Source organism: Ambystoma mexicanum, chromosome 1q (assembly GCF_040938575.1).
Source record: "Ambystoma mexicanum isolate Mex_15411 chromosome 1q, UKY_AmexF1_1, whole genome shotgun sequence".
NCBI lineage: Eukaryota > Metazoa > Chordata > Amphibia > Caudata > Ambystomatidae > Ambystoma > Ambystoma mexicanum.
The window spans coordinates 777,880,588-777,952,676 of record NC_090922.1 but is presented as its reverse complement, the minus strand read 5'-3'; positions in this window follow the sequence as shown (position 1 = coordinate 777,952,676).

Here is a 72,089-nt window from a genome sequence, read left to right as displayed (position 1 = left end):
GGGCGGGCTTTGGCCAAGTGACCTAGATCCACTTGCACCTGCTCCCCATCTGCAAAGGAAAAGGGGCTGAAGGGCTCCTTAAGTAGCGAAAAAGAGTGGCAAAGATTTGGCCGACGGAGATAATTCAATGGATTTGCTGACATGAGCATTCCTGAGGTACCTTGAAAAGCATCCTGTTGTATATTTATATCTCCACTTGCGTTACCTGATGGCATGCTTGTTTGTTTCTATATTGATTCTTTGCTTTATATATATTTTGGCTTCACCTTGTTTTATTTAACTTTGCAATCTGTCTTACTTTTATTTTTGAATTTTAACTTTAGTCTTTATTTTTATTTATTTCTGTCTTTGTATTGCTTCCTTATTGCTTTGTTTTCCTGCACACTTAATGAGAAATCTGATGTCAAACTTATTTTATGTATGTTCTGATGTTCGTTTTATTTCATTTACCACGAGAGGTTTTCCTCAAAACCTTGTATTATTTATTTGTGTGTTACTTGTTCGTTTCGCTTTTCTCCACGTTTATGTTATTTTCATTCATTTTGCTTCCATTAATGCGCCCCAGTTTCGTTTCATTTGGCTCTCATTAATGCGTCTCAGATTTGTTTAATTTGGCTCCCATTAATGCATCTCAGTTTCATTTCATTTGCTCGTGTTGTTTGACAGTATCAAGTTGCGTTGGCAACCGTAACAAACACTCATAACTTTCACTCCTCTTTTGCTTTCAAAATGGCAGCACGTATTTCAACGTATGCAGGTTCATTCCTCTAATGATCCTGAAAATGGCGGCACGTAAATTTAACATACCTGGGTCCTTTTTTCTAAGGTTTCAGTGCTGTTCCATCGTCACGCTCCTCGCGCTGTCCCTCGTCCTTTAGGTGCGTTGCTTTGTATTCAAAAAATGCTTTTGAATATAAATATATTTTCTTTCCACTTTCCGCGCCTCAGTTGCTATTATTATAACGTAGTTTTACTGCGTCCGTGCTATATATTTAGTTCTACTGCATTTGTGTCATTAACGTGATATGTCTCACCGATCCTTTCTTCATCCCGCATTAACTGTTTCTCGCCACTCTTTAGTTCTTCTGTGTTACTTCAGTTTGCTTTGATTCAGCCTCTCCTTGTCGCCAAATTGTTATATTTCTAATGAAATATCAATACTCCAGACACCAGCTACTGTCATTTTACTTCTTTTATTCCTCCATATCAACTGCCCCACATTTCTCATTTCATCCCACCTCTAGAATTCCACACCTATTCCTTATTCCATATTCTATGTTTTGATCCTGGTGATGTTATACCAGGGTACCCCCTTTGCCATTGTATATTCTTGCAAGTTCCAACACTTTCCGCAATGGTAGAGGTTTTTTAATAGAAGTTTTCTAAATTGTGATGACAGACACCCTTTAATAACTCTTAGGGCCTCATTCCGAGTCCGGCGGTAAGTAACAGTAATTACCGCCATGGCGTAAATACCATGTACGATGTGGTCGGAAGGCGCTATTTCCACCATATTCCGACTTTGCGTGCACGAGTATTCCGCCATGGCGGTAAACTCCCTTGCGGCATAGCGCAAAAGGTCCCGTCAAACCCCTTACCGCCATAAACCTAGACGCATTTAACACCATCGCCTTCGATGGAATCCGTAATTAGCGGAGACCGTAATTTACGCTAACCGTAAATTACGGCCACCGTTAAATACCGGAAACGGAAATAACGTCATCGCACAGGAACGGGAAGCATCACGGCGGCCATATTTAAAATCACAATCCATTGCAATCCTCTCCATACAGGACATACAGGACTCCATACAGGACTCAGATCGACCAAATATACAACAGAGAAGATCATCATGCCTAAAGTTCTGAAAAAGGGCGCTGCGCGCATCCGAAAAGAAAAATTCACCCAGGATGAGTTACAGGTCCTGGTCGACACTCTGCATGAACATGCAGATATCGTATTCTGCAGCGACATGCGTAGGCCCACCATCCTCAGAAAGAAGGAGATATGGGAGTTGGTCGCACAGAGGGTGAGCGCCGTTGGGAACACCCCCCGCAGCACAACGCATTGCCGCAAACGCTGGGATGACCTCCGTCTCAGGGTGCGGGCCATCATGTCAGCAAACCGTCAGGAGGCCCTGGAGACAGGAGGAGGCCCAGGCTCACCCATTAAAATGATGCCCTGGGAGGAAACATGTGCGGAGATGATGGGCACAGAAGCCATCGAAGGTGTGGGCGAAATGGATTGCGGTGACCCCTCATCCGCTGATGCAGGTGAGTGTCATGAGTCCAAACAGTACATGCATCCCTAATTTAATTCACCGCAAAGGGCCGGCCAAAGAGTCACATCATGTTTGCTTCGTAGCCCCCCCCCCGCAACCATGTCGTAACAAGTGGGACCCAGGATGATGCAGGTGCAAGGCTGACGCCCATATTGGCCATTCCACACAGAAAGCTGGTCAATGTCACTCACCACAGTACTCCGCCAACATGATTGACCCCGGCAACAGTATGCTTTTACCATCCAAGCCAAGTTCTCTCACCAACCAAAATATCACCAAGACGCTGCTCTCCCAATGTGTTACCATAGGCTTGAAGTCATGATGACCCCCAGATCATTGATCATGCTGTCTCTCTCTTGCCCCCCACAGGTAGCGGTCATGAAAGTGAGGAGCAGGAAGGCTCCCGGCCAAGTACCTCCCGGGACAGGGGCAGGGTACAGCGCATACCTGCTGGCAGACATAAGGCCCATACTACACCACCTGCTCCAGCAACCCCCATGGAGGGTACACAACCCCCACCCGCGCACCTGGACATGGCTGCAGTTCCGCCGGAAACATGCCCCACGCTGCACCCTGAGGAATCCAGCATGTCAGGGGAGAATGCTGCCATGTGCCTCCTTAGTGTGCCAGACAGCCCCACATCCCATTCCGTGGTCAACGTGGAGGAGACCAACGTCTGCAGCCCTGAGTCACCATCATACAGCCAGGTTGCACACAGCGACTCCGGGTCGAGTGATGGGCCAGGTCTCACAGGCGAAGGGGTAACACCTGTCTCACATCAGCCCACTTCCCCTGGCGAAACACCTGAGAGGCCTACAGGCCCAATACCGAGCCTGCCAACCACATCCCCCACATCGGCCGCAGAAGCTGTGCACTCCCAGAACCTCACGGCCATGATTGAGGAGTTTCTCCGGGACAACCGGGAATCAGGGTTGGTGCATCACAATGACCTGCAGGCTCTGGGCGAGGTCATCACTACATCAACAAACCGGCTCTGTGAGGTGCTCGGCAGGATTGCTGATGCCCTGGAGGCAGCTACCCCCAGACCTCAGCCCCAGCAGGAGGAACCACCCTCCCAGTGCTCCTCCACGCAGACCAGCCCGGTCCGCAGGTCACAACGCACAATGCGTAAATGATTCCTCATGCTCGGGGCGTGCCCATTGACTATGAAGCCACACACATGTGGCCTATGTAGTATTGATGGGACCATTGTGGGGCTGTTGTGGGGGGAGGGTGAGGGGGGTGAGGGTGTGCGTGGGAGTTGGGGGGGAGGGGGGTGAGGGTGTGCGTGGGAGTTGGGGGGGAGGGGGGAGGGTGTGAGTGGGAGTTGGCGGGTAAGGGGGGGAAGGTGTGCGTGGGAGTTGGGGGGGAGGGGAGGAGGGTGTGCGTGGGAGTTGGGGGGAGGAGGGTGAAGGTGGAGGATTATTTGTACACGTTTTCACATGATTATACAATACACAGTTTGGTGTATCCTGGAAAACAGAGTGGACATTGATCATTGTGCATGTGTCTTTTAATGTCTCACAGTGCATGTAGTACATGTATCCCCACACCCAGTGCCCAATGTCCTGTCATCCTCACCCCCTCAGCTGACTTGTGACTCAGAAATATTGGTCAATCAATGCTTGTCGCACGTGACGTCCCTCCTGTGCATCGGCCCCGTGATGCTGTCCTGCCATTCCTTCCTCCTCCTCCTCCTCCTCCTCCTCCTCTGGTGGTAGCAGACCCACGTCAGGGGGCAGTGGCACGTTCCGATGGATGCACATGTTGTGCAGCATTGCACATGCCATGGTGATCTTGGACACCTTCTCATGGCTTTAGATGAGGGCCCCACCTGACCGGCTGAGGCAACGAAATCGTGCCTTCAAAAGGCCGAAGGTCTGCTCTATCACCACCCGTGTACGGGTATGAGATCTATTGTAGTCCTCCTGGTGCCTGTTTTGTGGGTTGCGGACCGGGGTCATGAGCCATGGCTTCAATGGGTAGCCAGCATCACCTGCATGAGAGTGGAATGAAGGTAAGTGTTCGTGCAATCATGGTGGAGAATTGGGCTAATCTGACATTGCAGCAGGTGTTCACTGGCCATGCACACATGTCCCAGGATACAGTCACCCCATTACATCGTACAATGGCGTTGACTGTCCCACCCTTATGCATCTCTCTACCCCACCCTTTACCACCCGGGTGGAGTATGCTGACAGCCTACTCACAGCCCCAATGGACTGCCATGGCCCATTCCGGTTACTCACCAAGCAGCCAGGTACGTCGTTCAGCATGTCGCTCCATGTAGCGTGGTAGTGTAGAGTTGCGCAGGACCAAGGAGTCATGAGTTGATCCGGGGTATCGGGCATTGCATTGTGTGATGGCTTTACTGGCATTACACACCATCTGGACGTTGATGGAGTGATATTGCTTGCGGTTGCGATACGGCACCTCCATGGCATGGGGAACCACCAATTCTACGTGGGTGCAGTCGATGGCACCTATGCAATTTGGCATGCCTGCAAGTGCATGGAAAGCAGCTTTGGTATCATATGTCTCCTGGGGAGTCCGGGGGAGGCATATGTAGTCCCTTCTGTGCTTGAGGAGGGCATCGAGCACTTGGTTGAGTATCCGGGAAAATATGGGCTGTGAAATGCCATGCATGTGCCCCACTGTATGCTGGTAGGTCCCTGTGGCAAGGAAGTGGAGCACAGACACTACCTTTAGTAGAGGGGGGATGGCAGTGCTGATTTCTATTAGGCTCACTATGTCGTTATGTATCAGGGCCACTATGGTGGTTATCGTGTCCCGGTCAAGCCGGTACAGGGTGTGTATCTGCTCTGGTGTGAGGTTGAAGGGGGTGGGTCTGATGCGTGGAATTGGGGGTTGACGGCGTGGTAATGGTGGCTGCACTGGTAGGGCATGCTGGGCCTGTCTCTGCCTCCTTCTCCTCCTGTGTATCCTCTGTGGTGGGGGCTGTGGTTGCTGTGGTTGCTGTTGTTGATGTTGTCGTCGTTGCTGCCTTGCAAGCAGGGCCTCCAGCTCCATGAATGCTGCGAGAATTGGTATCATCTTGGTGTGGGAGGGGGTGTGGTGTGTGGGTGTGCTCCTTTTGTGCTGTGCCTGACTCTATGGACTCCACCTGTGCTGATTGGGTGCACCTGTTCCTCTTTCTGGCACTGTTCAGGGTTGTTAACACCTTCTCTGCGATGCCGGTAATTACGCCATGGCGTTAAGGTACTTTGCGCCCTTGTGGAGGCCGTTTTTACCGTGTCCGCTTTACTTGGGATCAGCACTGGTTTACGCCTTGGCGTTATTTCCGACGTGGTGTGTCGGGCGCGCGACACTGGTCCGCTATTTACGCCGTCGTACTTTACGGCGGCGGTAATTACGGTGTGAAGGGTCGGAATAGTCCACGGCGGAAAAGGATGGCGGAATTACTTTACCGCCATCGTTTTTCCATTAGCGCCGGACTCGGAATGAGGCCCTTAGTCTTATTGCCTCATCATCATTGAAGTTTATAAATTCACAAAATGTTGCCTTTTTTTGTAGTCTTAGCACAAATTGAGCCATAGTCTCATGTGGGCTTTGCGTACATTGATTGAACACATATCTTTCGTAATCTCTGTTGAGCGGGATTATTAGTTGAGCGTTGATTGCTGCTATCAATAACTGATACGTTGCTCTCTCCTGCCCCAGAGCAAAACGAGTAAGGGGGTATGCAGGTTTATTCCTCTAATGATTTTAGATCATTTATTTCCAAAAAATGGCGGTATGTATATTTAACGTACCTGGGTCCTTTTTTCTATGGTTTCATTGCTGTTCCATTGTCACCCTCCTCGCGCTGTTCCTCGCGATTCAGGTGCGTTGCTTCGTATTCAAAAAATGCTTTTGAATATAAATATAATTTCTTTGCACTTTCCGCGCCTCCGTTATTATTATTATTATTATAACGTAGTTTTACTGTGTCCATACTATATATTTAGTTCTACTGCATTCATGTCATTTATGTGATATGTCTCACTGATCCTTTCTTCGTCAAGCATTAACTGTTTCTCGCCACTCTTTAGGTCTTCAGTGTTCCTTCAGCTTGCTTGGATTCTGTCTCTCCTCGTCGCCAAATTGTTATGTTTCTAATTAAATATATTTGATCATCAACTTTGAAGGAGAGTGTCCAGTCATCTCATGAGGAGTATTGCAATAACTTCTTAACATCTGAGAAATAGCCTGTGGCATTGATACATTATCCACAATAGCCTTCTGTCGAGTCTGCTTTAAAGTACTCATAAATCTTTCAACCATACCATTGGCTTGAGGCCGTAATGGCGTTATCTTCTGATTTTTAAAGCCCATATGTAAAGCAAACTTATTCAATTCATGACCCTGAAATGGTGGCCCATTGTCTGTTTTCACTACTTTCAGAACTCCCCACTCACTGAACAACTCATCAAGCACCACCACAACATGATGAAATGCAGTAGATGATATATGCTTCACTAGAAGAAACAGTGAGTACTCATCTATGAACCCCAGTAAGTAGTCTCCTTCATCCAATGGTCCAAAGAAGTCAACAGCCACACGGTTCCACGCACCATCTGGAAGTGGCACTGTCTGGAGAGGTGTTGCACATCCATTTGATGCTGCCACTTGAAATGCGAAACAATTTTGCAAACTGTCTTCCACAATTACATCCATATAAGGAAACCATACTTGATTTCTCAGAATCTTCTTAGTGTTTACAACCCCTCTGTGGCCTTCATGCACTAGGACCTTTCTCAAACGTTTTGGAGCTACCAGTCTATTGCCTCTAAGAAGCACTCCTTCCTCTGTCGCCGACAGCTCACTGCTCATTCTCACCAACTTCTGAAGATCTTTCATGTCCCCTTCTTCCACTCCTTTTTATAAGTTGAGACAATGCCATTTTCCTTCTTTGGTGAGTCTAACCGCCACCTGAAACAAATGACTTTCATGTGCTTTTGGAAGAATTATTCTTTGTGTTGCGTAGCTCCTCTGTTCTTACTTTTTCCTTCCTTTGGCTTCTGTTTCCTTTATCTTCATTTCTGTCTTCTTATTAGCCACTACCACTGTACTTTTTCAAATAGTTTCAGAGGCTGCTTTCTCTTGACCATGTCTATAGCTCATCAGTGTTTCAGTAGGTCAATCACTACCTCATCGCCAATTGTTGTGTGCCTCATGGACACCACTTTAATTATTATATCTCCATCAAATGATGACAGGAGACAGCCTGCAGGTCTGAACTCCTTTATTCTCATCTCATTACTGACTCCTCTCCATTCCATTCCTTCCCAAGATCTACCCCCAACATTCCACATTCTATTCAGCTATACAAACCAGGAAGGTGCCAAGTGGGCGGTGCTTAGGCCAGGAGTGCTCAACAAGACAAGGTATCGGAAGGCCATTTAATTAAACAGGTTGGTCTTTAGTCATTTCCGAAATGTAAATAAATTAACGTTTTTTACGCAAGTCAGCTGGCAGATTGTTCCAGGCAATTGCTGCTTGGACAGGGAAATAGCAGCCTCTCCCCCTTACTCGTTTTGCTCTGGGGCATATTAGGCACAAGGTATTACAAGACCGCCTGGAAAAACTGGGAGCATGTTCTGTTAGACTCCCTTTGAGTTAAGAAGGGGCTGACCCAAAGAGGCATTTTTGGGTAAGAGTGTTTATCTTAAAACGGATTCTGCATACCACCGGCAGCCAGTGAAGCTGTTTCCTAAAAGCTGAAATTTGTCTCTGCAAGGTACATTCTTGACAATACGAACTGCATTTTTCTGCAACATCTGCGGTTTGCATGTGCAATTTTTGCTAGCACCGCTCAGGGGAACTGTGCGAAAGTACTGAAAAAAAAGGTCTGACTTTACCAAAAGTCTTAAAATGCATACCACCAAAGGTTCCCGCACCAAAAGTTCAAACCTTTAGTGGCAGGCATTTTAGGTAAGTAAAAAAATTATGCTGCAGGGGTGTCCCCGCAACACCCCGCTCACCATACTATACAGTATAGTGAGCAGGGGTTGGGGGGGGACAACCATGCTGCACACCCAACAAAGGGAAAAAAACAGGGGCTGCGGGGGAAACCCCTGCAGCTGCCCGTAAAAAACAGAAAAGGACCCTGCGGCGCCGGTTCCCGATCACGGAATTGAAAGGGAACTGGTGCTGCAGCTTTAGTCAATTCTATTCAGGGCATTTTAGACAAGATTTTCTGTACAATGCAAATGCACTTAGGCCAATGTTCATGATCAGACGGTATTATGGGTATATGGTTTAACAGTGTGGTGCCTTCGAAGTTTTGTTGGGCTGGAAATAGTTCATAATGTTTTCCTGATTCGGAGAGTGGATGTACTTCATTTCTTGTGAACATTTGAAGGAGTTGGCTCAGACTGGGACACCAATGGCCTGTTTAAATCGATCACCTCATCGATCATGGGGAGATAACACAAGAATTTCCTTCAAGAGCGGTTCTGTTTAAGTTGCAATTGGGATCGTTTTTTTTATTTATTTCTCCCTGCCTCCTGCTTCGTCTTTTTCGTCTCATTAGACCTCAACTAGGATTCGTGTAACTTAAATCTACTATGTTGTAGACCGAGTTAACAAGAGCCACTTCTCCAGCTGTTTTTGCGTCAGGTGAGACAGGAATAACAGAAGTCAAGGCCGCTTCTCCAAGTGTTGTAGCTCAGATGGGACAAGAGTCACACTTAGCCTTTCTCTTGTTACAGGTCACAGACCTTGACCATTGAAAGAGCTTTCGAGGTTCGCCAAAACTAAGTTTGGCTCTTGAACGTCATTGTCGAGGTCATGCCTTTTTAAGACGCCCCTTTTCCGGTCCCTTTAACAAGTAGAATAATTTATGTTTATCCTTTAGGCAATAACGACTAGCAGAGCACTGTTTTGCTGCACTGCTTCTTTGATAAGTCGTACCATGGATCGAAGGACCAGGGGTAGGGCTGAGATGGACAAATGACCCTGACGTAATTAGAATGGGAGAGGCTTTTTTAGAGCCACACCCATCATGTTGTGCAGATCAGGACACTTTGTCAGTGAGGAAATCACAGGCAGAGAGATTGCCCAGTCGAGGAATGGTCATAAATCTCAAACAAAGCAATCTCTTGATGTTAGAGGTTACTACTATTTCTCAGGTTATAGTTAGGTCCTATATGGGAAGCCATAATGAAAAGACAAGTGGTAATACTCACAGCGCTTAACTGTGGTCTTTCACCTGCATGCAGAGCACTGTGGGCTCCACTCACCATCACTCAGCACGCATCGCAGCCTGGAACAATACCCATGGCCAGCAGCTCTTTGTCAGCGATAACTCTGTGGCACTTCTGAGGGATGGAGCTTCACAAATCCCTTCTCGGAGCACCCAGCCTGGCACATAGCCCCTACACACTGGAGACACCAGAAACCTGGTGAAACACTCACATCTAACCCTGAACCGGCACCCCCAGCCCACCCCCAAGGGAGCTCTTAGGGCAGGCTCTCACCTTGGGTCATTGTCCTCATCGAGGCTGATCCCAGGTCAGGACTCACAGCTCACTGAGATGCAACACCACCACTGCAGCATCCCAGAGCAGCACAAGGCTGAGCCCCAAGAGGATGAGAGCTCCCAAAGGCAGAGACCCCCTTCGCCCCGAGTCCAGCCCTGCTGCGGGACAGCTGTGTCTCACCACTTGTCACCTCTAGATCCTCGCTTCACTGCCGACTTACGGAAAGACTCCACAGCTACTCAAGAGGCCACCTGCGACACTGAGACACAGAGGCTCCCATTCTGGAAGAACCCCGCGGACACAGTCAAACCTGATTTGAACTGCTGGAACACCACCAACAACCCTGGTTCGATGCTGTCAAACCACCAATAACCCACATTTACTGAAAAGGTGAAGGAGATATATCTCATATCTTTGCCCATTTTACCTTTGATTGTGTTGGCTCTTAGTTTGTAACAGGTGATACCTGAGTGGGCATTTTAGTCCCTACTCATCCTTGTCCTTCTGCAGTTAATAATCAATTTCCTCCCAGTTTCAGTGGACAATTGTAGCAACATTGTGGCACCCGTATACTGGGCTGGCACCAGGGGTCAATTCCTAAAAATTAAAATGGGGGAACTCATCAACAAACGCAATGGGATGTGATGTCACCAGAAATTAGCATATCACTGTGAAATATGCACATTTAGTTAAATTGGCTTTGCATAACCACCAAAATTGCACAGGACAGATGGCATTTGCCTTTCATAAAATCCACACACACACAAAACTAAGAGAGGATATTCTAATAGTGTTTTTGAAAACTTTAAAAGGTGTGCATGTTTTAAACTCCAAGAACCAATACAAATGTTGTCCATGGGACTTGCAGCACCGAAATGAGACATTTCACCATTAGTTGTTTGTTACTTTTCATCAGGTTATATTTTTAAAAAAAGTGGATAGACCCTCCCTCCATACCCCTCATGTGTACCGTCGACTTGAGCCCTAGCTGGCATTATCCATATAACATTGTTTAACCCTGTAATTAATATGAGTGTTACTTGGTTTTTGAATGAACACCTTCTTAATGATATGGCGTAGTGTGCTCTAAAGATGTTCACACTCTGCAGCCACTTTCTACACATCACACAAGAAATTGGCCTAGTTCCAAGGCACACATCAGTGTTCTCCTACCAAATTAAGTTTGCGGTCATCACTTGCCGGAACTGCACCCTGTATATGCTGGATCACACCTTTGAACAACGCTTTGCCATAGTACACTGCACAATGGCACCTCAGCACATTAGGACATTAGGTGACACTGCCCTGACACCATGATAGTGACAGCCAATTCACCATGTGTACAAGGTCCTAAAGACTTTAGGCGAGGCAACTGTCTGGCTGAGTGGTGAGGATGTCGGTATCAGTGAAACAATGCCTCTCGTTTGCCTTTCAAAGTAGTACCTTAATAACATGCATCATTGTAATTCTGTACAAGGCAAGGTGACCAAGGGACCTGGGAGCCTCTGTGCGGAAATGCGTCTCTGTTTGTGGGCTGCTCCAGACAGCCATGCAATCAAGGAAAGCAACTAGGGCTGTACCAAATAGCATATTTAATATTCGGCCGAACAATGAATAGTGGTCAACTATTTGTCGAAGACAAATATGAAGCTGAATAAATAAATCATGTTCCAAACTTGAAAAAAACACTTGAAAAAAAAGAATGCAGCATTTTAAATGCATTCTATACTTGTATTTGTCTTCATTTTAATCAATGCAGCATCTTTATTCAAAGTATAAAAGCCAGAAAAAAAGCAGATTTAACCAAAATGAAGAGAGCAAATGTACAGAAGATTGCTGTATATTCAAAACCAGTGCCAGTCAAAGTAGGAGGCTTCACAAATGCAAAAAGACTAGAAGACAAGGAACAAAATGAATATTGCAATTGGGAACTGCCTTTGTGAATCACACGCATGGCATTCTCTATCCAGTTGCAAAGTCGCTGCAGGTGGAGTTTCGAAACTTCTTTGCGGCTCTCATAGAAATGTATAAAATGGTTCATGTTGGCTCATGAAGGACACAAGTCAAGAGGAAGTCTGAAATTCCTAGACTCCATCTCAAAACTATTCACCCCACCCCCTCATAGGCCAAACAAAGTAGAGGACTCTCCCAGAGAGGCTTGTGGTGTTTGGTTAATGGGTAATCACTGGTTCATTTGTTACAATTGATTTTGCACATCGGGGTCTAACTATTCATTGCATTAAAAAAATACAAATAATATAACAAATCTGGATCATATACAGGGGAAGTGTGTTTATGTAACTCTGATGGCCACCAAAATAATTAAACTAATTATAGCAGTACTAAAATATACTTTAATATTTACTTCATACTTGAAATTTGCTGTTGCTTTGTCAATTTTGTCTTTTTGCCTGTGTAGTGCTGTTTTTGTTTTGATTTCTTTGCACAAAAAAGAAAGCTGCTTGGATAGTCTGGTGTGTTAAAGCAGCAGCGACCCTGAATTAATCAGAGTGGCTTGCAAGTCTAACACAACGCAGCCTTTCATTCTTCAAAGGGTAACTTCACAAGCATCACATGTTCACTACAAAGCAATCTATATATAAAACATAGACGGGTGTGCAAACGTACAAGGAAATCTGCCCAATATATAGAACTGCAGCCCTCTGGTGGCGTTGAGAGTGAGCTTTGCAAGATCGTCCTGTCTCCACTCTCTTGTCCAGATGTGTTTATGCTGAAGGCTCCCCTGCAGAGTTCACACCCATTTCTTTAAAAAAGGCTAGTCCGACCTGCCCCCTACTTCCGAGCGCTGCCGGTCGGTATCCCTCTTGCCCCTGCATTCAAATGCTGCTAGAAGTGATTAAACAGAAATGATGACCTTCACCCATTTCTGAGTAAACAATGGTCTGCAATCACTCGTGCTGATGGAAAGGTGTTGTGTCTCAGTCTGGTCTGTTCCTTTGTCAACTTGGCTGTACCTTGACCAGCTGTTAATATGTTTGTCAAAAGAGCAAAATGCTCATTTTGTGAAACAAGCGTGTGAAGGGGCTTAACATTTAGGAGAGCCAAGGCACATTCCCAAATCTTGTTCATATATTATCTAGGCAGAAAGGCCATAAATGCACATTCTCATTAGAAAATTGCTTTATGTCAGAGTTTAACCCACTGCCACTAGCCAAACCAAATTTAAAACACGTTAAAGGATACATTTCAGAGGAATAGTCCTATGTTTTGCAGAACAAAAAGGCAATTTAATCACTACTACCTGATAGTTTATTTTTTTATTCCTGTTAAAGCAGGATCATTTTCTGGCTCTTGTTGTGATTGTCTTATTGCTCCGAGTAGGTGCATGGTGTTGTCTATCTGCTTGGTCTGCGGAGGTGGGGGGCCATGCAGGGATTTATGTTTAGTTGTGATGGGCAAGCAGAATTCCAGGTAGGGGATTTGCGTTGTTGGGGTGCGAGGTGGAATGCCATGTATAGTATTTATGTTAGGAGGTGGCAGGGCCCAAATAGGATGTTTGTGGGGGTGTTGGGGAGGCAGGATGCCAATAATGTGGGCTTGTACTGTATGCCGGCAGCGTGTCAGCGATGGTGTCTTTGGTTCTAAGACTTACATGCTCATTTTGCTGATTCAGCCCACGTTTGCCACTAGGAGCCAAGCTGGACACTAAAGCTTGGCCCTGGACTTGACCCAGCCCAGGAATTCTCTGGCTCACCCAACTCTACATCCTACAAATTACATCAACAGAGAATAGCGCTCTGACTGTCCCATACAGAGTCCTCACACATACCTTGGCCTACTGTCACACACTGGCCCACTTTGGAAATGGAGAGATTATCCAACATAAATTCCTCTGGGAGGCCTGTTAGGTGGGGGCATATTACTCTGCCTGATATAACTGAGCCCTGCTAGTCTCCATTACCTATTGTGAATGCTTAATGTTTCTCCATGGACATGGACCATAGGAACAAATGCTGCTCACATTTCACTTATCCTCACCGCTCCTTCTCACCAATAGACAAACATATGCACCTTATTCCTGATAAAATATCAGATAATGTTAAACTCAGGACTCAAGTACTTAAAAAAAGATAAGGGGGACTATGACGTACACAATGGGAAGTGACATGACAGGAACTGAATGTATCCTAAATTGTAATATTTAGGATACATTCAGTTCAATTCTTTCAGTTTGTCTTTTCAACTGAAGAAAGTGCACAATGCATATAAACATTCGCCAAAAGAAAAAATGTTCCTGTTTTGTTGATGGCTAAGTATAAAAGGTGAGCACCTTTATGTCTAAGAATCTGTAACAAAACATGCCCTAAAGAACAGATTACCATATGAGATATTTTACATCTGGGTGATAGCAATTTGTCTGGTCTTGTGGCTAAGTGTCTGGTCTAATTCTATGTGTTGATTGAGATAAGGGCAGGAAACCCTCTTTTTTGAAGGTTGAAGGGGGCTTGACTCCAGAGGGTTAGGGCAAAATTGTAGAGAGAAAGTGGAGTCAAAAGCTACCCTTGTCATTAACGCTCTGGTAGTTTTCTTTAGTAAGCAGTGGAGCTAAGATAGCGTGTATCGGTTAGCTCTTACAAGGAACACAAGGGAGTTAAATTGTTTACAAACATAAAAGATGCAACTAATTAATTTCTCAAGAATAAATGTTTAAAACAGCGACATATGCCATCTTAGGCACAGAAAAAAACATTGTATACAAATCTCAAATGATTATGCATATAGGTGGGTTAGTCCATCTGAAGTGACTGTAGTTTCATGTATTGCTGCTATTGAGGCAATACGTAAACATTGTCGACACACACAAATCAGGTGTTTCTAGTACGGTGGGTGGATAGGGCGGCCAGCGGTTGACGAAATGGAAACCTGCTGGGTGTTGCACCGGACTGTCTTCAGGACTAGGAAAACTTGGAGCACAATGGTGCTAGAAGTGTGCCAGGCACCTACAAGTAGTTAGACAAGCGATGGAGTATTATAAAATTAAATTTAAAAATAAAAATTACAGAATGTATTCACAGGGGGACACTGCAGAAAGAAAACCTACCTAAGGTAGTGGGAGCATCATGGCTAAACGTTGTTAGGTGGTCAATTGTTGAATATATCACTGGCGTAAGATTGTGGTCCGTGGGTTGGACTGGTGGTTTCTGAAACAATTTAGAAGATCCCAATGTAATTTGTGTTCAGCAATTGAACAAATATATAATTCAGGGATTATTAAATGCTGGTTTACCTGGTATGGCCGGAATGGGATCCAGGTGGAGCAAGATGAGAAGGGATCTCTATCTGTAGCACGGAACGAAGCCATGGTATGCTGTGGAGGAGGGGTAAGCAATGTGAGGTATTAAACGCAGGAAAACTGGCTGCAGAGGTAAGGAAGTGCAAGTATATTGGCATGCTGGTGCAGTGGAAAAGCCAATCGTGGTGCTGAGTATTGGTCATTTTGGAGCAGAAAACCGTGTTTCTGTGACCATAGAGATTGGGTGAAGGAATGGATTGAAGGCACCATGTGTGCGGCCCGGATGATTGTGGATAAATAGTTCAAGGCAGCAGAAATCCCTGTGAAGATGATAGTTTTTCATCAATGATTTTGGAACTAAGCCGGTTTTAGAAACAAAATAGTCGTATGTGAGGCGCCTGTATTTAGGGGCTGCTGTCATGTGGATGGGATAAAGGACAGTGACAGGCTACGAGTGTAGGTGCCTACTGCAGACGTGGACAGTGATTACCAAAAAACAGAAGTGTTTGCAACGAGTGAAGCAGAGCTTACCTCTGCATGCGAGCTGTATAGGTGACTCCCTGTGATGTCTGCTACTGACGCATGCGTGTGGGGTATCGCAGTGTTTAAATGTGTTGAGTCAGTTGAACGGAATACAGGGCGCATGCGTTGGGAGAGTAGTTTTAGTGAAACAGTGCATGATTGTAGGTTGCTGTATGGGTGGGGATGGATGTCGGATCTACTCGGGTAAACAAAGGACTCAAAACGGATGTCTATGAGTCTGAAGGAACAAGAGAGCACGCTGTCATGGAGTTTTAAATACAACGAATATTGATTAACAGCGACATGTAGGAGACGATGGATGCATTTTGTCAGTGTGCCACATAGAATCATATATGAACAAATTGTATACCTTGTTTACACGTTATTCGTAAAAAAGGAAATGTATGTATAAATACATCTAAACAACAAATAACCCACAAAAACACTGGATAGGTATTGTAAGCTGTGGTTATATATAGCTTGTGACATAAAAATAACATGTTAGTTGGCAGTATAAGGAGCATGCAAAAACATGCACATGCATATATAGGTCGGCTCCTAGTGATTTAAGCCCAAAATAAAAGAAACAGCAATAAGCAGATTCAGGAACAATAATCTCTGTACATATATACCTTGTGACATACACATAGAATGTTAGTTGGCAGTATAAGGAGCGTGCAAAAACATGCACGTGCATAGATAGGTCGGCTCCTAGTGATTTAAGCCCAACATGAAAGAAACAGCAATTAGCAGATTCAGGAACAATAATCTCTGGACAAAGGATCAGTGATATCTGTGATAAAAAATTAGTAAAGTAGTTACATATCAACATGGATGACTAGGGACTTGAACTGGGCTTGATGGTCATGTTGTGGTCTTTTTTATGGTTCGAAGAAAGGGGCAACTGCACATATGCGCAGAACAGAATACAGTTTCTCATGTTTGGAGAAAGTGGTACAAGATTGTGGGGTTGTAAGGTGAGAAGTAGGTCACTTGTTTTAGAAGAGGTTCCTCGTGTATTCCTCAACAACCCCAGGTTCATGAAAAAATTCAGTGGAGTTGGTAACAAGTGTTCACGCGACTGGATTATCCTAGTTATTGAGACAGCTGACGAGGAAACCAAGGTCCAAAAAGAAGAACTGAAATCCCTTGAAGACAAAATCAAAACAGACTGCGTAATTTCAGAACTTAAAACCCACCTGGAGAAATAGAAGAAGAGATAACCAAATTCAAGAAATTCACAATCGACAAAAAACTTTGGAAATTACAAAACGACATAAAAAACTACAAAGAAGAGAAGACCTATCCCTACCTAGTAGCTGGCTTCTATGACCAAGCTACATCAAACAGTAGGCAAAATCCAAGAAGAAATAAAAAATGTGTGACTTTCTCAAATAGCTCTCACAGTAGTGACTCGGATTCTACAACCAGCGGGCAGTCAGGGGCCAACCAAGGACCCAACCAACAACAGCAGTTTTTTCAAGGGTGCGGCAAACGCGGCCGGCCGAAATATCAAGGGCCTCACCAAATGAGAACTCGTCAATGGGTCCCGCCAGCACAGACATGGTAATCCCAATTTTCAATTTGAGTGACCACATTCTATCTTCTGACGAAATCGACATTCTCAGCAAAGGCCTAAGTTTCATACCCAGCACACAACCTGACAGATTCAGTACAGAAGTGGAATTACGAAAATTCTTCCGAACCATCTTCCTTTGCTACTTATTTAGAGATAGCCTGGATAAAGATCCACCGCACTCAACCGGGTTGAAACCACCATCATCTTTCACACCCCTGTCATCTATGGTATGCCCCGAGATCCTCACCTTCTAGAACTGCATCTTGTTAGAAATGCGCAAAATGTTCAGAGACAACAAAATCCACTACACCGACAACCTCACTAAACAACAACGCGTAGCCCTTAAATCACTGGAAGATGATCACAACTTTTTGATCAAACCAGCAGACAAAGGACGAGGCATTGTCCTCTGGAGTCGCCATCTATACAACAACGAAGTGACCAGACAATTGTCCAACACTAAGTTTTACAGACAGTTACCCGCTAACCCAACCACCAGATTGCTGTCAGAAATCAAAAGCCTGATGTGCCATGCTTGGCAAGAGCGTTGGATAGATGAAGATGGGAAGACATTTCTAGTTAACCATCATCCAATAATTCCAGCATTTTACCTACTTCCAAAAGTACATAAAAACACTGAGACCCCCCCGGGCCGACCAATAGTCACCAAAATCGGTTCAGTATTGGAACACCTATCGATCTACATCGATCACTTCCTCAGACCCTTCATCAGCCGCGTGCCATCTTACATACAGGACACTACAGCAATGATGAAGAAGCTAAGAACTATAACCGTGGACAGAAACGATTTACTAGTGACCCTCGATGTAGAGTCACTCTACACTAGCATGCCGCAAATGGAATGCATACAAGTTCTGGCAACTTACCTAGACAAAAGACCACACCTCAACCCACCCACCTCGTTCCTCCTGGAATGCACAAGGATAGCATTGACAGAAAACTACTTCATCTATGAAGAAACCTTTTACCAGCAGTGTCACGGCACTAGCATTGGGGCAACCTTCGCCCCAGATGTAACAAACCTTTTTATGGACTCCTTCGAACAGCAATCTATCTACCACACCTCCAACCCGTTCAAAGGCTCCATTGGATGTTGGTGTAGATACATTGATGACGTTTTCATGACCTGGAAAGATACATATGAACAACACCTCGTTTTCAAAGATTTGCTAAACAAACGCAACCCATGAATCCAATTCACGATTGATCACAACCCAACAAAGATACCTTTCCTAGATCTCTAAATCTATAAAGACTCCAACAACTGCCTAGCTACCACCCTCTACAGAACACCTACCTCCAAGAACACCCTTCTGGACTAAAGTAGCTTCCATCCGACAGGCCTGAAGATGAACCTGCCCTTCCGACAGTTCCTCAGACTGAGAAGAAACTGCAGCACAAACGTGGAATATGAGACCATGAGCAACGATCTCAGCATGCGGCTTAAAGAACGAGGTTACCCTAGTCACATCATACGCCAAGCCTGCAGAAGAGCCAAACACACCGATAGAGAACAGTGTCTCACACCAATAGCCAAGGAGATACACACAACAAGGATGACCTGCATAACTACCTTTACTTCCCTCAGCAACTCTATCAAGAAAACTATGCTCAACCACTGGGACAAACTCCACACGGAGGTCTTCAAACCCGAGAAACCTAGATTTGCATTCAAGCGAAACAGAAACTTAAAAGATCTCCTAGTACACACATATGAAGACAAGACAAAAGAAAAGATAAGCCAGACCACTCTGTGGAATCTCCCTCCCATTAAAGGTAACTTCAGATGTGGCAACTGTTCAGTGTGTTCTTTGACCAACAACATCAAACACATCGACCTCCAAGACACCAGATGGACCTTTCCTAACTTCAGCAATTGCAAAACAAAATGGTCATTATATGCCATAAAATGTCCCTGTTACCTGATCTATATTGGCAAATGCAAGAGAGAGATCAAACAACGAATCTGTGAACACCGCTCCTGTGTCAGTAATCTAGTCAATGACAAACCCCTAGTAGCACACTTTAAGCTGAAAAAACACAGCCACAATGATATCTTCTGGGTCGTCTTACAAACTGTCAACAACCCCTTTTGTGGAGGCAACCGAGATCTGGCACTCCGTAAACTTGAACAGAAGTGGATATATCGCCCTGACTCGGTCAAAGACGGCCTCAATATATCCATTGAATGTAACCTCTTCTTCAACAAGTGACCTATTTCTCACCTTACAACCCTGCAATCTTGTACCACTTTCTCCAACCAACATGAGAAACTGTATTTTGTTCGGCGCACATGTGCAGTTGCCTCTTTCTTCGAACCATAAAAAAGACCATAACATGACCATCAAGCCCAGTCAAGTCCCTAGTCATCCACGTTGATATGTAACTACTTTACTCATTTTTTATCACTGATATCACTGGTCCTTTGTCCAGAGATTATTGTTCCTGAATCTGCTAATTGCTGTTTCTTTCATGTTGGGCTTAAATCACTTAGAGCCGACCTATATATGCACGTGCATGTTTTTGCACACTCCTTATACTACCAACTAACATGCTATGTGTATGTCACAAGATATATATGTACAGAGATTATTGTTCTTGAATCTGCTAATTGCTGTTTCTTTCTTGTTGGGCTTAAATCACTAGGAGCCGACCTATATATGCACGTGCGTGTTTTTGCACGCTCCTTATACTGCCACCTAACATTCTATGTGTATGTCACAAGCTATATATGACCACAGCTTACAATACCTATCCATTGTTTTTGCGGGTTATTTGTTGTTTAGATGTATTTATACATACATTTCCTTTTTTACGAATAATGTGTAAACAAGGTATACAATTTGTTCATATATGATTCAATGTGGCACACTGACAAAATGCATCCATCGTCTGCTACATGTCGCTGTTAATCAATATTCGTTGTATTTAAAACTCCATGACAGCGTGCTCTCTTTTTCCTTCAGACTCATAGACATCCATTTTGAGTCCTTCGTTTACCCGAGTAGATCCGACATCCATCCCCACCTATACAGCAACCTACAACCATGCGCTGTTTCACTAACACTACTCTCCCAGCGCATGCACCCTGTGTTCCGTTCAACTGACTCAACACATTTATACACTGCGCTACCCCACACGCATGCGTCTGTGGCAGACAACACCAGGAGTCAGCTATACAGCTTGCATGCAGAGGTAAGCTCTGCTTCACTCGTTGCGAACACTTCCGTTTTTTGGTAATCACTGTCCATGTCTGCAGTAGGCCCCTACACTCGTAGCCTGTCACTGTCCTTTATCCCATCCACATGACGGCAGCCCCTATATACAGGCGCCTCACATACGACTATTTTGTTTCTAAAACCGGCTTAGTTCCAAAATCATTGATGAAAAACTATCACCTTCACGGGGATTTCTGCTGCCTTGAACTATTTATCCACAATCATCCAGCCGCACACATGGTGCCTTCAATCCATTCCTTCACCTGATCTCTCTGGTCACAGAAACACAGTTTTTTGCTCCAAAGTGACCAATACTCAGCACCACGATTAGCTTTTCCACTGCACCAGCATGCCAATATATTGCACATTCTTACCTCTGCAGCCAGTTTTCCTGCGTTTAATACCTCACATTGCTTACCCCTCCTCCACAGCATACCACGGCTTCATTCCGTGCTTCAGATAGAGATCCCTTCTCATCTTGCTCCACATGGATCCCATTCCGGCCATACCAGGTAAACCAGCATTTAATAATCCTTGAATTATATATTTGTTAAATTGCTGAACACAAATTACATTGAGATCTTCTAAATTGTTTCAGAGACCACCAGTCCAACCCACGGACCACAATCTAATGTCAGTGATATATTCAACAACTAGCCACCTAACAACATTTAGCCATGATGCTCCCACTACCTTAGGTAGGTTTTCTTTCCGCAGTGTCCCCCTGTGAATACATTCTGTAATTCTTATTTTTAAATGTAATTTTATAATACTGCATCCCTTGTCTCACTACTTGTGTGCCTGGCACTCTTCTAGCACCTTTGTGCTCCAAGTTTTCCTAGTCTTGAAGACAGTCCGGTGCAACACCCAGCTGGTTTCCATTTCTTCAACCACTGACCGCCCCATCCACCCACCATACTAGAAACACCTGATTCGTGTGTGTCAACAATGTTTGCGTATTGTCTCAATAGCAGCAATACACGAAACTATAGTCACTTCATATGGACTAACCAACCTATATGCATAATCATTTGAGATTTGTATACAATGTTTTTTCCTGTGCCTAAGATGGCATATGTCGCTGTTTTAAACATTTATTCTTGAGAAATTAATAAATTGCATCTTTTATGTTTGTAAACAATTTAACTCTCTCGTGTTCCTTGTAAGAGCTAACCGATACACGCTATCTTAGCTCCACTGCTTACAAAAGAAAACTACCAGATCGTTAATGACAAGGGTAGCTTTTGACTCCACTTTCTCTCTACAATTTTGGTCCAATTCTATTCCGTTTTTCAAAATGAAGTGTATATTTGCCTTTCTGAGTTCTTGTTGCATTGTATTCAAATGAGAATGACAATGTATTCAGCAAGAGCCGAATAGCTATAAACTATTCAGCCGGAGCAGAATAGCTTTTTTTCAGCCAGAATTTGGCCGAATACTTACTCAAAGCCGAAGTTCTGTACACCCCTAAAAGCAACAACTACCTTAAAGTGATGCTTGTTGCCACCCACTTTCGGGACCACGTGTCTGTAAATTTCCCAGAGGACCAGGCTGTCGAAATTACTGGGTTGTGAAAAACCACTCTGCAGGACAAAACCTTGGATGTTTTAAATACATAAATTAGTGGCCCCAGCTTATTTCTGTAAGGACCTGGGGGTAGATGGGATGATGCTGGCGATGTGGATAGCAGTGCAAGTGTGTGCATCCTGTGTGGGCCGGCAAGTTACATGTTTATCTGTACATTCCACAAAGGCCTATCTGAGTGCTTCCGACACTGTTGGAGCATCCCTGCATGGCAAATGTAGTATGGGTGCATTGGTGGAGCCAATTGTGCATTGGAGGGCTGAAAAGCAGTGTGGACTGCACTAGCATATGCAGGTGTGAAAAGGCATAGCTCCTCACCAGCAGGTGTCCAATCTGAGTTTGTGAGGCGCACGTGTGAGGCGCACATTTCTTTTTATTGAATCTGCTGATATCGGAGCACAGGTCCTCCACGAACGAGGGAGATCAATATTAAGCTAGCGTGAATGATGATGCTTCTCCGCGGCATACATGATTTATGGGACTTACCTGCGATTATTTATTTGGTCACTTGCAGATATATTTATCATGCAGAAGGTTTATTTATTAATAAACAGCATAAAGAAAGAAACTTGCATGAACCGCTCACGATTTCACTCGCCCCTACTGACTTGGCTGCATTGTGCATTTGTTTGGTTGACCTTGAGTGCAGTTATGGCCTTCGGGCTTTGCCTTGGTGGTGACACCGATGCCAGTCTTAGCCTCTGTGATTTTAGATGCACAGCAGTTCCAGGGCAGGACGTGTCAGTTTCCCAGTTGCTGCACGTAAGATCTGGAATTCCCTTCCCATACACATCAGAAACGAACCCTCCCACCAGCACCTTAAGAGGCTAATAAAAACATGGCTCTTCAACAAATCTAACTACTTAGCTACCCCACGGTTCCTCTTAAGCACATTATGAGCACTTACGTTTGGTATGCTCAGTGTGCATTGTAACAATCATGTAACCCGAACTAGAGGGTCTGTACTATAACGAACGACTGCTCCTAACCTTGATTGTATTGTAACCATCTTTTGTAACCAGCCAAGATTTTCCTATGTAACATAGGCTGTGATACCTTCGGGTTTGGGCGTGCAACAAATGCTATCAATAAATAAATAAATAAATAAATAGACATCCAGGATTTACCTCAGTATGGGAATGGTGGCGGAGGGGGGTACAGTTATTCGTGACCACAATCCCCTAACAAGTAATGCCATGAAATATGAGCTATCACAATGGTGTAGATTCTTAAAATGATCACCCATGCGCGCAACAGACAGATCACAAAGGGAAACACAAGCTATGCATCAATTCAAGCTCACCGACCTTGTGTGCATTTTCCCTGACAGGGAGCCGCCCCGTGAGATGGGCTGCACCCAGAGCATTGCATCTCAAAAACAGTTGCATGCAAAGTACCTGAACGTGAGCTACGTCATGTTGCGTTGCATCTTAGAATACAAAAGAGACAAATAAAGAATCCTTCAATTACACATGAACACATGACTCGAACAAAGAGTTTGTAAAAATGAAAACCGGGGCTATAGTTTCCAAAGCCAAATAGTAAGCAGTGCAGTCGGAGCCAGAACTGGTGGGGAATGGATCCTTGCCATGCGGTGATAATATCTCCCACACTGGCTATACTGGGACTTGTCACCGCTGAGGCCGGGTAACCGTGCACGTGGCGGGTCATCCATCAAAGCTATCATTCTAGGCTTGAATGCAGAGCGTGTTGCAAACTGGGCAGATTAGCACCGCCAAACGCGAGGTTTCCTAGAACGGACTTTATTTACCTTGAAATCGAAATTCTTTGAAAACTCATCCTCTTCTGGTACGGATATTTAGCCCGGTATATGTCTATTCCTGCGAGTGCGAAGGTATTGCGTTCACACAGTTTCGCAACACCCAAGTATATTCAAGACACCTGGAACGTCGACGTCTAATTTGCTGCTCTTCTTTCTTTGCCTTGACCACCCCAGAGAGGTGGGCGTCGGCAGTGTCTCAAGACAGAGAACGTTTTACCCTTCCTATTTTGAAACATTTCATCACATTCATATTCTCATGGATGCCAGTCACTGTGTCAAAATGACACACTGAAAGCGAAACGTGAAACGTGACTAAATACTGAAATGAATGCGGCAATGACTATCCTTGCAGCAATGCACAGCCATTTGCAGTGTCCCGATATTAGCAAACGTTTTTGAATTGGATTTTTCGACGACCCTTTTCAGGGGTAGGCTGTTTTCACTCTTTTTACTGCGTAATAATAGAATTTGATACAATATTTACATTACTACCGCCTTCCATATTGGCCATTGCATTCAGATTCAGGCTTGCGTCTCGCGAGATAGGACACCGCCAGATGCTGGTGAGAGAGATATCCAGTCAATTAGTGACACCATCCTTAGAGTTTTTACTCGGCAATATATTTACATGGCAATCCACTGAACTATTCTCCTACCCATAATTCACCCATAATTAATTTATGTTTTATATTCAGTGGCCCAAATCCTTGGTTGTTATTCATATTCTGTCATCCTGGAAGCCCCCGACACTACTGCCAGGGATGCCCCCTGATAAACTGACGAAAACAGCACGCCAGGCCTTTCAAAAATGACCGACACCACAGCAAACTTCAGAGAAGAGCTTTTCATGGGTCCATGAGATGCTTGCAGCCATGCCCCCACTACGATGACTCTGGACTGGCTTGCTGCACTTAATATGAGGCCCAATGAACAGAGCCGTGAAGGTGGAGCCCGCAGAGCTGGCCGATCCAAAAGGCTGCACTCTAAAGCCGCCCAAGCCTGTTTGTGCCTGTTTGGTTCTAAAAGGCCTGCCACCTTCCTTACTGCCCACAACAAGGTACGTGCTATGTGTTGTGTCCTGGACCCAGGGCACAGGGTCCAGGCACACCTTGGCTGGGGGTCACCCAGCCAACACACTTGGATGCAGGGATTCCCCTGCGGGAAAGTGAGAAAACGGTCAGATCATGGCTGGGGGAACCGAGGCCGTCACAACATACAGCGCTGGAGTTGCCCGGCAGGGGCACCAGCAAACAGGTGCAGAGTTACACAGCAGGGGCTCTGCTGACAAAGGGGCCTCAGGCACAGTGTTGCCCAGCAGCGGCACTGTCCTGATGAAGGGCCCTGCAGGGCAGGCCCTCTGCCTATTATGCAGCATCAGCATCGTGCTCCAAAGAACGACACAGCAGGCAGGAGTCAGTTGGTCTCAACTGATGAGTGGGAAACCGCTCATCCTTTTTATTGAAATGGTCACATGGTCACTGGCATGTGACATGATCACGAGCCCTTATCAGGGAACTCGTTTCCCTAAAGAGGCACAACATTACACTATGGTCATCCTCGTTGCAGTGTGCTACAGATTTCTTACCTCGATTCCTCCCCCACCACTCTGCTATTCCGCCAAAAACGTTTCTTCTCCCTTGCACGCCAGCTCCACCTGCGAGCAATGCACACCATTGCATCATGGCCTCATATCGCTACAAGGGTATCAACCCTTCTCACACTGCTCTCGCTTGCGCCCCTGTCACAGGTGCCCTGAGACATGCCCGTCTCGGTGCTCACCTCAGTCTGCCACTACCCGACCTACCACCTGCAACAGCGCTGAGAAATGCTCGCCTGAAAGTGCACACACACCCCAACTTCACCAACCACTCTTGCGGCCCATCTACATTGAAGATCGCTGCCAATAACCTCCTCTTCCCTAAAGCACCCAAACATGGCCCCTACAAAAAACATCTAAGACAGCCTTTACCATCTTTAACCTTTTGCCGGTTCTGACATGCAGGCAGAGCCACAGATGCGCCGCTCCACCTAGCCACAAGGCAAACTCTTCCACTTCTGGCACCGACACAAGACCTGGCTCTCCTTTACTAAAAGCCCATATTGCCCTGGTACTCAGCTGTCCAACCCCTACCCCCAGCAGCCATCCCTTGTGCCCCATCTCGCTCTTGAATCTCGCCACTAACAAGGCTAAAGACAACCTGCCTGCTCTGGTAGTCTCACCACCCCAGCATATCGCAAAGCCTCAACCATGAAAGCCCCCAAGAAGGTTACATCTCAGCAGCCACACATCTCCTTGACTAGATCCCAGCCCCCCTACCCTGAACCCCCTCAGCACCTCACCTGTTTCCCGACCCATTACACTGCAACCTAACAATCTTTACTACCACTCTGCCTTTTCCCCCCTCAACATCTCAGACTCCCAACACAGCTCCCCAGAAATTAACATGGAAACTCCAGCCAGCCTTCACACCACATGATATCACTGCCCCAGGCACCAAAACATTCCACCAACTGACCATCCACCTCCACCAGTACCAACACACTTTACCAACCTCTGATCTGCGCACTTAACAACATCAGATCCATCCAAGCACACCCCTTTGACATACACAACCTCATCATTGGCAATAACGTATACATCATAGCCATAACAGAGGCCTGGCAAAACGCTGCCTCAGGCCCTGCCCTATCTCTTGCTGTCCCGGTAGGTTTCACCATCTACCACAGTGACAGACCCGATGCAAAGGACGGATGAGTTGCACTGATGGCAAGACAGTCTCTAGCCGCCAGACAGCGCAGCACATCCAGAGAGCAAATTGCGATACACTCACTTCTAAACTTCCCCTATTGCACACAGACACCCTAACCTTGTGACTTGATTGCCTGTGGTCAAGCTTGATTCCTGCCCCCTCTCTCCACCTCACTAGAGGCTGTGGGCGGTGGACATGGAGTCAGTAGTCATGTTTTATGATAATACGTACCCCAGGAGATGACCTACTGCTTGGGACAGCCTTCCTGAGTGTCTCTTCCCATTAGCATAATTTAACCAATGCAGCCAGGAAATGTGTGAAGTGCTTTGGTCTCAAAGAGACACCACTCTAAAGCATTACTCAGAAATATGCAATTGACAATGTGGGTGGTAGGTTCATATATTTTTAATATCGCACCTATCTTCTACAACCTCTAATATGCATTGTACAAGCCATAAGAGAACCAACTATAACATAGCACCGTACCATACATATGAAAATAACTGCTATGTGAGCAAAGAGTATGGTTTACATTAATAGAGAATAGAACAAGTGATCATTTTAGTTTAGCAGCTTCACTGACCTGGGCTTTATACTATGTTGAGCTATGCTATGGATTGATATACCAAACGACTTTAGTCTGTAAATGCACACAGCAAGACTCCACATTAAACTCACACTTTAGGCAAGATGTGCTGCACACAAACCGACCACGACTTCAAGTCCAGCTTGGCCTGCTTATCTCTCTCTCGCCTCTGCTCTGAGATCTGCGACAGATCTCTCCCCAGCCCCCACGACTTGAGTCTGCTCATTGCTGTGAGAACCTTCTCCCCTCCCTTAATCCAGCTTGCGTTTTATATGTAACACAGGAATCAGACCTCTGCATCACAGCCACCATTTGGGAGGTTAAAGCTTGCCGCTTAGAGTGTTCCCTTGTCTGTTGAACATACAATATTCTTATGTGCAAACTTATAAGATGTTTTCTGTGTTCACTGGTTGTCTCCACTATAGTAACTGGGCTTCCATTCAGTGAACGGGTGAAGCACAACTTCAAACTCCATTACATTAACTGGGCTTCTGAAGGGGTAATCAATGTCACATGCTTCCACACACTCTTAACTGTGCACATGCATTTGGTGTCTATTGGTGCTTCCTGTCCTTTGACAGATCTAAATGGTGTAAAAAGCTGCTCTTGACTTTGCTACGTGCTGTTTAAGACAGGAAGTTGCCACTTGCAGTTCGGTTTCTCTGTTGGAGGTGGAAGGTACGATTTCCTGGCCTCTTGCATTGTATATTTTCTAAAGCAAATGTCTCCATATGCTTCTTGTCAAAAACACTTGCATTATGTGGAAGATTGTGCATTGTATTTAACAAACATGTGCAGCCACTTGCTATTGCTATTGTCTGTTTCAAGTGTAAAGTTGCCTGGTGTGTGAACAACTGTCTTACCAGACTCGTTGTCCATTATCTATAATCCATAACACTTGCATGTTATCTAACGCCCTCCTGGTTGGAAGAGGACGTCAATTATGTCTTGGGAACTAACATCAAGCCTACATCCGATAACCCTCCTCCTGGGTGACTTAAACCTGGGCTGCGATAACCAGGGCAATTCCAAGACTACATCCGTAGCTAACTCACCTAACAACCTAGGCTTCAAACAATGTATTATGTCACCCACTCACTCTAAAGGATGCATCCTGGACTGGATTGCAGACCTCAACCACTAGGTCTCAGTCCAATCTAACCTACCCTGCCCATCCCCTGGTCAGACCAGCACATCATCTCCTTCTCTATCCTGTTTCATAGCCCACCCTTTCGCATGAACCATTGTCCGCAGCAAACAGAATCTCACTAAGGAACGCCTTCTGCCTTTGCTCAGCACTCTTCATTCTGCACCTCTCCCCCACATAGACCCAGACCTGCTAGCAGATATTTACTCGTAAACGATGCTAGACGCTGTAAACACCATCATCCCGACTAGCGCCAGCTAAAACTAAACCTTCTACGCACCTCAACTCCTGGTTCACTTCCCATCACATAGCCCTCCGCACCAAAAACATGAGGCCAAGTCTAAATGGAACAAAACATCATTTAAACACCCAAAAATCGCTGTTCGCCCACTGCAGCCAAGCAGTACAAATAAGCCATCCTCTTGGCAAAATACACCACCTATAACTTAAGAATTGCCAACGCTGATTCCAACACACGCAAGATCTTTTCCATACTCAGAGAATTGGAAACACCAGAGTCACCACCTCTCCTCATAACTAAAGATGAGGCTTGGTGCACCCTAATCCAAAATGCTCTCCTTGACAAAATCTCCACCCTTTGCAACAACATTCAACTGAAGCATACCGCAATCAGTACCATCATTCTACCATCTCACACCACCTCGCCTCACTACGCCCTACATGGCATCCCCCCTTTTTGCTTTAACCAGGTCACAGTGGTCGAGGTAACAGATATTCTGAAAGTCGTGAAATCATCCAGATGCATAGGGGCCACTACCCACCAACTATTATCAACGACTGTCAGACACATTGGTCCCTTTTTGAACACATTCATTAGCACCTCCTCTGCCTGCGTGGTCCGCTCCAGCCTCAAGGAAGCCTGGCTACTTCCACTACTCAAAACACCTTCCCTGGACACGCCCACCCACCTCAACTACTGGCCAATTACCACAGTCCCCTAACAATCCTGGGAATGGCAGTCTACCTCAAAATCCAGAAATACCTGGAAACTAACATTATTCTGGGAATGTGCCAATCAGGATTCCACCCAGGGCATGGAACAGAATTAGCTGTGCTTGACATACGAAACCAGCTCAACAAGATAAAGGATGCTGGAGAGCCGGGCCGCCTGCTACTCCTTGACCTGTCGGCAGCTTTTGACTTGATAGACCATAAAATCATATGCCAACACCTCACCTTTGCTGCCAACTTCTCGTCTGAAGCTACGTCCTATATCGCTTCCTATTCGGAGGACAGATGCATGGGAGTATTGTCTAAGTCGGCCAATGTCCACTTTGCACCTATCTCATGCGGTGTCCCCTAAGGCTCACCTGTCTCCCCGACTCTCTAAAACATTTTCACCAAACCACTCTTGGACCATATTGACTCAATCGGCATCTACTATACCAATTATGCCGATGTTACCCAAATCCTCTTGCCCCTCAAAGGCAACTACTCTGAGGACTCTGACACCCTTAACTCTTTCTACCAAACTATACAGGCCTGGATGGCCTCACACCTTCCATGTCTCAATGATGAAAAGACAGAAACCCCCCTTGTATGCCCCTGCAGTGTTCAAACATCTCAACCACCACTATGCATCCTTCACCATTGATGGTGTTTCCATCCCTGTCTCACAAACAGTGAAGACCCTGGGAGTCTACCTCAATGTATCACTCTCCCTTACCGGTCAAGTGAATGCCATTGCTTTCACTGCTGCTCACACCACTAAACTAATCAATGCCTGCAGACCGTTCTTGCCACCCGACAGCTGCCTCACCATTGCCCGAGCCGGCATAGTCTCCAGACTAGACTACTTTAATGCACTCTTTGCAAGTCATACAGAATAACGCTATCCACACTGCTCTCAACATATCGAGACGAGAGCACATCTCTGACGCACAAAGAAATGCACATTGGCTCCCCTTATGAGAACGGATCACCTTAAAAACTCTTTCCAGCACACAGAGATGCCTTACTAACTCTGCCCCTCCATACCTCACACAAAAAAATCACCAAAGCCCATTCTTCAAGACCAACCAGTTCTGCCTACGCTCATCTCCTCATCATGCCCAAATTTAAACATGCTAAAGCTGGCGGCTCAAGTTTCTCTGTCCTTGCAGCCAAGCTCTGGAACTCTCTTCCACAAGCCATGGGAGCAGAGCATTCATACTTGGTGTTGTGCAAGCACCTGAAAAAATGGCACTTCAATTTGAACACTTGCTGGGCCTGCATTTCACACGACATTGCACTGACAATTGAAAACCTCACTCTCTTACTCCGCAATGTAACAGCGCATTATGTTACTGTTCTGTAACAGCGCCTTGATACCCTCAGGTTTAGCGCACATTCTAAATGTTAAAATAAATAAATATTCAGAGGCATTGAATGGAAGTACACATACATTTAATGAAGTCAGGAGATATGTATTGTCAGGAATTGCCATTTGGCCAGGGTGTAGAAGACTTGGCTTGTTTGATTTTTACAAACCAATTACATGATGTGGGTAATTCCATCTCAGAAACATTGACCTGCTAGCCAGGTCTCCCTTTCCCCAAAACTCAATGTCCAGCTGTATCAGTTGCCTGTCCTGCAGCACCTGCTCCCCAGTAGCACAGAGCAGGTTCAGTGGTCACAGATGCCCTCTTGGCAGCTGTAGTGACAAGTGCATATCTTAAATGCAACCCCTGCTGCAGGGGTTTCATTTGAGATATGTATCCCTGTTTCACCAACTACATAACTATGGGAATGCTTTCTTGGTGGCACATCAAATTGTAAATTAAACCATACCCAAGTTTAGATTATGGTGGCCAGCATCTCTCATGATCACCCAAGCAACATCAATTTGATGTCACACATGTGTCAGCCTTTTTAGCCCAGGTCAAAAGTGGAATGGTTATGTGTATTTTGCCCAGCCAGGCTGTACTTGCTGCAGCCAGCAGAGCAGGACTGTCGTCTGTGGGGTGGTGCAGGTGCCTGTGTTTGTTCATTTGTGAGGGCAGGTAACACTATCACTAGAGGGACAGCCACTCCACAGGAAGCTGTCCTGGGAACAGGAATCGAAGGGCATACCCATTCACAAAGGAGTACCCTCAAATAAGGGTGCTGCATACCAGTAGGGCCTTTGATTGCACTGAGAAGGGGAAGGAACATGGTTTGTGTAGACAGAGGGAGCTCTCTAGAACTGGAGGAAGGGTTTACCATCGTGTTTCTCTGAGCCTCTGTCTTTCCTTCCTCTCCACTCCCTCTAGCACAACACACTTTATATTTGTGATGTAAGGAGGCAAAGTCCACTTGTTCCAAGGACAGGGGTTTGACCCTAAAAGCAGGCTTGCTTTTGTCCAATTACCTGTAGTCTTTTTCCTTTAGAAGAAAAGGTATCCACCACTTCTTTGAATCATCTCTGAACTGCAAACCTTCAAGAAGAATTCATTGGACCTATTGGTGGAACAACCCTTTCCAAAGTCCTCCAGTTGAGAGGTGAAGGCAGATGTGTAAAGGAAGAAGCACGCTCTTTCTCCCAACCATCCCCAGAGACCATAGGGGGTGAACTGCTCCTGGAACAAGATCTGCAGCCCTGCCAGTTACACTGCTTACCAGGACCTCACCATGCTGAAGGACCCCTGAAGGTGTGCGAGCTCCCTCTTTGTGTATGAACCAGAGAAAAGAACTACTGTTGTCCATGAGACCTTGCAATGGGACTCAAAAATTGTAAGTGCCAAGACAGCCAGGATTCCTGCCATTTTGCTGTTGAACCACTGAGAGCATGATGTTAGCATGTTCAAGTCAGGTCAAACCAACAGGACCTTCTGGAGCTACCTTTGGCACTTTATAGCATTCAAAACACAGTTCCGCCCACTCAAACCAATTTGTCACTGCTCCACACCAGCCAAAGTCCACCATTTCCTCAGCTCGAACAAAGAATCCTCACAGCACTGGTATTGCTCGAACTGATGTTTGAACCACCTGTATCTTGATCAGCACTACAGCTGGCAAACAAGCCTACCCTGGTGTTCTCTCTGAACATCACCCTTCGAGTCTCTGCATCAAACAAGCTCACCTGAGCATCCCATCATCAGCCTGTCTGCCATCGAACCTTGACCATTAACCAAACCTGGTGAAATTCACGATGCATATCTCTTGAGTCTGCTTTGAGCCGCAACCTTCTTCAAGTTCACCCTGCCTTGGCACATGGTTGCCGCTTGATGCTTGCAAGCGTCACCTCTAGAACTGACTCGCACCACAGAACAAGGCTGAGAAGCCTGGTTCACCGTTGTTGAACAGCCAGTATACTGCAACAGGGATTATTGCCTGATAACTGCCTAATAGTCCCTTGTGGGCCCTAGTGAGTGGCTAGTTCACATTCATCTTTTTTTGCAACTCAAGAACATATCCTTTTGTATTGCTTTTTCTCACCCTGTCTCATTATCCAAAGTGCTGCATCTTGCATATTATATGTTCTTTCTACGGTGTCGGGGGTGTAGTGTTTCTATTTAGTTATAATTGAATATGGTGTGTTTATTTGAAGTATTGTAAGGGAGCAGTTACATGCCTCTGCAAGAAATGCCGCCCCCACCTCCTATATGCCTAAGATTGTGCCATGTTTGACACCAGCAGTTGTGCCAATACTGCAACAAATATCCGAATGAAGGTATTTATGGGAAAACCCTATCAAAGGTATTCCCGAAGAGACGACAATCTGAGGGAGGAACTCCTTAAAGGAATATGAAAAGTAGCAAAGAGAGAAACTAGTGATGTCACAAGAACCACATGTGACGCCCCGAGAATACTGGCTGAAGAGAATGCATGGATCTTACAGAAACTGATGACGAAGTTATGAACTAAGTAAACTTTCATATGCGAAAAGAAGATTGCATGTGTGTGAAGTCCTGCAGAAAATCAACCTTTCACTAATTGTACAGATGCTGAAACGCAAGTAGACCAAATCATCATAGAAGCCTGCTCTATGTGGTGAATAGACTGCAGACGAAGCCGTCATTGTATAGGAGCTGGACATCGGAAAGGCCAAGAATTGTGACGCAACAAGAATAAGCTTAGATCGTGAAAGCGCATGGCGAGGCTGTCTGGCCTGGTATCAAAAATGAACCAGCCAAGGAGGGTTATCTATTATTGAAAGCAGTGACCATTCAAAGGATGAATCATCACTTGTTAAGGTGCAAAGAAATAACACCAAGATTGCCAAGTTTTATTCATTTAAGACATTTAAATGCTGCAAAATGGATCAAATCTTGGTCTCCTGTCAGGTGAGCCAAGGATGGAAATAGAGCTTGAACTTGGAGTTCCAGACACAAGGGCAAATGCCCTCACTCCTGTGCATTCTCAAAGACAAGGATACACTGCAAGGCCAAGTAGAAAGACAATTTAATGGCTTAAGGCATGGGCAATGAGAGATGCTGGACTAATTGGGTGGTGAGGTAGTTTCATGTCCTATCTCCTCGCACCTGGGGCTGGGCTTATGTGCTGCTAAATGAACCAAATGTTTCAGACCTGGCACAAGCATGCCAACCAATTATATCAGTCCATATAACGAAGGGCCTTATAGTTTGAAGACCAATGACAAATTGTGTATCTGAATGTTTCTGAAATGACATGTTTTCAGAGGTAGGCATAAGTTGTCCACCTGATAATGGACAGCCAATAACAATCCCAGCTACTATAGAAATGTATACCTATATGTCTTCCTTAACCAATCCCAACACTTGATAGGTTTTCTATTATTTGCCACGTAGTATGACGTCACTTCTGACTAATTTTCTCCATATGAGGATGTTTTTTTGGAGATCATTGAAAGCCTGAGCAAACGTCCGTTGATGTCCATTGTAACTCCCTATTTTAGATCATTGTTAATAAAACAGTATCTTTGCCATCTTCCTGAGTTGGTTCGATTATTTGGAGTCAGAGTTATTCTGCAAACCCCTCCATTGCATGCACGTTACTAAAGGGCCATAAGCTCAGTATATATATATTTGTAGAGAACCTTTATTGCACAGTACTTTATTTGAATCGGTATACTTCACAGTTTAGCTTGCTACGATTTCACTTTCACATCTCTCTTGAGAGTTTAGTCTTCCCTCAGCCAATGTTACCACAAAAGGCGAAGGAGGTAGACCACTTATATGTGCCTGTTTTATCTTCATGATTTTGTGGGCTCTTGGTTTGTAGAAGTGTCAGGACTCAGTAGGGGTTTTAGCTTCTGCTCTTCCTTGTACTCCTGCAGGGCAGAATTCAATTTGTCACTCATATTTATGGACAAATTCATTGACCAGCGTTATGTTTAAAGCTGTGCTTCATTTGTGAAACATTGAAGTGCCAGGGATTTTTAGGAGGCAGTCTGTCACCACACAGTGCTGATCCAGAGGGGGGCTGCACTCTGCATTTACTTTTTTTCTTAGAAAAATATGTACCCAGTATGTGCTAAACACTGTCCCTCAAGCTCGATAATGCCTTGGTCTTGCCCATGTCACTGCCCCTCATCCTATTTTCCTCAGCAGCCCTGAGATACAATTTTAACTCTATTCTTTTCTTTCACGTTGCCACCACCACACCCCCCCACCCCCATGCTCAGAGCATCTATTCCTGAGGTATTTTCTGATCTTACTAATTGTATTTCTCCTCCATAACCTTTTTCTATCCCTTAAATCTGCTGATTTCCAAACTCACAACTCTATTGAAGTATTGTATTAGTGGCATCATTGGGGGAATACCCCATTTAAAAAAAGACATACATTTTATAGCCATTAATTTGTATGATGGGTACGCAAAACAACTCCGAAAAGTATGTGTACACTTTATAGAAAGTCCTACAGCAACTCTTGAGATTTAAAAACATCCATCATGTTTTTATTATGCAATACTCAACTGAGCTTGGAGGTATACAACATGTAGAAATAGTCATGTTAAGGCTTAAATGCCACTGTGGTAGGTCAACGTGATATGATATGGCATTTACAACGTGCCCATACACAAGTATTTCAAGGCGCAAAGTGTCCATATTTAACTGGGAGGTGTTGATGCTATTGTGCCTCCCACTTCTAAATCCATCTAAACCCTTTCTAGTGTCCACTAGTATTTCAAGGAGGTAAATTCTGTCTGCAGGAAGTGCAAATATATAAGTGTGTTTCGGGAAAATGTCACTTATACGGCTCTTTGGGTGTACTGAAGGCTGCCTGGAGGTCCTACCAGAGACCTACTTTGACCAACTGGATTCTGCTCTGCAGGGGTACAAGGAGGAGTACGGGTAAAATGGCCCACTCAGCCCTCACACTTCTACAAACCAAAAAACAATGCAATCATAGAGGTAAACCAGTGACAATTAAGAGATATACCTCTTTCACCTTTCATGGTAACATGGGCCGAGGGAAGACTATAATTTTAAGAGGGGCGAGAAGGTGATCCAGTAGTGACCCAATCAACACAGTATCACAGTCCAAAATAAAGGGAATGTACAATCGAAGTTCTATACAAATTTAAACACGTTGATAAAAAACACCATCTGTATGTAGAATGAAAAAGATTCCATACAAAATAAATGTTAAATGTAGTCCCACAGACTCTAATATGGATATTCTTGCCTGCTGCATTCGAACACCTGGATGTGTTCTTACTTGTGTATTGCATCTTGGCCCAAAAGACCAATCCACATTATTTGGATCTTGCATTACTGAATAAAGTACATCTAAATATGATGTAAAAAAGAAACTGGCTGTGTTCACAAATATAGAAGCATGTATCTCAAGACATAGTACACTTGCATTTGGCATTTCCATAACGAGGATACTTACCCACTTGCGGGGTAGTTATCAGATATCTGGCATAATCTGTAAAAGGCTCATCCTACAAACACCAAACTATAAACCTATCAACTGTTTTTCCCAAAATTCTCCAACTCATCCTTATAAGGTTCCACCTTCACTATTGCCTTTTCTGTATTAATGCATATGTATGCTCACAAGTGTGTGTATAAACATATATTTCCACAAAACGTGAAGTGTACAGCAGCACGCTAATGCATCACTCATAATGGTAAAACACATGCCTTATACCTCATTTTAATGGATTATTTATAACACACTTTATGCCCAAAGGTTTCTAAGCACGGTGGACTCGGGGATAGAACTTGAGTTGCTCTGCGTTGTCGTGTTTCCAAGACGAGCGCGTTGCCCCAGTGCTGTCCTCCCGAGACTATTTACAGTACTCTTCTTGAACAGTGAATACAAGCTCATTGAGTAATGACTGCCATTGGGAAATCATTTCGAAGGCACATTGTGCCATTCCAAACTCTCATTCAGACCCTGAATATGACTGCCAGTTCTGAAAGTTAGTTTCTGGGAAAAATGTACCAGCTTTTGATTATCAATTACTTGGTTTAGCCCTTTGAATTGCTTCAAAATCACCCATTCTATATCCTCAAACGTATGTGAGGATTCCATGTAGTGTTTCACCAGGGCAGCCTGCTCTATCCTGTTTTTTATACAGCACCGATGTTTAATGAGCATGGTTTAACATGCTTTGTATGTTTTACCTGTATAATGAAGTCCACAAGCACAGGTAGTCATATTTTTGCTGTTACAGAAAGTATGTTCACATAAACACCATTCCTTTTCCAACCCAATATTCACAAATGTAGTCTTGGTGGTGAATTTACACATGATGCACAACCCACGAGGGTGATGGCCCACCACTGGATTCATCCCCCGCAGTGTAGTCTGTTTATCTGTGATGCAAGTCCTGTTAGTTATGTAATTCCTTATAATTATATTTCTGATGTTCAGAATCCTCTTATGGGCCACAATAGGAGGAGGCAGACACCAACGCACCTTCAGCTTGTTTCTTAGGGGTATATTCCTATAGCGCCTCCCTGTTGTTATAGGCACGTTTTGTTGATTGTTTCAGTAGCTCAGATGGATAACCACGATTATTCAACTTTTTGAATTTTTTTAATTAGCTTCTACTGCATATGACTCCTTGGTACTACTTTACGTTTCATTCTGAGAAACTGGCCAACATGTAAGTTATCTTTTATATGCTTAGCATGCTGGCTAGTGTAATGAAGTAAGGCATTCTTATCTGTTTCCTTACTGAAAGGTCTAACCAGGAGTTTTTCCTCATGATGGTAAATAGAAATATCCACAAAGTTGACCTTAGGGTTGTTCATGTTCATATTGAATGTTAGGTACCTGTTTTGATCATTTAAACAGTCAATAAATGAATTGGCGCTGTCAATTGGATACTCCCATAGCACACATTTATATTTTTTCAAATGTGGTTTGAAAAGATTATATTCAGAATACACTGTTGCAGTCTCAAATATGTCAACATAAAGATTCACCAAATTAGGTGCCATGGCTGCATCCATGGGCGTACCTTCGGTTTGTACACAAAAACGATCCTGAAATTGAAAAAAATGTGTGGTTAATGCATGTTCCGTGCATCAACAAAATAAATGCATTGCTCACTGGATGACCATCAATCTTTTTTAATAGTATTTCTTCTACTACTTTGAGGATTGCTCTCTGGGGGATCCTCCTGTAAAGGGACTGGATATCTAGACATATCAGTAAATGTGATGAGGGGGTAACAGCCCACCCCTCTATTTTGTAAATGACATCTTTTATGTCTTGAATATCTCATACTACCTACAGAAGGTCTGACATAATAATCCAAATATAGAAAGGGACTCTAATATAGAATTGGCCCCAGAAACAATAAGTCTCCTCAGAGGTTTTTACGGGATTCTTGTGAATTCTGGGGGGAATATGGAATACTGGGACCCTGGCATTCTCTCTGACAAAAAATGTGGTCTCTCTCTTTTTGTAGATTGGGGAAGGAGTAAAATGTCACATTTTGTATTTGTATTTGTATTTATTTAGTTTATATAGCGCTTTACACCAAAGCGCTGCACATTTTAACAACGGGATACATATAACAGTTAACATTATAACAGTAACAGTAGAAGCAATTTACAATTGAGAATCAGACCAACAAAACAATAAGTAGAGCAATTAACTTGAGTGGAGAAGGAGAGTAGTGCAGTAGAACTGAGAGGGAGAGGGGGGAGAGGAGGAGGCGGAGGGAAAGGATGGGATGATGGTGAGAACGGGAGGGGGAAGAGGGGGCGGGAGATGAGCAAGGAGGTAAGGCAAGGTAATTGTTAAATATTATTTAACAAGTGGAGTATCTTTGCGCAAGTTTATGGAGCTAACTTCAATAAATGAATAGGTATTTGAGGTATTTGGGATCACTCCACATGGAACATCACAGCCCCTCAGGAATGTCCAGGACAGTTTGGCTTAATTGGAGAAAAACACGTAGGGCTATAGAGGGTATGCATTTTTGTATATATACATGACTGTTTGCAACCATAAAACAGCTCATTTCTATTTCTATTCCAGCGTCATCATTGACATAACTTTAGTATTATAAACTTGTATAATCACATATCCTACATTAGGTTTTTTTTAAATGTGGGTATATGCTACGAGATATATTTATTTTATTGAATAAAATGGTTTACATTTTTGTATAATACATAATGTTGGTTAGTCGATTTTTTTATGACTGAATGTTATTTATATTTAGAGAGGACATGCTGTATTTGCTCAAGTGACATGTTTGAACTCTTTCCTTTGTGATATATAGTACTCTTGGAATACCCCGACAGAAGGAAAGATTTGGGGTCCTGTGTGTTTTTGTATCTGGGTCTCACCCATTGTATGAACCAATCGCTTTATTCAGTAACATTTGACACCACTTATTTGCTTCCATGCTATACCACACAAGACAAATGACACAGAGTTATCATATGTGAATATAGTATGGAACGCTAAAAAAATCCTGCACCAGTTGCAAAACAGGTAAACATTATTAATGTTCAAAATAATACTGGTGTATGTTTTCACCTGTAATACTATAAATCAAAAATGGTACTATATGTTTAAAATGAAGCACTAACATATATCACCTTTTCATTTTACTGTAAGTGTTTAAATTGTAATGTGATCCTTATTCACGTTATGTTGAACACAAAGGAGTGAAGTATAAAGAATATTTTGTCAATACAATATATTAAATACACCTTTTATGCACATACACTCAATAGAGGGACTGCAATGGCTTTGGGAATGCTTGTTTTGTTGTCTTCCTTCTTAACTGACCAAAAGCCCAAACTTTACTTTTGCCCTCATTACAGATCCAATGGGGGTGGTTTATGTTCCCGTGAGATTGGGCCTCGGTCTTTCAGAGTGGAAATATTCATGGTCTCTTGTCAAGAAAACCCATTTGATTCACCAGGAACAAGGGCTCCTCTAGACTAGGGCCCTCCCACTGCAGCATATTTAACGAAGAAATACTTGAAAATAGATCCATTAAACTTCCCCAAAATGTGTATTTGTGGTTTGCCCATTGGTAACCACCAGGCCTGTTTGTCTAAGGCCTAGCGTCAAACACACTTTATTGACAGTAATGTCTCAGTTTCGGCATGATTGAAGGTAATGATGCTGATCAGATACGACCTAATGGATATTGAAACAATGGAGGCACTGTGTCAGAGAATAGTCCATTTAATAAACAGTCCTGAGCATATAGGTTTCACATTAAATTTAATGTACATAATATCTTGCAGTATGACAATCTATAAGCGGGTCACCCATGTCACTTTATACTACAAAGGACACCTATTTTTGATACAAGTAAAACAATAGATATAATACAAGCAAACAGAGTAGGTCGCCCTGCACTCCTGTTTCTCAAGTGGACAACAAAGTCTTTTAATTTCTTCAATATTATCTAGTGGCGCACACTGCTGCTTTCAATTATTTTTTGATTTTTTCTTCAAAAAATCTTCAAAAAAATGTGAATTATTAAAAACATTTGTCATTTTATTATTGCTTATACACATACTCTTCACATATCTCAAAAATACATATTAAGACAATTGGTCTCTGTGCAACAATACAATAAATTGCAAAAACAGTACATCAAAACACAAAGTGCAAGTGTGTCAAAGTGCTATCTCAGGAGAACAACTTTATCAAATTGGCTTTGTGGGAGTGACAAAGAAGGTCCAACATACCAGAGAGATTAAGAAATGGTTACAATTATCACATAAGGTAAACCAGTACCTTTCGTCATGCTTTAGCTTCCATACAACAACATATTTAATTCACTAGTGCTGAGTCCAAAGTGCCCCCTTCTGGGAAACAAAATCCATCAACCAATAACAGACATGTTGACATTGGACATATGATGCCAATTTAGCAGGTGTCAACACTTAGTGTTTCTGCCCTACAATACGGAATACACTTCTCCACGGTGTCTTCTAGGTTGTTGTAGAGGGCCTTCATCAGGACGTGGCCTAAAATGTAACAAAGAAGTTGATTCCATGCACTTCTTGAATATGAGAGCTTTAATCCAAACAAATCTGTGGGTAAGACACATAACAAGATTTATGTAAGTTTGAATGGAAAAACTAGAAACTACGCGGTTTCATGTTGCAGAGTGGGCACGATAATTTTAGACTAACCTTACTATGTGTTCCACGAGAGCACTGGGCTTATTCATGGTAATTCGCAAGCATCGTGATGGCCTTCATTTCTTTGGGGGCGATTCTGCCACCACCAATAACTTCAAGGCTTGTGCTTCAAAGGTAACTTTTCTTCTCAACACTATTGTAGAAAGCAATTTATTTAATTTTATTTGATTTTAGCATTTATCGCAGCGCACCAAGCCCACAGGCATCTAGGCGCTAGTTACACAGATGAGTACGGTTGCATAGGTAGGTAAAGTTCAAGCCGGTGGAAGAGGCTGATTAGTTGAGCCACCTGCATGTTCCCATCTGAATCTGGTGGTGAGTAGTTGCTGGCTTTGGAAGATCTGAGAAGTCTGTCTGTTGAGTATTTCTGGATCCTCTGGACAAGGTAAATCGGGGCTTTGTTCACCAGGCACCGGTGTGCAATCGTGAGGATTTTGAATTGTATTCTTTCCCGGATGGTGAGCCAGTGGACTGACTACCTTAGCTCAGAGATGTGGTCAGATTTGGTCAGTTCCAGGGCTGCTCTAAGGGCATTGTTTTGAATGATCTGGAGTCTGTTGAGATTTTTGTCAGAGGTCCCGCAGAGTAAGACGTTACAGTGGTCTAGTCTGGAGAAAACCAAGAAATGGGCAACTGAGATGCCGTTTCTGGTGGATAAGAAAGTTCTACTTGCTCATATTAGTTTAGTCGTATAGTCTGTTGCAGAGGCGATGCTGTTGATTTGGCGGTTCATGTTAAGGGATGCGTTGAGGCAGATACCCAATGCTCTGACTGATGTGGAGACAGGAATGTTGTGACCATCTATGGGGAAATGCTGGTATGCTGGATCAAGGTTTGAAAGATGGGTGGAGGGGCCAACTAGAAGTATCTCAGTCTTCTCGTCATTGAGACATAGGCTATTCTGGGCTACCCGGGTTTGGATGATCTCATAGATGGCATTTACCATGGTACATTCCTGGATGTAAGTGCCTGTCAATGCGATGAGTATCTGTGCATCACCCGCGTAGTTGGTGAAGGAGATGCTTAGGGAGTCTAGGTGGTCGAACAGAGGTTTTATGTAAATTTTCTAGAGGATGGTGGAGAGGCAGGAGCCTAATGGGACGCCACATGGCATTGGAGTGTGCTGGGTTGTGGCTTCGCCAGCAAAGACTCATGGGGTTCTGTTTTTGAGGAAGGCGGCAACCCAACTAGCTGCCTCTGCAGAGAAGTGCGCCACTGATGTCAGGTGTTGGCAGAGGGTGTTCTGGTCCACCAAATCAAAGCCACAGAGAGATTGAGTAGCATCAGGAGGGAGAGTTTTCAAGCATCATTGGTATCATCCACTTCATTCTTGAGGTCGAGGAGGGCCTTTTCCTTTCTGTGACCAGGATGAAAGCCAGATTGGCGGGGGTTGAGGCTGGAATGAGCTTCCAAAAAAGACTGGATTTGGGTATAGGTGATTCTGTTCAGGAATTTCAGTAGGAATGGGACAATGCGGATGGGTCAATAGTTGATGGGTATGGTAGGGTCAAGAGCCGTATTTTTAGCTAGGGGTTATCCAGGATTCTTTAAGGATTCTTTAAGGCAGAAGGGGAGTCACTGCTGGACTTTCAGCATCTGAGGAGGGACACCGCCCGACATACAATGGGACCCGACAGCTGCGGTATTGTGCGCTCGGGATTGGGGACACAACTCATCCACTCTCCTGCTTGCCAATAAACCTTGATTCCAACACAGCTCTCCAAGCACTCCTGCTGTGAGATTGGGACCGAAAACCTATGCACAACCACCCCTCAGGAACCGGGACGCCCGCCTCACTACGCGATTGGCAATGGCTGGTCTAGACAGAGGTGAGTCCTCGGTGGGGGGAATCCTGATGTCCCTCTTTAGAGGCACCCACGGATGAATGCGTTATAGGCTGCTCCCTAATAACCGGCGCACCTGCTCCTGCATACACAGCACCTCTTTTGTTGATGAGGCACTGATGTCCCTCATCTACTTTACCATTGGCGGTACACTGAGTGGCCAGGTTGCGTCTACTGTAGACCCCAACACTGCTTACTCCACTGTCTCTCATCTCAGCCCAGAAGCACAGCTTAAGAGAGACCCGGTGGCCATTTTGGAGCAACACAAACTATCCTCTACCACAAGTCTGTCTAAATTGAACACAGACCGAATGTACCCAGGGCATGAGACACTGCATTAGCTTCTGGCGATTGAGTCTGCAAGCACCACCTTACTTGCTGCCTGACGCAGACCACATATAGGCTTGGGCAAACCCTCTTAGCCAAGACCCTGCTACAACCTACTGAGAATACCTTGGGATTGACCCTAGAAGCCCAGTAACTTGAGACCTTGTACCACTTCCATCCAGCTGCCCCAATACTAGGCGTGAGACATACCACCCTGAAATGGGTCATGCATAAGAGAATGACTGGCGGGACACCTAATACCCTCAGAGGACCTCCCTTCTTTTCCTCCAAGCCTGGCTTGCTACACAGGATGACCAGAGGGGGGTCCAAAAACCAACGCTCAATGAGCCATTACACTAAATCTGCACCCCAGCCCCCGAACACTGACGGCACACCTGTCGATGCAGAGCCAGAATCTACATTGATGGAACTTACGGAGACTCAATGCATACTGGCATGCATGCAGGAAGGATTCACTACGTTGCACAGCAAGATCGATGATATGACCAGCACCGTTGACTCCATCAAGACACGTATTGACAAGACGGACCAACGTCTGTCAGAAGCTGAGACGAGAGTCAGTAAGGTAGAAGACGATATGTCCACCATGAGGGTCGAGCTAGCTACACTCTCCAGGCGGTACTCCAGGTGGAGAAGAAGAATGACGATTTAGAAACAATGTCCCACAGTAACAACCTTCGCATTATAGGAGTCCCTTAGTGCAATTCTGAATCCTCCCTGGAACAATGGGTAGAGTCTACTTTACTGCCACTCCAAGGGAACCCTTCACCGTCACATTTGCTGTTGAACGGGCCCACAAGTCCCTAGCTCCTAAACTCATACCCGGAGCCCTCTCACAAACTATCATTGCCCGCATATCAATTACCAAGACCGTGATGCAATTCTTTGGCGGCTCATGAAAAGGGAGACCTCACACTGAGTTCTAACAGGATACATATCTACCCTAATATCTCTGTGGCCATCCAACAAGAGAGGAAACCCTTCCTGGCATTGAATAAATGGCTATGTGACAAAAAATTGAAGTATGCAATGTTATACCCCACCAAACTATGAGTTGGATGGAACAACAAAACTTTCCTCTTCACAATACTATGCAAAGCTATAAAGTTCTTGGACGAGGCCTTGCCAACACCTTAGGCCCTGACTATGTAGCTTATCTGCTGTGCCTGTGCAGGTCGACTACCCTCATCAGCCTTTGCATTCTCAAGGTGATCCAGCTTTGCAGTCAACTACGTTAGCCCTGGCTGCTGTTATACCATCGTCCATGACCCTTAGAAGAAGACCTCCTTCTACATAACATTACGGTGGATGGCGACCATGCTATTCCCCTGCAGCACAATTGTACAAGTAGTATGTTGGTACCTATATTTTCTTTCTTTCTGTACCTAAGTCCGGTGACGACCCGGGTGAGCCTGTGCATCAACTTCCCTATGCAATGATGCGTTCATGGTTGTGGGTGTTCTTCATTGGGTAGCATTGCCCCATTTTTGTGGGTGTCGTAGGCGAGGAGATTGAGGGGGAGTTGGGGTTGTTTTACACACAAAAAAAGCACTTGGTACACACCATGCACATGTGTGAGTGAGATATGGGCATGACATGTTGGGCACAATGTTACTGTACAATCTGTACCAAAATGGGGGATATAACCATCTTTGGTTGGAACATACGGGGACTAGGTAATCCGGTCAAACGTCGTAAAATACACCTTTATGTAGATAGGCACAAGGTTAAAATCCTATACTTGCAAGAAACCCATGCCCTATCTGCGACCTGCGAGGGGTTCGCTACAAACTGGGGTGGAAATCGCTTTTATATGTCTTTCTCCTCGCAATCCAGAGGAGTCATGACCTTGGTGCACATATCCCTTCCATTCCAATGCAAGCATGCAAAAACAGCCCCTCTGGGTAGATATGTCCTGGTATACGGATCCCTTGGGGGACGGAGTTGGTGCTGATGAATGTTTATGGGCCCAACGTGGATGATCCCTAGTTACATAAAGTCGTAATTGAGGAACTCAACCGTTAACCAATCATTCCTATATTATGGGCAGGGGGTTTCAACACTATTCTGGACCTATGCTTAGACAGATGCACCCATGCTCAAAGAGTTCTTACACGAGCCGCCTCCACTATCAAGGAGGGCACGCAATCACTGGGGCTGGTAGATGCTTGGAGGACACTACATGCAGGTGACCGATACTACTCCTTTTATTCATCTGTTCACGATTCCTCCTCCTGCATCGACATGTGGCTCATCTCTGATAAACTATTTGGGGGGATTACGGAAGCATACATGCTTCCTCGCACCTATTCCCACCATTCTCCAATTATTATCTCTTTGACATTGCAAACACTCTTGAGACCACAAAATAACTGTAGATTGAAATCATTGTCATTACAAGATGCCGTGTTTGCATCCAATATTGATGAACACGTACAACTATTATTTGATGAACATGTAGGTTCTGTGTCCTCACCCGGGAACGCTTTGGGAAACCTTTAAAGTCTACTTTAGGGGAATCGCACTGTCTGCTGAGTTCAATGTACTCAAAACAATCCGACAAACTCAAGGAACTTGAGCGAGGCGTAGCTGGTGATCCCCCTTCAGTCACGTTGAAACAAATCAAGGAGGCCATTGACGCCTTAGGATACATGCCGAGCGAGAGGTCATGTTTTTTGACGCCCCATTGTTGGCTAGGAGGTATGGGGAAGGTGACAGGCCTGGTAAACTACTGCCCGTATGGCACGTTGTGAAAACGCCAGTGGATGCATCCCAGTCCTGGTCGTCGCTACTGGACCTCCAGATTTCTCTCTCTGACACTACCTAGGGCATTGACCACTTACCTGCTGGGAAGGCCCCAGATACTGATGGCCTAAATGATACAAGGAGGTCCTTGTCCCCCACCTTCTACAGGTATGGCAAGAATCAGTATGCAGGAGGTCGTCATCATGGTTCTAGTGAAGCCGCAAAAATCAACAGACCAATGCAGATCCTATCACCCTCCCTCCCTAATATATACTGACAGGAATATGTTGGCAAAAATACTTGCCACTCGACTGATACCATTCATGCCATATATCATTCCCCCAGATCTATCAGAGTTTATCCCGGGTAGATCCACGACACTAAATCTGTGATGTCTCGTTAACATTCTGGCACAAATAGAACCCATGGTCCAGGCTGTGGCTGCTAAATTGGAAATTCAAAAGGTATTTGATTCTGTGTCTGCTAGGGCGAATTCTCCAGAAGGCTAATTTCCCTTACCTACTGAGTCCCTCAGCAGCTTTGCTGGATTTCTAGGATTTATTTTTTTCACCTGATAAGAGTGTGAGCCTTTTTTCCCGCTCTTACATGTGTTTTGCTGTGTGTGTTTCACATTTTTGTGTTCATAGACTGTGGAGGCTAACCTACCCCAAAGGCATCATCTGTTTACGGTGTGTTACACAGCACCCTTAGTGCAGTGACACTGGGTTGTCTTTTTCAGACTTCTGATTTTAAACTCCATTTTCTGGGACCGACTACTGTCTCCCAGAACATGTAAATTTGTCATTGACTTTATTAGTCTTTTTAAATTCACAGACCCAGTACAAATGATCTTACATAGAGTTCTGGAAAGGGTTAATAGTTATCCCTTTTTGTCCGTTTCTTGTGGAACTGTATTTCGTTCCCCTTTCTTTAATATTTTGCTGGTGGCAGTGGTATCTACCCTATTTTTCCTACCGCTGTCTATTTAAATAGTCTTGGTACTGTTTTAGGCTAAGTTAGTAGCCTCAAACTTAAATCCGCTGGACCCCATTTACTTTTTTTTGGTTCCGGCTGGGTTTGTTCGCCATTTCTTTTTGTAAAAGTCTTCCTCGTGTTTTACTCTGTGCGCCAAACCAGGTTTGGTTCCTTTGTTCGCCGTTCTTTGGCGGGCTTCTGCACAGAAGCCCTGCTTAGGCACTTGAATGTCTAGGACAGGATGTGAGGGAGGGGTTTGAGACTCCCTGCACAGGGTCTCCTTGGAGACCCATGTTGCACTCTGTATGATTGGCTGTTTGACTGTCCCGCCGAGACAGCCATCCTGCAGTGTGATTGAGTGCCAGGCTGTTTGAATGGGGGAAAACTGCATAAAAAGCAGGTTTCTGGGACTGAGAAGGCAGAGTCGCCACTAGATTGAGATAATCAAAGAGAAGCTGACAGAAATGGACCTCTCCCAAGACTGAACCACCCGGTGAAGCCCTGCTGCCGGTCAGAATCTACAAACGTCGACGATAGGGAAGATCTACAAGGAATCTTCTCCCCTTGAGCTGGTGGGACCAACCAGTTCACCAAAATGCAAGCCAGTCCTCCCCCCTCTGGTCCAATTTGCTGTGCACAGCTACAGTAATCCAGATAGCCGGAACCACCAGACACTGCTTGGGGTTTTAAGGAGCACACCTTTTATTCGTTGCTTTGCTCTGATGTTGGTTTCTTCCCTGGCCAGTGCTGGACCCTCCAGTCTTCCTAATTCATGTCAGTCCGACAGTCGCTTCAGGAACCGTGAGCCTGCAGGACCTGCTAGGAATGTCTGTCTCAGCTACAACCTTCTTCTTCATTTAAAGTACTGTTGTAACCTGGTTGTTCATTCCGTCCAACGGAGTGAAAGTGTTTGAAATCTTTCGCCAATCCGAGGGCTTGTCCTTCTCTATTCTTTAAAGTAACTTTTCTTCTGACCAACTTCGTTCTGAACTCTTGGCAAAGACTTAACCGCAAACTACTCTGAATTGTGTGATCCTCTGCGAAGACTCTGGTCCATTGACTTTGGCACAGGCCTCTTGATTTGATTCCCTCACCGTAGTAGCCTTTTCTAGATTGCCCTGCTTACTTACTTGTTGGTGCTGCTCAATTTTTGTCTAACCTTGTCTTTCCCTCCCATTTAAATTGCTTGAGTGCCATTTTGCTCACACTTCATTTTGAGCTTAACTTGTCCAGAATCTATTGAGTTGTGTGTAGTGTATTAAGAGTCTGTTTATTCTACTGCTTTACTTTAGTGAATTGTTTTACAACTGATGTGTAAATAAATGTATATTCTTTTACTCAGAAACCTTGAGTCAGTGTTTGTTTGAACCACAGTATTTGCTGTCCTTTGTGTAACTATTGATCCTGCTCACTTTACTCTTGAGATAGGTCTGGCTGCTCAGCCATCACTGCCACTTTACTGTGTAGTACAGGCTTGTACCAAAGGTGAATTAGTACTGTCACTTGTAGTCTTAATTGTGTGTGGTGTTCCCAAAGTGTACTGCATATGATTCTGCCTAACACTGGTGTACAGAGGTGAGGATCAAGTATAGTGATTACACTTAGCGTGCTGCTATTACATTGGATCAACTAACCACAAGGATAAATATCAACAGAAATCAATATGTATCATGTCTGATATGGAAAGCTACAGTCAGGTGACCCTCCTTAGTTACAATGTGGATTATCTGAAAAATCTGTGTAGGGATAGGAATCTCTCTGTTAAAGGCAAAAAGTCAGAATTGATTGAAAGGTTTTTAGAGAAGCAAAGTCTGGAGGGTGGGTCTGAAATACCTAACCCCTAAGCAAATGTGGAAAATGATGAGGATGATAATGTATCAATGGATGAGTTAGATGAGGCAGATGTGTCTCACAATGTAGGCCTCACTGCTCCTCTGCCTGCTCAACAACCTCAACCTTTGTCCACTGGGACCCCTACAGGTCCTACACTCAGTCCTGAATTCATTGCTCTAGAAAAGATGAGACTTGATTTGGAATTTAAACTTATAAATACTCAAACTGAACAAAAGCATCAAGAACTTAAGCTCAGAGAAATGGAGTTGAATCATGCCTTAGAAATGAAAAAGTTGTCTTTGGAAAATGCTTCCCTCCCAGAGTCTTCTATGTCTTCCAGTCCTAAGAGACACCATATGCTTAAATAAATTGTTGGTATGTATGAGGCTAAGCTTGATATTTTGGATTGGTTGGCAATGCTTGACTATGACCATGGGATTCAAGACATTACAGTGAATCAGTTGCTTCCTTGGCTCTTCTCTAGGCTACCCACTGTTGCATCTGATGTTGTGATGGAGTTGGGGGAGGTGGATAGGATGGATTATGAGTGTGTGAAGCTAGCTTTAATTGCTAGATTTGGGAAGACCCCTTCCCAGTACCTTAAGAGGTTTAGTACCCTCAGAAAGCATGATGGTACCCCTTGGGCTACCTGGGTATGTGAATGTTTGAAAAACTTAGAGGGTTGGGTTAAAGGTTACAGAGTAAACACTTATGAAGGTATGAGAAATCTTGTTATGTTGGAGTCAATTTATGATCTATGCTCTCCTGAGCTCAGACAGAACTTGGCTGATTCTGAGGAGATAGATCCAAAGACGTTAGCTAAGGCTGCTGACTTGTAGGTTGCCAACAGGGCTACTCACAAGGATTCTGGGGCAACTCAGAAGAAGGATGAGGGAAAGCAGCCAAAGAAAGATAACAAGGAGAATTCAAATGCCTCCAATCCAAAAGAGGGACCCAAACGGAACAATAAGGGTAAGCCACAAGGGAAACAGAATCAGGCTAGTACACCATCTGGACGCAAACAAGATGGAGGTCAGAACAAGCCACATTCATCAAAACATTTGGGAAATGTTATGTTTGTGGGTCTACTGACCATGTGAAAGGGGATCCAAGATGTAAGGGTAAACCTTCAGGGGTCCACACTGTCTCCTTAGCCTTCTCCCCAGAGGAAGAAGTTCCTATGGCAAGTGGAAACATTCACCTACTGGCTGACGAACCCATGAGAGTCTCAGCTAGTGTTTCTTTAGTGTCCTTGGGTTTGTGGGAACAACAGAATTTAGATGTCTATAGTTCAATCCCAGATAATACTAAAGAGTATTATAAAGATAGTGTGTTTGTGAATGGCCAGGAGGCCCCTGCCATCTGAGACACTGGAGCCAGCATAACTGTGGTTGATGAATCATTTTTCAAGATAGAGGATATTGCTAAGGCACCCAAACACCTAACCAAGTTAGCTGGAGGCCCTGTGCAAATGCTTCCCCAGTTACCAGCTCTCATCCAGTGTAATGATATGACTGTCAAAATACCTGTTAGTGTGCGTGAAATGCCTGGGAGAGTCCTGTTAGGTAATGACCTGAAAACTCTTGTAGTTGTGTCTAGTACCCTCAGGCCTCCCAGTAAAAGAAAACAGGAGCTCACTAGGCCTGCAAGGGAGAGGACCTAGAGAGGCTCTCCGGGGGAATTGATAGAGGAAACTATCACCCCGACCCAACAGAAGTTTCTCACTGCTATTTCAGGAACGAAAGAGGCAAAGGGGAAACCCAAGACCTCCAAGAAGAAAGCAGATAGCACCCCTGTGCTACCAACAAGGACATCCACAAGATTGTCCAAAGTCACACCTGTGACTCCTCCACCTGCTGAGGCTGAGTGTGAGGTACAACCCTGTGTGGTTGAGCCAGCTTCTGAAGAGTCACATCTGGAAGAAGACATAACTCTAGTTGGACATCTGGATCCTGTTGACCATCCTGAGCTGCAGTCTTTTCTGGCAGAAGGTGGACCCAACAGGGCAGACTTCAGCAGAGGACAAAGAGAGTGTCCTACTCTTGAAGGTCTTCGCCTAGATGTAGCTTCTCAGCTCGATGGTCAAGAGCTTGGGACGCATAGGTTGCACTGGGAAGATGGCCTCTTCTACAGTGAACTGATTGAGTCTATCCCTGGGGACTGCAAAAGACTTGTAGTGCCCCTAGAAAACAGACTCCCGCTCCTACAGTTGGCCCATGAGATACCTTCGGCTGGTCATTTGAGTTTCAAAAAGACCAAGGAAAGGCTATCCTTATACTTCTACTGCCCTAAAATGGGTTCAGAAGTTGACAAATTTTGTAGGAGCTGTCACACTTGCCAAACCTCTAGCAAGAGTGGAGCCAAGAATGTGGCACCCTTGGTGCCTCAACCAGTGGTGGGAGTTCCTTTTGAGAGGGTGGGCATCAACATTGTTGGTCCCCTTGACCCTCCCACATCTTCAGGAAACAGGTTTGTCCTGGTTGTAGTAGACCATGCTACTGGGTACCCTAAAGCAATACCTATGAGGACTGTTAAGGCTCGGGCTGTGGCTAAGGCTCTACTTGGTATTTTTACCAGAACAGGGTTTCCACAGGGTTTCCTAAGGAAGTGATATCCGACAGGGGGTCCAATTTTATGTCCCACTACATGCAAGCCATGTGGAAAAACTGTGGTGTCACTTACAAGTTCTCTACAGTCTTCCATTCACAGACAAATGGACTGGTAGAGAGGTTTAATCGTACTTTGAAGAGCATTATAGGTGCTTTAGAGGAACCCCTTAAAGGACAGTGGCACCTTCTACTGCCATGCCTTCTCTTTGCTTATAGAGAAGTCCCTCAGGAGGGAGTTGGTTACAGTCCCTTTGGACTTCTCTATGGCCATCCAGTCAGAGGTCCATTGGTCCTGATTAAGGAGGGGTTGGAGAGTGCTCATTCCCCAAAACCAGTCAGAGTGACTGACTATGTGATAGGTCTCCGGAGGAGAATGTCACACATGATGGCAGAAGCTAGTGATAACTTAAAAGCAAGTCAGGCTCTGGTCAAACATTGGCATGACCAGAAGGCCAGCATGATTGAGTTTACTCAAGACCAGCTTGTACTAGTTATGGTGACAACAAGGCAGAGGGCCTTACAGGACAAATGGATAGGACCCTTCAAGGTTGTGGGCAAACTGGAGAGATGAACTATTTGGTGGACTTAGGCAGACCTAAGGAGGCTCCCAGAGTCTTTCACACCAACGGTTTGAAGGCATATGTCTCGAGACCAGAAGTGGGAGCTTTACTTCTAGCTTCAGTTCAAGAGGAGGAAGAGAGTTAATCTCTACCTGACCTACTCATAGACCAACATTTAGATGAGAACAAAGAAGGAGTCAATCTCTCTTCTAATCTGACATCTGAACAACAGGAGGAGTGCAAGGTTCTGTTAAATCAGTTTGCTTCCCTGTTTTCACTTTCACCAGGCTTGACCCCTTGGGGCCAGCATGATATTCTCACTGGTGACTTTTTACCTTTGAAAAGCAGAGGTTACAGAATGTCAGAACACGTGAGATCCCACATCAAAGGAGAGGTCAACAAGATTCTTGATCTTGGGGTGATAGAGCCCTCTACAAGTCCATGGTCTAGTCCAGTTGTTCTAGTACCAAAGGCAGAATCCAAAGAGTTGAGATTCTGTGTGGACTATAGCGCTCTAAATGCAGTCACTAAGACTGATGCCCATCCTTTACCAAGGACAGACAAACTGGTGGAAAAACTTGGTGCAGCCAAGTACCTCAGTACATTTGATATGACATTAGGCTATTGGCAAATAGCCCTGACAGACCATGCCAAGGAGAAAGCTGCATTTTCAACCCCAGCAGGCCTCTACCAGTTTAAGGTCATGCCTTTTGGATTAAAGAATGCACCTGCTATATTCGAAAGGATGGTCAATAAAGTTCTGAATGGGATGGATGACTTCTGCATGGCATACTTGGATGACATTGCAGTGTTCAGCCCTACTTGGAAAGAACATGTTGATCACTTAGGATGTGTTTTGCAGGCTCTTGAGCAGGCCCATCTGTCCATAAAGCCAGGCAAATGTCAAATTGTTCAGAGCAAAGTGGTCTACCTTGGTCATGAGATAAGAGTAAGTGAAATAAGGCCATTGCCTAGCAAAGTACAAGCTGTACAAAACTGGGCCACCGCTACTACTCAAACCCAAGTGAGAGCCATCCTAGGTCTCACTAGATACTAAAGGAATTTCACTGAGAACTATGGGTCTATAGATTCTGCTTTGAATGTAATCTCCTCTCCAACATTCCCTAAAAAGGTTAGATGGAATGAGGAGTGCACTCAAGCCTTTGAAAACCTGAAGAAAGCCCTTTGTCAAGCTCCATTCCTAAAAGCTCCTGATTACCACCAACCCTTCATTGTGCAGACATATGCATCCAATACAGGTACAGGTGCAGTCCTTAGTCAACTGGATGAGAAAGTTAGGGGAGCACCCCGTTTGCTTCATCAGTAGGAAACTGAAGGAACCAGATACAAGGTGGGCAACCATAGAGCATGAGTGATTTGCCATTGTCTGGTCTCTGAAGAAGTTTAGACCATACTTGTATGGATCTACTTTTGTGATTCAGACAGACCACCAACCCTTGAGATGGTTAATACACATAAAAGGGGAGAACCCAAAACATCTAATATGGCCAATCTGCCTGCAAGGGTTTGATTTCACCATTGAGCAAAGGTCAGGATGTCACCACAAAAATGCTGATGGTCTCTCTAAAAAGTTTATAACTGACTAGACTGAAGATATTCATCCAGGAGAGGATTAAATCCCACTTTCCCTTATTTGGGGGGGAGGTTAGGGAGAATTCTCCAGAATGGCTAATTTCCCTTACCTACTGAGTCCCTCAGCAGCTTTGCTGGATTTCTAGGATTTATTTTTTTCACCTGGTAAGAGTGTGAGCCTTTTTTTCCCACTCTTACATGTGTTTTGCTGTGTGTGTTTAACATGTTTGTGTTCATAGACTGTGGAGCTTCACCTACTCCATAGGCATCATCTTTTTACTGTGTGTTACACAGCACCTTTAGTTCAGTGACACAAGGTTGTCTTTTTCAGACTTCCCACTTTAAACTCCATTTTCTGGGACTGACTACTGTCTCCCAGAACATGTAAAGTTGCCGTTGACTTTATTAGTCTTTTTAAATTCATAGACCCAGTACAAACTATCTTACATAGAGTTCTGGAAAGGGTTAATAGTTATCCCTTTTTGTCTGTTTCTCGTGGAACATTATTTTGTTCCCCTTTCTTTAAGATTTTGCTGGTGGCAGTGGTATCTACGCTATTTTTCCTACCAGAGTCTATTTAAATAGCCTTGGTACTGTTTTAGGCTAAGTTAGTAGCCTCAAACTTAAATCCGCTGGACCCCATTTACTTTTATTTGGTTCTGGCTGGGTTTGTTCGCCATTTCTTTTTGTAAAAGTCTTCCTCGTGTTTTACTCTGCGTGCCAAACCAGGTTTGGTTCCTTTGTTTGCCTTTCTTTGGCGGGCTTCTCCACAGAAGCCCTCCTTAGGTGCCTGAATGTCTGAGGGGGACAGGATGTGAGGGAGGGGTTTGAGACTCCCTGCACAGGGTCTCCTTGGAGACCCATGTCACACTCTATATCATTGGCTGTGGTAACTGTCCCGTCGGGACAGCCACCCTGATGTGTGATTGACAGCCAGGCTGTGTTAATGGGGGAAAACTGCATAAAAAGTAGGTCTCTGGGACTGAGAAGGCGGAGTCGCCACTGGATCGAGTGAACCGAAGAGAAGCTGACAGAAGAGGACCTCTACCATGACTGAACCGCCCAGTGAAGCCCTGCTGTGGGTCCGAATCTCCTAACTTCGATGACAGGGAAGATCTGCAAGGAATATTCTCCCCTTGAGCTGGTGGGACCAACCAGTTCACCAAACTGCAAGCCAGGCCTCCCTCCTCTGGTTGAATTTGTTGTGCACAGCTACAGTGAACCGGATAGCCAGAAGGACAGACCCTGCTTGGGGTTTTAAGGAGCGCACCTTTTATTTGTTGCTTTGCTCTGCTGCTGGTTTCTTCCCTGGGCAGTGCAGGACCCTCCAGTCTTGCTACTTCGTGTCAGTTCGACAGTCGCTTCAGGAACCGTGAGCCTGCAGGACCTGCCAGGAATGTCTGCCTCAGCTACAACCTTCTTCTTCATTTAAGGTACTGTTCTAACGCGGTATTCGTTCCGTCCGACCGCGGTGAAAGTGTTTGAAATCTTTCGGCAATCTGAGGGCTTGTCCTTCTCTATTCTTTAATGTAACTTTTCTTCCGACCAACTTCGTTCCGAACTCTTGGCAAAGACTTAACCACAAACTACTCTGAACTGTGTGATCCTCTGCAAAGACTCTGGTCCATTGACTTTGGCTCAGGCCTCTTGATTTGTTTCCCTCACAGTAGTAGCCTTTTCTAGATTGCCCTGCTTACTTACTTGTTGGTGCTGCTCAATTTTCGTCTAACCTTGTCTTTCCCTCCCTTTTAAATTGCTGGAGTGCCATTTTGCTCACACTTCATTTTGAGCTTAACTTGTCCAGAATCTATTGGGTGGTGTGTAGTGTATTAAGAGTGTGATTTTTCTACTGTTTTACTTTAGTGATTTGTTTTACAACTGATGTGTAAATAAATGTATATTCTTTTACTCAGAAACCTTGAGTCAGTCTTTGTTTGAACCATAGTAATTGCTGTCCTTTGTGTAACTACTGATACTGCTCACTTTACTCTTGAGATAAGTCTGGCTGCTCAGCCATCACTACCACTTTACTGTGTAGTAAGGCGTGTACCAAAGGTGAATTTGTACTGCCACTTGTAGTCTTAATTGTGTGTGGTGTTCCCAAAGGGTACTGCATTTGATTCTGCGTAACAGTGTTTTGGCAATTCATGTATGCTGTGCTGTCGAGATGCGGGTTTGGCCGAGGGTTTCTTGAATCTCTATCCCTATATGTATCACCTGTTGCCAGGGTCAGTACAAACGGGTTGCTCTCTCTGCAGTATGCGATGGGCAAAGGCACTCATCAGGGGTGCCCTCTGTCCCCCCTGATATTTGCTATTGCCATCGAGCAATTAGCTGATATGATACATCACAAACATAGACACTGAGGGATCAGAATGGCGAGAGAACCACAAATAATTTCACTTTATGCAGACGACACGCTATTGTACATCCGCAACCCCCAGGACCACATGACACATATTATGCAAGATTGATGTTTCGGGCCTCCAAGGAAATTGTAGTAAATCAAAGCTCTTCCCCCACACGGACGCTACCATCCCACCTCATGACCTACATGGTTTCAAATGGGCCCCAAAGACCATATGAGCGGCAATTGCACGGCATAGCCCAACTCTACATGACCACAACTGCACTGAATATATAATGCAATTGCAAGCTAAACTCGCAAGCTGGACCCACCTACCCATCACAATCACTGGTAAAATAGCACTTCTGAAAATCATAGTACTTCCTAAACTCCTGTATTTGTTTTTATTAATGTGCTTAATTTATTAAAGTGCTTTGAAACACATTGTGTATAGGCGCTATATAAATAAACTATCAGATCATATCATATCATATACTGTTGTGGCCTGGTAAAGCACTTTTTCAGGAATTAGAAAGTGAAATCTGCAAATTCGTCTGCCACTACGGTGCAGTGTGATTAAAATGGCATACACTAACACAACCGTTCGATAGGGGAGGGTTTGCAGCACCTAATTTCCAGCTTTACTGGATGGCTGCACAGGCAAAATGTGTGATTTACTGGTTCGAGGACGGCTCACCCCCCTCACGTACAACGAGAGAGACTCTTGTTGAGGAACAGAGATCTGGGATCACTGAGTCTCCCCTGGAAGTTTGCGGGCGATTGTGGATTCGACAAAGCTAGTATCACAGCACTGGCATGGTGTAAACTCTGGAGGGAGATAGGTGTTACAGCCTAATACCATGAGGGTTTCCCCCTTTGGAATTGCGTTCCCTTCCTATCACATGGTAGATCCCAGCTACCGCAAAATTTGGATGTGACACAGATTCTTCACACTGGCTTCATTGTTCTTGTGGGGTAACTTCATCCAGGCCATCGATATTCCTGGATTGGTGCATGGCAAGACGTTGCACAGGCTTCAATATGCAGGTCTACGCAAGGCTTGTAAGAAGCTGTGGGAGTGTTTCCCAGTTGAACCCGAAAACAATACTTTGCTGAGGTTTGTGGTAACTTTAGGTGGCAATCACAGACATGTGTCATCCTTATACCGCTGAATCCAGGTTCACTCTGACACACCACATCACAATGCACCGGCTAGATGGGATGAAGATCTCCAACTAGAGGTAAACAACGATCTCTGGTCTGATATGTGTGCACAAACAAACAAAGTGTCATACAACTCCTGATTCAGACTGATACAACTAAAAGTGTTGCACCGGTACGTCTATACCCCAGGTCGACTCCATCTGTTCTCCAACGAGGGCACTGGGGCATGCCCATGCTGCATGATTCCTAATGCTAAGTATTTTCATATGATATGGGATGGCCCCTAACTCACACCGTTCTGGAACGATGTATGTGCAATATTGTCTGAAATGATTTGTAAAACTGTGAACCCCTTGCCTCTAATGTGCCTGTTCCATATCTCCTACCCGTCCTTAGATTGGCATGTGTAAATGTGTACGATTGTCTACTTTTGGCCGAACGTTGTATCTTGTTGTGATGGACTAGTGCACAGCCCCCCATCAAGGGTCATTGGCTAAAAGATGTGGTGTAGGCTAATGATTTGGAAGATCGATGGGTGCTTATGCAACCACGACAATCATGCCCTAGCGATATATGGTCTCCAGCTAAGACATACCTCCTACGCACAATGACAACATCTAATGTCACCACAGCCACACAAGCCACAGGAACTATACCATCGCGCTACAGAAATCCCCCGATACAAATTAAGTGATTCATCCCACGTTCCACTCATGTACCCTCATTCAGTGTTTCATATTGACCTGAGCAAAAGTCCAACTGTGATGACCTCTCTATTGACAATGGTATTTCACTGTATTGTGTCATGTGTTGCCAAGTGTACCAATAAAGGTGTTAAAAAAAAGAAAAATAGTTACAAAGGGTGTCACTAAGGCGTATTATCTATTTACCTATTCATTAATTTGCATACATACAGGGAAAAAGGTCTTCTGGTCACAAAAGAGCTTACAAAAGGTAACATAGCAGGTACATTGGAGGTAGCGATCCTCTTATAATGGGGAGAGTTTGAGTGGCATGATGACTGGGTTTGAGAAGGGGTATATGGGACAGATATGAGGAACAATAGGGTGGACAAATTTAGGATTACTAAGTGTCAGCGGGTAGGCAGTCTAGCCAGCTAAGCATGAACTTTCACCTCCAACTAGTAAGAGCTAATGTGGGGAAATGAGTGGGGAGGGAGGTGTAAGTGGTGGGGAATGTGTAAGTATTAAGGATGGAGAGGTAAGTCACAAGAATAGCTCATAAGTGAGGAGGTAGGCTTTCAGTTTGGTTTTGAATATGCCAATGTGGACCATGTTTTGAATTGCAGAGGGAAGTTAGTTCCAATTAAGCAGTTCAAGAAAAGTGAAAGAGTGGAAGTGAGAGGAAGCACAGGATATGCGTGGGACCACAAGTATGGTGGAGGAGGCAGAGTGAAGGCTGCAAGAGGAGTTTTAGGGGTTTAGAGGTTAGATATGATGGTACCTTACCATGGATGGATTTTGGCATTAGTAGAAGCAATTTGAATTTGGCACTGTTTTGCATAGTTAGTGAGCCAGCCTCCCCGTGACGGGAGGAAGTAGTGGTGAAGTAAGGGAGTTCAAAGAGAGTCCTGGTAGCAAAATGAATAATCTTGTCAAGGGGACAGAATTCATAGTTTGGAATACCAACAAGGATACTGGCACAGTAGTTCAGTTTAGAGAAGTCAAGAGTGGCCAGGAGATGTTTGGCAGTTTTGAAGGAAAGGAGGTGCCTGATTTTCCTGATATTTAGGAGTTTGAGGTAAACTGCTATTGCTGTTTTAGAGATGAAGGTACAGAAAAATGGTTAAGGGTCATAGATGACACCAATGTTTTTAGATGACGTGGTGTAGGAAAGAGTGTCAGATGGCAACCGGATAGGCAGGGGAAGAGAGAGAAAATTTGAAATGAAAGAAAAGCATCTTCTTTTGGTGGAGTTCATCATAAGAGAGTGTGAGGCCATCCAGTATTTAATAGCAGAGATACAGTCAGAGATTTCAGAAGATAGGTCAGTGGAGAGTTCAGGAAATGAAAAAGTGATTGACGGTATCAAAGGCAGCAGATACATTGAGGAGGATTAGGATAGAGGATATGTTGAAATGTTAAGCAAAGATAATACAGTTGTAGACATATATGAGAGCAGGTTCAGTGGAGTGGCAGAAGTGGAGACCAGCCTGGATGAGGTCACATAGGTTGCATGTGTCAAGAAAGTTAGTAAGTCTGTTGAATACAGCTCTTCCAAAACCTTTGATCAGTGAGGAAGAAGTGAGACAGGTCGCAAACCTTGGTTGGCAGGTTTGGAACAGCACCTTGCTTTTTCAGGAGAGGGATGACTATAGGCACTTTGAAAGTAAATGGAAAGCAGGCAGAGTCGAAAGACACGTTGAAGAGATTAGCAAGGTGCAAGGCCACTAGGGCCAATAGGTTTGACAAGCTGAGGCAGTAGATGTTCTGAAGGGGCACATGAGGTGCAGCCTCCATCAGCAGTGCAAGTACTTCCTCAGTGTTCGTATGACTAAAGTCTGAGATAAAGGCAGGGAAGGATGGTAGAGTAGGTGGAGTGAATAAAGTTTGAGGAGGGAGTAACTGGAGGGTGAGCAGATATTCCCTGATTTTTGAGAATTTGGAAGCAAGGTATTCAGCAAGGTCACTAGCTGAAAGAGTAGACTTAATACATGCGGGTTTAGAGTAGTAAAGAGTGAGTTTAGGGTGCCATGGAGTTGGGGAGGATGGTTGGAGTGTGTGTCATTGAGAGAAAGGTAGACATCCCTTTTAGCACTATTAAGAGAAGTCTTGAGAGAGTCAATGGCAGAGAAGTAACATTGAAACTCCTCATGAGGGTGGCAGCAACTCCATCTGTGCAGGACTCATTGCGTGTTAGTATTTGTTCTATTTTGGCGTGAGAAATGGTAAAGTAAAGGGATGTACAAAATAATCACAAAGTGTTTCACATAAGGGCTCCACGTAGTGGGTGTGTGAATTTCATAACACTAGCACAAAATATGAACAAATGAGGAATTCAATGATAAAGAGACAATAAAAATCATCAAAAGCATAACATCTCTCAATCACCTTTACTGTGGATCATTCAGGTAACATTTCTTTACTGCCAAGGACAATACACAGAAAGTGAGCTAGGCCATTTATATGGCCACTGAATGTCACTAGAGATTCTGGGGCTTTGACTGACAGCCAAATCTCTGTGAGAGCTTCAGCAGTTTTGATTGTCCTGACATACTCCAACATGCCTTCCCACATGCAAGTTCGGTAGAGAATTTGTGCTATCACCAGTTTACAAATCTGCCCAAACCCAAATACTTTTCTACTTGTGTTTTTGGTCTGCCAAAATTTCTTCCATCATTAATATTTATATCACTTGTTGGGCTATATTTCTAAAAGAATATTCCACTGAATTAAGGATTTCAACCTATCTATATGTTGGATATTTTTAGCATATAACATAACAGGTAATGTTTATTAAGACAAGTAATGCCATTCGGTTTTCAGGCAAAATATACAAATCACTTGACCTTCGACCTCTTGGCTTATCATATGACCAGAAACCCTTCAGTGGCATAGAGGACCCTAATACAAGGTTAGCTGTTATATGTCTTATAAATCATCCCAAAAGAAATTAAATGCAAGCTTCTGATTGCATTCATTTTCTGACTTGGTGCAGTTTTGTGGTCTGAAGCCCACTATACGCCAAAACCATTGTTAGTGAAAAAAGAGATAGAGATGGGGTTTTGGAACAAGGTGACTCATTGTTAGGGCAACTGGCCTTGGATGCAATGACCAATGAACAATGTGTTATTTTTAAATGGCCTTCAACCATTTAAACCAATGGTCTTAAATGCATTAGACCAGAGGGTAGTAACGCTCTCTATCACATGCTTGCAAAGTGATCTGTGTCTATGTGCTCATCCTCCCTCATACGCCTACAGTTGCTCTGTGCACAGCAGGTAGAGGAAGAGCAATGGAGTTCTGACTCTACCTGCTGTAACCCATGCAACTGGAGGTGCACAGAAGAAGATGAGCACATAACGGAGAAGATAATAATGAGAGGCACTATTACTATCTGCTCTGGCCTCAGCACCTCTTATTATGGTGCTAACAGTGTAGACTTGCTAAGTGATAGGACAGGGTGCGGTCCTCTGTGGGGGTGTTTGGTGAGGGTGTGTTTTAATTTATTTTATGTAAACTTTCTGTCTACCCATTACATACAATTAAATAAAACACATGGTTGTACACTCACCACATGGTGCATGGCCATGGACAACTAGATGGCTCTCCTTCTCTTTTTCCCTGACAGTGTCATGGTTTATTACACAGCACACGCAAACTAGGGATCTCCTTCCCCTACAATGAATGTGGCGCGCAATAAAAATGTGTTCATTTCTTTTTAATGCCTCGGCTTTTTTTGAGAAGGCCACCAACCCGTCTCGCACACAGTCTCCACAAACACCCTGTTTCAGAATGGACCAGGAACCAGGCCTTGTGTATCAATAAGATATTTATTAATGTATCATTTAATGTCAAATTAGAATCAACCAATTACAATAGCCACCAATGTTGTGGCAACACACACATGCAATGACTTCTAGAAATTGACCAGGTTAAGATGTACTGTCACAAATACATCCTTTTTTGATGACAAAACAGAAGAACAATTCAACACACAATGATAGCACAAGAATTAAGCAATCCCCCTGCGACACTCAACCCCCAAACATCAATTGGACTTGATTCCTTTGAATGGAAGGCATTGGCAGGGAATACCGGTGGGACAATAGGTTTTGGGGTGGTGCCCACGAAACAATATGGGGAACCAGCAAAGAAGGGGAAAGATCATTTTTTAGAGCACAATGGAAGAATGGGGTTCTTTAATTATTTCTCACAACTGCTATGAGAAAGAAATAGAAAGACAGAGAACTTGCTTGCTGATACTTACAAAGACAGGTAGGGCTTTTAGAGGATACTAGTCAGCACACAAGGGGCACATCGGTTTTAGGATATTCGACAGATGGGCAATGGGAAAGAAATGCAAATGGAAATTCGTGTTTACTGATGCTAAAAATTACTGGCAAGCTCAGGGAAAGGGTAGTAGCTCACAAAAGGAAAATCGCTTCATGGTTAGGATGAAAGATTCAATGGGAAAATACAGCTGCAGATGGAAATTCGTTTAGCAGGGCACACTTTATACACATATACATTTGTTTCTCAGATCACAATGGGGTTAATTCTTTGGGCAACACTTTTTGACTATACCAATTCACAAGGCGCTGGGAGAAGATAGTTGGCTTCAAATTCCAACCATTCAAACCTTGTGAAAAAAATGGGGAAATGAATTGATTTGCTTACAAAAATACACTAAGGATTTACACAGATAAATGAGGGGTTTTTCAATGGGGATTTTCTAACATATACAGGAAAACAGGGAAGTTTTTTAATGGGGGATGTTTAAAATGCACAGGTAATTGGGTTTTTTCAATGGGGAATTTTCAATGGGGGAAATATTGAATACAATGCTACAAAAATATAGGGCTATGCAATCTGTGGTTTCTGGGGTTTAGTTTATTTACAGGAGAGGTCTGGACTGGATATCATTGTGCATTAGAGCCCCACTGCTGGGACAGTCAATGGGGTCAGCCAAGTATTTCCTCTATCCTGCAAGGTGTCCCAAGTAAGATACTATGTCTCCTGGTTCCTATGCAAAGTAGGCCTCACTGCTAGTGCTGGGATTGATCAGAGTTCGGCAGCAGCTCACCTCAGATGTTAATAGGCAGAAACAGTCCTGATCTGAGGCAAGATGACACGATTGTGTCATTGTTCCCGCAGAGGTGATTGGTTAATGCTCCAGTACCCACTCCCACCTGTGTGCTGATAGGTTCAGAAAATGTAGGAGTATTTTAGGACACCAGGGGAGGAGACCAATCTATCATCTTCCTCCAACGGGGAGGCTTGGTCTGGTTCAGGGACATAGAAATCTTATTGCAAGACAAGTCCCCTTCATCTCCATATTTTGCCAGATATGAATGCATTTTTTAAACCTATATTTTGCTGCGAGTCAAATACCACTACTCAGGAGTTTGTATGTCATTCCTGTACAGAGCTACGGTTTTTCCTCATTTACTCTAGAATTATATCAGTGAAAAATGTGTCCCTTGGTGGGCGGCATATGAGTCATAGTTTACATGTTTAATCAAATTTGTATGGTTCTCACATTCATACGGAGGGCCAAATTAAGTTCTTCTTAATAACTTTTGGTATGTTGGTCTTACCAACATAGTTTTTAGATGGTGAGAAGCCGCTCACTGACACCTTTTCCAGGAATTCAACCATGACTATTGTGTGACAATTTACACAATGAACAGTCAAACCACTCCCTAAACCTGGCACCCAACCTTGCCATGTGCCTGTTCCTGGCTGTGATGTCAAGAGGGGTCCTGTGTTGAGATTAGCTTGCACATTCCAAGAGCTAATTGCCAAATAAGGCAAGTTTTATTGCGGCCTAAGTGACCTAGGTCATAAAAGCTGGGGAACAGAGCTGCCTTTATCTCGTCCACACCGCAAATTTGATCTCTACAGTTATTCAGTTTGTATTTTCAAAGGAAGGCCCTCATGTCTGCAGTGAGCCAGGCCTAAATCCGCATGAAAACATGGGCTTTGGAATTTAGCTTCACATCGGAGGAAGTCACAAGCAGAGAGAAACTAAACCAATGGCAAGCAACCCACTTAGCCAACATTACCTTTTTAACTGACATTTTCACTTTAAAATGACTCTTTAAAGGCACACAATTTTAACATGGATAAATGTCATTTCAAAGTTCTTCCCTGCATGCAGGGGTTAAATGAGGGCCTCATAATTACATTTTTAAAGGCTTTGGTGTAATTCTGGCTTTGCAAAGAGTCACTTGGAAGCAAAATCGAAATGACAGTGCGTTGCTTCTAGCCGTGAAAGGCCTTCATTTTACTGCAGTTCAACAGCCCCTTATAGATTCTGTACACTGTTGTCTCCTCTGTGATGGGCTCATGATGGACAGACACCAAGTTCATATTTGATGATCTTGCACACATTTTGATGAACATTACTTTAGTTTAAAGGGAAAAAATAGGAATTATTCATTTTATTTAATGTTCATGACAGATGGCAATCTGCTTCACTGCAACCGCACACAATGCTGACATCCCATTGAGGGTTCTGTGGACTGTGGTTTCTGGGAATGTTATTTCCGTTCTCCAATAATTTGGAAAACATTGCCTCATGTCTTTCCCTTATGCCAGGCAGTTGCCATTCTTAAATGTCTTGACGTTTTGAGGCTCAATTTCACTCCTTGTTGCTTTGATTTCATAGCCTCATTTTCCACATTATTCCAGCGCAGGCCTTTTACTTAATTTCCCCACTGACTCTGGCCTTTTATTTATGGAATCCAGGGGCTATTTCAACCCACAACAGCATAGAGCTGATGACTGACAGGAGAGGTTTCCTCTCCTGTCAGTCAGCGTATCCTCATTGTGGAGAGGAGGGCCATCCGATCCTCCATGTCAGAGCATGTTGAGGGTGCATGCAGGTACGGTTTTTTAAATTGTATATAATGTGTTTAGACACATAACATAACATAACATAACAAACAACACTTACATGCGCACACTCTCACCATCTGCTGCCACGGAGGACCTGGTGGCCTACTCCTCCTTTATATGGATATGCTGATTGACAGCTGTCAGGCATCGTGTCCATGTTGAGGAGGGGAGGGCAAACCGGTCCTTGATGGTGGCGCATGATGAGGGTGCAAGCAGGTAAGTGCATTTTTATGTAGTGTGTGTGTGTGTGTGTGTGTGTGTGTGTGTGTGTGTGAGTGTGTGTGTGTGTGTGTGTGTGTGTGAGTGTGTGTATGTTGGTGTGCTTGTTTTTCTGTATGCATGCATGCAAGGAGTTGTTTGATGCATAAATGCGTGGGTGAAAGTGTTGTACGTGTGAGTGCTTGTGAAGGGGAGCAGGGCTGCTACATTTAGGGGTAGGCCCTGCCATGCACCCTTCAGCCAACACCTGGTGGATGGTGCCGTGGGCACATCATTCTACATTGAATGTAGCCCAGTCTATCCATTTAATACCACTTATTTTTCCTTTACCCTTGATTCACAGTACTGTGCATAAAGGTAAAGCAAACATGGTAAGTGTTATTAAATGGATAGACTGAACTACATTAATGTTGTTTTACCCTTAATGCCAAGTGAAAAATGTTGTGCCAATGCAGCGTATGCAGACTGGCACAACTGATAGCATCAGTCTGCAAATACATTCTTAATGTGACATGGCATTTTTTACCTGGCATGAAGGGTAAAGCAAACACATTCCTTCCTTCGTTCATTCATTCCCCTTTCCACTGTCATTCCTTTCGCACTTGCGCTGTCATTTCTTCCGCCTTGCACTGCCATTTCTTACCCCCTTGGTAGTCATGTCTGCCCCCCTTGTATGGTCATTCCTTCCCACCGTATGCAGTCAGTTCTCCCTCTTGTGCTGTCCTTCCTTTCCTCTGGCAATGTCCTCACAACCTTGGACTGCCATTCCCTCCACTTTGTGCTGTCACGTACACCCTGTACATTTCCTGTGTTTCTTATCATACTGCGTGGTGGTATAGTCCCTTGTGTTTCAAAAAGTCACGTAGCTGACATTTGCCTTCCGGCAATTTTTTCAAGTGTAACCTCGGCTGGTATTTCTTTTTCTTTGAATTTAGTTATTTATTGACTGCAAAGCAATAGATTTTGCAGGGAGAAAAAAATAATATCAGCTCTTATTGAAGTTTTAGAAATATCAATTGATTGCATCCTAATCCTTCAATCAATATTTAATATGTCAAATACAAAGACCCTAAAACTCTTTGGATGCACAATCAATGATTTAGAGGGCGCGTGGTTGAAGATAACCCACCCACATCCTGAGCATTTGCTGCTAGATATTTTCAAAGGGCTCTTGGAAGCTGCTACCCTTTTTAGGAGGCATGGGCGCTTGAAGGGCAGCACAGAGCTGACCACAACTCAGTAAATAAAGAGAAATGTCTGCACAAGAAAATGTCATTTCATATAGAACCGGCAGTTTATCAAACATGGTACTGAAGAGTTCATACCGCACCGAGGCCTGTGCAGAAAAAGAACACAACTTTGTTATCCACCAAACAACCCATGCCAGACGCGTTCACGTACATTGCATCACAGCTGGTTTTCAACAGTGATCAGCCAGCCTATACAACAGATTGGGGAAAGCATATGCGTTTTCAAGTATATGGGTTTCATCTCATGGGGTGAGTGTGACATGTAGAGTGTACTAGACATACAATCCACACTTACAACCATTACCTCAGACGGTTCATGAGTTTAAGAAACTTTCCATCACCCAGCTACACACTTTTCATAAAATGGGAATAGTTAAGCCTGCTGGTTATTTCATGAAAGCACTACTATCAGTCACAATAAAATGTTGGTCCGAACTTCTGCGCCATGTGGTATGTTATGTTAAAAGGATTCTGTGTTGTGCCAACTCACCGCCATACTGAGGCTTATCTGGAGTGGTGTTTTGTCTCTCTGCACAGGGATTCCAGACTGTGGTTAAGGAGGAAAGTGAAAAAGGAAAGAGAAAGGCAGGTACAGATTTACATGTAACTAACTGTGTTTGAACACCACCCCATCCGTGTCCCCTTGTGCCTGTCTTTTTTTAATATAATGGTTTTGTAGGTTGAATTGTTAAATGAACATCAGTTGGTCTGGGAGGGGAAAAGAGGGGATGGGTGTGATGGTTTGGATGCATGCCAAGCGAGTGCATGTAGATCAGTAGGGCAGGTTTTGGAAGGTGATTCTATGGAGTCTGTGATAGTGGCCAGTATTCTGTGCAGACACTTTCATAGTAGTCAGAAGGTGGTACTAATACTAGTCAGTGGCTCTGTGACAAGCTTGACAGGGGCTCAAGCAGACCCTTGAAGCGTGGAGGTTGATTGGCCAGAGTGACGTTTTATTGTCCCAGGAAAACCCATAATTTTAATTTTGAGACCGTCAAGGAAGGTAGAGCCACAGGTTTACATGTAAAAGGAAATCATGATAAGGAACATTAAGAGTAAGCAGTTTAGGACTGTGAGGTGATCCGTCCATCAGTGTGCCCTAACTAGATGGCCCCGTATTTGATGTATTTGTGGATCAATTGTGCAAAGCAAAGATAGAGTTAAAAGTTGACTTGTAAAAGGAGAATGTGTTTTTTGGATTAAGAGAGTACTTGTGGTAGGTGCGTGGCTGAGAGATGGGCTCAAGCATGTATTTGAAGCATGGTGACCTACTTGCTTGATAAGGTTGTTGTTCCGCCCAAGTCAACCCCCCAAGAGCTTACTCCTGGGACTGCCAAGCCCAACTACTATAGTAAACAGAGTAAATAGTTGACTTACTAAAAGGTGGTTGCAGTAGACAGCAGAGAACATAACAGGGAAGGGAGTAGGGGGAAGACAGGGCAGTCTGTCTATCCACATGCCCTTTGTGCTTGGTCTCATATAGAGGGGTAGGTCCAAGTGATTATGATTGAAGTCTATAGGGAGTGGCAGTGATTCGGCAGTGTTTTTCCTGGGAGAAAGGCCGTGTTTTGGATTCCATGCCAACAAATATTCCACACAGAGAGAGGGAGAAAAGACCAGGGAGAGAGTGTAGAGTGGAGAGAGATTAAGAGGTTGCAGACAGGATATGGGATATACAGAGCACAGGAAGACAATGAGGTTGAGTGGGAAAAGAGAGAGGGAGAAAACAGGCAAGAGCGAAGAAAAGGTAGAGAGATGGTCACGCATAGGAAGGGTGCCAGGACAAAGAGACTACCCCACAAGGTAACTTAGAAAGGCCATGAGGGAGTAAGATCGATAAACCTTTGGCCTTTAGGCCTCCCTATAATCGATATAGACTTGACAATAAGGACCGCCCTTCAAAGAATGAGGGAAAGAGTACAGGGGTCACCCCTACCCCACAAATCTCAATTGCCAGCTTTTGTAAAACTAATTTTGGAATAAAAATGTAATGTTTTTCGGTTGTCTTATTGCACATTCCCCATCTTCAAATGACATCTGGTTTACACCAGCATAAGATTTCGTGCTTTAATCAGCCTGTTTTTAACACCCCCTAAAATCAGGCAGATTAGATAGGAATCCATTGTAAATGTTGTCTACTTTGCAAACAGAGTGTAAAAACAAGGCATTAGGGTGGATTGGGCTTTTTTGGCACTTTGCGTTTGTACTCAAGTGCGCATAAGATCAAACGTTGGTGGTCCCCTCTATGCAATTGACACTTTCAGCACAATGGCCATGACATGGCGTGAGGAATTTGACCATCTGCACAGGGAGAGTGCACTCACCTGGGCTTTTTCATTTTTTATTTATTTAAAAGAATGAATGATGAGAGATTAGCATCTCAGGCCCCATGGATTTTCATCTCCATTGTTACACCTTGCTGGTGGCAGCAGATTCTGAAGAATGTTAATTAGCAGGCCTCAGGAAGGCCTGGGTGCAGGAAGTGACAATGGAGACCAGAGACCAACACCTCTTTGTAATGCAATGTGTCAACTTGGTACTAACACCCCCTCCTTGGTATGAAAGGGAAGTGAATGTCCTGTCTGGAACGACTCCTTTCAGAGCAGGGAAGTATGTGAATTGTAGGAGACGAGAGTCTGCCTGCAACCCCCTACTTCAAAGGAGGCCCATGTTGTAAAAAGCACTGCATAGGCTAAGTTATTTAGGGAGACACTTTGATGTAGAGCAGACAGGAAGATGGGTGGGACTCAGAGGTATTTGTTGCCATCCTTCCCCTGTCTGTTGCAAGCACTGTGGTTCTGACCTGAAGCATCACTGAAGATTCATGGTGGTGGCCCAGGATTGGTACATTGAGGTGGGTTTAGCCTACACCAATCGATGGGGCCCATTTGACTTTAAAAGAGGGCTGGGCCCCTCACTGATCAGATCATCTTCAGATTTCACAAGGAGAAAGAAGGAGGATTCATTTGGACCCAAGCTGAAGGTACAGTCTACCTTACATCTTCAACCAGTGAAGGAAGGCCAGAACTTCCAAGAAGGAAGCAAGATCCCTCCCCTAAACATCTCCCAGGGAACACAGGGAGATACCAGAATCAGAGAACCCATCCAGCAGCTCCAGAACCGGTACTCAGCCAGCACACAGCGTGCCCTACTAGGTTCTGCCAGCAAGCTTGCTAGGTGGGAAGTGCCTGGGAGTCTCTGGACAAAGAACAAGGCTGTTGCTTGCTAACACCCTCCTGAGCTTTGGGCGCGTCCATCTTTTAAGGACAATTTCGAGACAGTCGAGTCCCCGAACTGCATCTGGCTGCACTGCTAACTGTTGTCATGCCGCAGTCGCCAGCGCTATCTGAGACACCTCGACGAGCATTCCAAATCTGCCAACCAGCACAGAGGCAATGATTCTTGGCCCCCGAGCCACCATGCTGGACAACCTGCAGATGTCCGTCCAGCCTCAATTGCCAAACTGCCTGGTGCCTGGTGCCTGCAGCTGTCTCCAGCCACTAACTCTGTCTGACGGGCTGCGAAGTGTCCTCGAACCGCCTCAATGCTGTTGAGCGCCAAGAACTTCTTCACCAGCAGGTACCTTGTGGTTCTGCCACCCTGGTACTTCCCTGAAGGCCCCCAGAGACAGTTTTATACAACCTTAACTGGACAGTCCCTTTTATCATTGGGTAATAATTGTATTTTCGTTGTGTTGCAACTAACCAACGATCCACGACCTTGCGAAGATAAGCCTGCTGTTCCATCCACATTACCAAAAATTTTACAAGGAGGTTTTGTAATTGACTTGTATTCCTATCTGTTCTTATCCCTTCTGGTGTACTAGAGGTGTGGGGTTGATTGATGGTTTAGAAACCGATATTCATCCCTGGACCACTTGTGCCCCGAAAGTTGATTCATCACGCATGGCGAAGTAACTGAGCATAGCATTACACAGCAAAACAAATAAAATGTCAAAGCTGGGCAGAGAATACTAGAAATAGTATAGGCTGACATAGCATAACCATATATCAAAAGCATAACATAAATGAGCACACCAGAGAAATAATAATGCAAATCAACATACGAGTACTGCAAATATTGGACGTCTCATTCACTAGGTTATATTGGGTGTTGGGAGGGGATTGGGTACAGAAGAACAGCGATGTCACTAAACACCCTTGGCAGAAACAGTACACCCACACACCCACACACTCTTCCTGCTCCAGACGCACCGCTCACAGTGTTAAGCTCGTCTCCTCTCTGTACGGCTGGTTCAATATATTTTAGACGTTTTGTAACTTGGCATCTTCTCAAATAACTTGAAGGTCAGCTAAGTAAAACAAAAAGCTACATCTGAATGGTGGCTTCAAAAAGCTACATCTGAATGTATACATTTTAAACAATAATTGAGACATAACCATTCTCGTTGTTCTATGTGAAAAGATGTTCAGCTTTGCAACTACGCCTAACGGTTTCCCAGCAGTGTAGACATCATCCCTAATGCATCATTAAAACAGACAGAGCGTTGGCACTGGATGGGGGCATCTTATTCTAGGATAGGTCCACCTGCCTGCATCTTACAGCGTCATTCAACACAGGTGAACATGGTCCTCACCTGCTCACGTCGGTAACTTAATTGGAAGATGCTACCTCTATCCTTTTCTTTCATGCTCTGATTTTGTCTCAGTAGCCCCCTCTCTCTTTTACCTCAGTGTGTTTGTATTTCTTTATTTGGGTGTATGTATTGGGAAGAAGGAGTCTGGAACAGAAACACGTACATCGAAGCAAACAGAAACCAGAGCAATCGTGTAAGCAGATGACTTACAATTGTTACAGAAGTAGTGAGCTATATATAATCTAGTTGCTTAGAGGGATGAGTAAGAACGAACACATTAGATGGTATAAAAGGACAATGAACAAAAGAAGAATGTACATGGAGCACGGGTAAAGTAACTAAAGAGGGTCCGGCAAGAAATTGGTGACAAATTGACTGGAAAGTGAAGAGGGACTTTAAGTGTGGATTGGAAAGCATTGATGTTGCTGGAGTTTTTATTTTCAGGGCACAGGGGATTTGAATGATGCGTTGAGTAGTGAAAAAGAATGGATGCAGTAGGATGCATGCGGTGGTCGTACAACAGGGAGATTAAGAAGAGTACTAGAGCAAAATGTAATAGTGATGGAGAGGTGGACGAAGGAAGCAGCAAGCTAAGAGCGGGCTAGGCCATTAACCTGATGAAGGTTGTGGAGGCAGGAGTGGTGAATCTTATAGAGAGTGCACGTTTCAAGTTGTGATATTAAGAGATTTGTTCAGGGGGTTGGGAATATTAGGAATTCTGGGAGTAACCTTGACCAGTAGTCAAGCCGACTAAGTACAAGGGTGGATTTAAGATTTCTGATGGATAGGTAGGTGAGGAAAAGCCTGATTTTCCTGATGTCCAGACAGTAATTGCAGTGGATCTGATGAACTGTTGGTGTTACAGATCAGTGTCATCATTTATCATGGGGTTGCATGCCTTGAGGAGTAAGCAGATCACGGAACCTTCTGTAAAAAGGTGGGAAGTGTGATGGGACATTCAGGGGAGGAAGGAAGATGACTTTGGTTTCATTGGACTTGAGCAAAAGACAACACACCATCATCCAGTAGTGGACTGCACAGAGACATATAATAATTTTATAGAAGTGTTCGGGTATGAAAGCAGGGAAGGAGAAGGTAGTTTGTGTGTGACCAGCAAATAGGTGAAGGGAAATACCAAAGTCGAAGATAAGCTTTCCAAAAGATGAGGGGTATAAGGAGAACAGGTGAGCGCAAAGGGCAGAGCCCTGTCGGACATCCACTCAAACAGATGAGGGATTTAAAATTTGTTGGGACCATGAATTATTCAAAGAGTGGTCAGGAAAGTAGGATCCTAACCAAGAAAGTGCTGGGTTTTGGATTTCTAGATCAGATAGTGTTGTGAGGAGAGAGGGGTCATTAACAATGTCAAGGTCTGCTTAGGGGTCAAGGAAGATATGGATGAGGAGATGTTAAGGAGGAGGGCAGAGACTATGTGCTGTTTTAGTGGAATAATGGGAGCATAATCCTGATGTTACATGTTCATAAACATTTTGCAATTCTAATTACTGTAATATCATGTTAAAGATGATAGATTCCATGATTCCTAAGCAGTGTTGGTGGAGAACAATGGGTCAATAGTTTGACAACTATCAGGGTTGACAGAAGAGTTTCATGGATAGGCAGAGATTACATTGACGACGTTGGTGAAGAGGCCAGATAGAGT